Raw genomic sequence first — 62,290 nt, forward strand, 5'->3', positions numbered from 1 at the left:
GCGCGTAACGCAAAAATCCCAGGAGGAGATAGATTTTTACTGTTTTTTATATAATTCAAAATTCTGGGGGATCTAAAGGTCAGAGGTCAAAAGTTAGAGGGTAAAAGTTGTTCGGCATGAGGAGACGCATATGTGTATACAGGTTTCATGACTGTACGTATAACAGAGCATGAGCTCTATCTGTTCAAAGTTCGCACTTTCGAAGGCTTCCTACAGCGCCACCATTTGGCCGATTGCTGTAAAAAATAATAGCACACTTCGCCACTGTAAGCTGAACACATTGATGTTTTTATTTTCATTTTCTGTCTAAGTATGTAGGAGTAGAAAGGAACTGAAGTTTTGAGGAGAACTTGATATGACGGTTAGATATTGTCACTAGAAAAATATTGTTCCTTCGAAACAATTGTGGGCTCGCTTCAAGCCAGAAAACAATGGCTATAAAAGCACAAAATGTCAAGATCGCAGGCAGTGCTCTCTTTGACGTTACTGACGTCAAAGATTGGTCCATTTTGTTCCAAAAATGTGTTGTGCAAAAGTTGACCCGCTGGTGGCGCTATAACAGGCCAATGTGAGAAGGTTGGTATCTGTTCCTTGACCTATTGGGAATGTGCTTGCAAGATTTCACGCACATCCCAGGCTGTGTTCATGATTTGAGGTGTTTTTGGCTTTGGACACTTTATCGCTGCTTGCAGCTATATTTATTATTATTATTTTATATTTTTTTTGTGTGCACTTCATAGGCATGTTAGATAAAGGTCCTTAGATTGCGTGTAGAATGTTTCATGCAAATTGCAAAAAAAATCCTAGAATAAAAACGGGTTTAAGCGTTTTACAAACTGCTCAAAATTATATAGCGCCCCCCTTTGGCCATTTGGGGTAAGATTGGTTTCAGTGATATTTGAACTAACCCTCTACACTATTTTGTCATGAAAATGTGACTTTGCTTGTATGTTTTAGAGGCAGAAGAATAATTTGCATAAAAATGCAATATTGTTTGAATTATTTAAAAAAGCATGTTTCAATGTTAAAGAAATCCGATCTGACAGATCTTTAGATATCGGTCCAAAGTTCACGTAAAAAAAGTTTTGTGCACTTGACGCGAAAATTCCAGAATAAAAGCGGGTTTACGCGTTTTACAAACTGCTCAAAATGGCTGAAAATCAAAGGGCGGAGCTTACTTAACAACGACACAGATGTCTTCCGCTTGAGTCAAAGCACGCGTGTAACAAGTTGCATGTCTTCAAACAAAACGAGTCATGACTTATGCCCGTTTGAAGTTTGAATTTTCAGACGCTTCGTATAGCGCCCCCCTTTGGCTGATTGGAATAAAATTGGTTTCAGTGATACTTTGACTAACCCTCCACATCTTTGCCAAATGCCATGAACGTGTAACTTTGCATGTATGATTTAGAGGCCGAAGAATAATTTGCATAAAACCGCAATATATATTGAATTATTAAAAAAATCATTATTTAACGTACAAACTTCTCACCACATAGCCTGTGTAGATATAGGTTCAAAGTTCATGTGAAAAAAGTTTTGTGCACTTGACGCGAAAATCCCAGGAGGAGATAGATTTTTACTGTTTTTCATATAATTCCGAATTGTGGGAGACCTAAAGGTCAGCGGTCAAAATTTAGAGGGTAAAAGTTGTTCGGCATGAGGAGACGCATAAGTGTATACAGGTTTCATGGCTGTACGTATAACAGAGCATGAGCTCTATCTGTTCAAAGTTCGCACTTTCGAAGGCTTCCTACAGCGCCACCATTTGGCCGATTGCTGTAAAAAATAATAGCACACTTCGCCACTGTAAGCTGAACACATTGATGTTTTTATTTTCATTTTCTGTCTAAGTATGTAGGAGTAGAAAGGAACCGAAGGTTTGAGGAGAACTTGATATGACGGTTAGATATTGTCACTAGAAAATATTGTTCCTTCGAAACAATTGTGGGCTCGCTTCAAGCCAGAAAACAATGGCTATAAAAGAAAAAAAAATCAAGATTGCATGATTTGAGGCATTTTGTTCCAAAAATGTGTTGTGCAAAAGTTGACCTGCTGGTGGCACTATAACAGGACAATGTAAGAAGGGTGGTATCTGTTCCTTGACCTATTGGGAATGTGCTTGCAAGATTTCACGCACATTGCAGGCTGTGTTTATATGATTTGAGGTGTTTTTGGCTTTGGCCACTTTATCGCTGCTTGCAGCTATATTTATTATTATTATTATTATTATTTGTGTGTGTGCACTTCATAGGCTTATTAGATAAAGGTCCTTAGATTGTGTGTAGGATGTTTCATGCAAATTGCAAAAAAAATCCTAACGGGTTTAAGCGTTTCACAAACTGCTCAAAATGATATAGCGCCCCCCTTTGGCCAATTGGAGTAAGATTGGTTTTAGTGATATTTGGACTAACACTCTACATCTTTGCCAAATGCCATGAACATGTTACTTTGCATGTATGATTTAGAGGCAGAAGAATAATTTGCATAAAACTGCAATATTCATTGAATTATTAAAAAAGCATGTTTCAATTTTTCTTTTCAATCCGATCTAACAGATCTTTAGATATTGGTCCAAAGTTCATGTAAAAAAAGGTTTTGTGGACGTGACGCGAAAATTCCAGATTAAAAGCGGGTTTAAGCGTTTTACAAACTGCTCAATATGGCGGAAAATCTAAGGGCGGAGCTTACTTAAAAAAGACACAGATGTCTTCTGCTTGAGTCAAAGCACGCGTGTAAGCAAGTTGCATGTCTTCAAACGAAACGAGGCATGACTTATGCCCGTTTAAAGTTTGAATTTTCAAACGCTTTGTATAGCGCCCCCCTTTGGCCGATTGGAATAAAATTGGTTTCAGTGATACTTTGACTAACCCTCTACATCTTTGCCAAATGCCATGAATGTGTAACTTTGCATGTATGATTTAGAGGCCGAAGAATAATTTGCATAAAACCGCAATATGGATTGAATTATTAAAAAAATATATTTCACTTTAAAAGAAATCCGCCGAGACTAGTTTGACCGTATTGGTCCAAAGTTCATGTGAAAAAAGTTTTGTGAGCGTAACGCAAAAATCCCAGGAGGAGATAGATTTTTACTGTTTTTCATATAATTCCAAATTGTGGGAGATCTAAAGGTCAAAGGTCAAAAGTCAGAGCGTAAAAGTTGTTCGGCATGAGGAGACGCATACGTGTATACAGGTTTCATGGCTGTACGTATATCAGAGCATGAGCTATACCTGTTCAAAGTTGGCACTTTCGAAGGCTTCCTACAGCGCCACCATTTGGCCGATTGCTGTAAAGAATAATAGCACACTTCGCCACTGTAAGCTGAACACATTGATGTTTTTATTTTCATTTTCTGTCTAAGTATGTAGGAGTAGAAAGGAACCGAAGTTTTGAGGAGAACTTGATATGACGGTTAGATATTGTCACTAGAAAAATATTGTTCCTTCGAAACAATTGTGGGCTCGCTTCAAGCCAGAAAACAATGGCTATTAAAGTACAAAATGTCAAGATCGCAGGCAGTGCTCTCTTTGACGTTACTGACGTCAAAGATTGGTCCATTTTGTTCCAAAAATGTGTTGTGCAAAAGTTGACCCGCTGGTGGCGCTATAACAGGCCAATGTAAGAAGGGTGGTATCTGTTCCTTGACCTATTGGGAATGTGCTTGCAAGATTTCACGCACATTGCAGGCTGTGTTCATGATTTGAGGTGTTTTTGGCTTTGGCCACTTTATCGCTGCTTGCAGCTATATTCATTATTATTATTTTTTTTGTGTGTGTGCACTTCATAGGCATATTAGATAAAGGCCCTTAGATTGTGTGTAGAATGTTTCATGCAAATTGCAAAAAAAAAATCCAAACGGGTTTAAGCGTTTCACAAACTGCTCAAAATGATATAGCGCCCCCCTTTGGCCAATTGGGGTAAGATTGGTTTTAGTGATATTTGGACTAACACTCTACATCTTTGCCAAATGCCATGAACATGTTACTTTGCATGTATGATTTAGAGGCAGAAGAATAATTTGCATAAAACTGCAATATTCATGAAATTTATTTAAAAAAGCATGTTTCAATTTTAAAGAAATCCGATCTGACAGATCTTTAGATATCGGTCCAAAGTTCACGTAAAAAAAGTTTTGTGCACGTGGAGCGAAAATTCCAGAATAAAAGCGGGTTTACGCGTTTTACAAAGTGCTCAAAATGGCGGAAAATCGAAGGGCGGAGCTTACTTAACAACGACACAGATGTCTTCCGCTCGAGTCAAAGCACGCGTGTAACAAGTTGCATGTCTTCAAACGAAACGAGTCATGACTTATGCCCGTTTGAAGTTTGAATTTTCAAACGCTTCGTATAGCGCCACCCTTTGGCCAATTGAAATAAGATTGGTTTCAGTGATATTTTGACTAACCCTCTACATCTTTGCCAAATGCCATGAACGCGTAACTTTGCATGTATGATTTAGAGGCAAAAGAATAATTTGCATAAAACCGCAATATTGATTGAATTATTAAAAAATTATATTTCACTTTAAAAGAAATCCGACCAGACAGTTTGACCGTATTGGTCCAAAGTTCATGTGAAAAAAGTTTTGTGCACTTGACGCGAAAATCCCAGGAGGAGATAGATTTTTACTGTTTTTCATATAATTCCGAATTGTGGGAGACCTAAAGGTCAGAGGTCAAAAGTTAGAGGGTAAAAGTTGTTCGGCATGAGGAGACGCATAAGTGTATACAGGTTTCATGGCTGTATTTATAACACAGCATGAGCTATACCTGTTCAAAGATCGCACTTTCGAAGGCTTCCTACAGCGCCACCATTTGGCCGATTGCTGTAAAAAGTAATAGCATACTTCGCCACAGTAAGCTGAACACATTGATGTTTTTATTTTCATTTTCTCACTAAGTATGTAGGAGTAGAAAGGAACCGAAGTTTTTTGATACTTGATATGCCTGCCTAGTATAGAAATAATGACAATATCTAAAGTGTGCTCGCCTTATAGGCGAGCCCACAACTAGAAAAATATTGTTCCTTCGAAACAATTGTGGGCTCGCTTCAAGCCAGAAAACAATGGCTATAAAAGTACAAAATGTCAAGATCGCAGGCAGTGCTCTCTTTGACGTTACTGACGTCAAAGATTGGTCCATTTTGTTCCAAAAATGTGTTGTGCAAAAGTTGACCCGCTGGTGGCGCTATAACAGGCCAATGTAAGAAGGGTGGTATCTGTTCCTTGACCTATTGGGAATGTGCTTGTAAGATTTCACGCACATTGCAGGCTGTGTTCATGATTTGAGGTGTTTTTGGCTTTGGCCACTTTATCGCTGCTTGCAGCTATATTCATTATTATTATTTTTTTGTGTGTGTGTGCACTTCATAGGCATATTATATAAAGGTCCTTAGATTGTGTGTAGAATGTTTCATGCAAATTGCAAAAAGAAATCCTAACGGGTTTAAGCGTTTCACAAACTGCTCAAAATGATATAGCGCCCCCCTTTGGCCAATTGGGGTAAGATTGGTTTTAGTGATATTTGGACTAACACTCTACATCTTTGCCAAATACCATGAACATGTTACTTTGCATGTATGATTTAGAGGCAGAAGAATAATTTGCATAAAACTGCAATATTCATTGAATTTATTTAAAAAAAGCATGTTTCAATTTTAAAGAAATCCGATCTGACAGATCTTTAGATATCGGTCCAAAGTTCACGTAAAAAAAGTTTTGTGCACGTGGAGCGAAAATTCCAGAATAAAAGCGGGTTTACGCGTTTTACAAACTGCTCAAAAAGGCGGAAAATCGAAGGGCGGAGCTTACTTAACAACGACACAGATGTCTTCCGCTTGAGTCAAAGCACGCGTGTAACAAGTTGCATGTCTTCAAACGAAACGAGTCATGACTTATGCCCGTTTGAAGTTTGAATTTTCAAACGCTTCGTATAGCGCCCCCCTTTGGCCGATTGGAATAAAATTGGTTTCAGTGATACTTTGACTAACCCTCCACATCTTTGCCAAATGCCATGAACGTGTAACTTTGCATGTATGATTTAGAGGCTGAAGAATAATTAGCATAAAACCGCAATATTGATTGAAGTATTAAAAAAATATATTTCACTTTAAAAGAAATCCGCCGAGACTAGTTTGACCGTATTGGTCCAAAGTTCATGTGAAAAAAGTTTTGTGCGCGTAACGCAAAAATCCCAGGAGGAGATAGATTTTTACTGTTTTTTATATAATTCAAAATTCTGGGGGATCTAAAGGTCAGAGGTCAAAAGTCAGAGTGCAAAAGTTGTTCGGCATGAGGAGACGCATACGTGTATACAAGTTTCATGACTGTACGTATAACAGAGCATGAGCTCTATCTGTTCAAAGTTCGCACTTTCGAAGGCTTCCTACAGCGCCACCATTTGGCCGATTGCTGTAAAAAATAATAGCACACTTCGCCACTGTAAGCTGAACACATTGATGTTTTTATTTTCATTTTCTGTCTAAGTATGTAGGAGTAGAAAGGAACCGAAGTTTTGAGGAGAACTTGATATGACGGTTAGATATTGTCACTAGAAAATATTGTTCCTTCGAAACAATTGTGGACTCGCTTCTAGCCAGAAAACAATGGCTATAAAAGTACAAAATGTCAAGATCGCAGGCAGTGCTCTCTTTGACGTTACTGACGTCAAAGATTGGTCAATTTTTTCCAAAAATGTTATGCAAAAGTTGACCCGCTGGTGGCGCTATAACAGGCCAATGATAGAAGGGTGGTATCTGTTCCTTGACCTATTGGGAATGTGCTTGCAAGATTTCACGCACATCCCAGGCTGTGTTCATGATTTGAGGTGTTTTTGGCTTTGGCCACTTTATCGCTGCTTGCAGCTATATTTATTATTATTATTTTATTATTTTATTGTATGCACTTCATAGGCATGTTAGATAAAGGTCCTTAGATTGCGTGTAGAATGTTTCATGCAAATTGCTAAAAAGAAATCCTAGAATAAAAACGGTTTTAAGCGTTTCACAAACTGCTCAAAATGAAATAGCGCCCCCCTTTGGCCAATTGGGGTATGATTGGTTTTAGTGATATTTGGAATAACACTCTACATCTTTGCCAAATGCCATGAACATGCTACGTTGTATGTATGATTTAGAGGCAGAAGAATAATTTGCATAAAAATGGAATATTCATTGAATTATTTAAAAAAGCATGTTTCAATTTGAAAGAAATCCGATCTGACAGATCTTTAGATATCGGTCCAAAGTTCACGTAAAAAAAGTTTTGTGCACGTGACACGAAAATGTCAGAATAAAAGCGGGTTTACGCGTTTTAAAAACTGCTCAAATTGGCGGAAAATCTAAGGGCGGAGCTTACTTAACAACGACACAGATGTCTTCCGCTTGAGTCAAAGCACGCGTGTAACAAGTTGCATGTCTTCAAACGAAACGAGTCAAGACTTATGCCCGTTTGAAGTTTGAATTTTCAAACGCTTCGTATAGCGCCCCCCTTTGGCCAATTGGAATAAGATTGGTTTCAGTGATATTTGGACTAACCCTCTACATGTTTGCCAAATGCCATGAAAGTAACACTTTGCATGTTTGATTTAGAGGCAGAATAATAATTTGCATAAAACCGCAATATGAATTGAATTATTAAAAATTAATGGTTTAACGTACAAACTTCTCACCACATAGACTGTATAGGTATTGGTCCAAAGTTCATGTGAAAAAAGTTTTGTGCACTTGACGCGAAAATCCCAGGAGGAGATAGATTTTTACTGTTTTTCATATAATTCCGAATTGTGGGAGACCTAAAGGTCAGAGGTCAAAAGTTAGAGGGTAAAAGTTGTTCGGCATTAGGAGACGCATAAGTGTATACAGGTTTCATGGCTGTACGTATAACACAGCATGAGCTATACCTGTTCAAAGATCGCACTTTCGAAGGCTTCCTACAGCGCCACCATTTGGCCGATTGCTATAATAAATAATAGCACACTTCACCACTGTAAGCTGAACACATTGATGTTTTTATTTTCATTTTCTCACTAAGTATGTAGGAGTAGAAAGGAACCGAAAATCCCGTCTACTTACTAGATAAATAAATAAATAAATAATGACAATATCTAAAGTGTGCTCGCCAGGTACTGGCGAGCCCACAACTAGAAAAATATTGTTCCTTCGAAACAATTGTGGGCTCGCTTCAAGCCAGAAAACAATGGCTATAAAAGCACAAAATGTCAAGATCGCAGGCAGTGCTCTCTTTGACGTTACTGACGTCAAAGATTGGTCCATTTTGTTCCAAAAATGTGTTGTGCAAAAGTTGACCCGCTGGTGGCGCTATAACAGGCCAATGTGAGAAGGTTGGTATCTGTTCCTTGACCTATTGGGAATGTGCTTGCAAGATTTCACGCACATCCCAGGCTGTGTTCATGATTTGAGGTGTTTTTGGCTTTGGACACTTTATCGCTGCTTGCAGCTATATTTATTATTATTATTTTATAATTTTTTTGTGTGCACTTCATAGGCATGTTAGATAAAGGTCCTTAGATTGCGTGTAGAATGTTTCATGCAAATTGCAAAAAAAATCCTAGAATAAAAACGGGTTTAAGCGTTTTACAAACTGCTCAAAATTATATAGCGCCCCCCTTTGGCCATTTGGGGTAAGATTGGTTTCAGTGATATTTGAACTAACCCTCTACACTATTTTGTCATGAAAATGTGACTTTGCATGTATGTTTTAGAGGCAGAAGAATAATTTGCATAAAAATGCAATATTGTTTGAATTATTTAAAAAAGCATGTTTCAATGTTAGAGAAATCCGATCTGACAGATCTTTAGATATCGGTCCAAAGTTCACGTAAAAAATGTTTTGTGCACGTGACGCGAAAATTCCAGAATAAAAGCGGGTTTACGCGTTTTACAAACTGCTCAAAGTGGCGGAAAATCGAAGGGCGGAGCTTACTTAACAACGACACAGATGTCTTCCGCTTGAGTCAAAGCACGCGTGTAACAAGTTGCATGTCTTCAAACGAAACGAGTCATGACTTATGCCCGTTTGAAGTTTGAATTTTCAGACGCTTCGTATAGCGCCCCCCTTTGGCCGATTGGAATAAAATTGGTTTCAGTGATACTTTGACTAACCCTCCACATCTTTGCCAAATGCCATGAACGTGTAACTTTGCATGTATGATTTAGAGGCCGAAGAATAATTTGCATAAAACCGCAATATTGATTGAATTATTAAAAAATGATATTTCACTTTAAAAGAAATCCACCGAGATAAATCTGACCGTATTGGTCCAAAGTTCATGTGAAAAAAGTTTTGTGCGTGTAACAAAAAAAACCCAGGAGGAGATAGATTTTTACTGTTTTTCATATAATTCCGAATTGTGGGAGACCTAAAGGTCAGAGGTCAAAAGTTAGAGGGTAAAAGTTGTTCAGCATGAGGAGACGCATAAGTGTATACAGGTTTCATGGCTGTATGTATAACACAGCATGAGCTATACCTGTTCAAAGTTCGCACTTTCGAAGGCTTCCTACAGCGCCACCATTTGGCCGATTGCTGTAAAAAGTAATAGCACACTTCGCCACTGTAAACTGAACACATTGATGTTTTTATTTTCATTTTCTCACTAAGTATGTAGGAGTAGAAAGGAACCGAAGTTTTTTGATACTTGATATGCCTGCCTGATAGATAAATAAATAAATAAACTAGAAAAATATTGTTCCTTCGAAACAATTGTGGGCTCGCTTCAAGCCAGAAAACAATGGCTATAAAAGTACAAAATGTCAAGATCGCAGGCAGTGCTCTCTTTGACGTTACTGACGTCAAAGATTGGTCCATTTTGTTCCAAAAATGTGTTGTGCAAAAGTTGACCCGCTGGTGGCGCTATAACAGGCCAATGTAAGAAGGGTGGTATCTGCTCCTTGACCTATTGGGAATGTGCTTGCAAGATTTCACGCACATTGCAGGCTGTGTTCATGATTTGAGGTGTTTTTGGCTTTGGCCACTTTATCGCTGCTTGCAGCTATATTCATTATTATTTTTTTTTTTGTGTGTGTGCACTTCATAGGCATATTAGATAAAGGTCCTTAGATTGTGTGTAGAATGTTTCATGCAAATTGCAAAAATAAATCCTAACGGGTTTAAGCGTTTCACAAACTGCTCAAAATGATATAGCGCCCCCCTTTGGCCAATTGGGGTAAGATTGGTTTTAGTGATATTTGGACTAACACTCTACATCTTTGCCAAATGCCATGAACATGTTACTTTGCATGTATGATTTAGAGGCAGAAGAATAATTTGCATAAAACTGCAATATTCATTGAATTTATTTTAAAAAGCATGTTTCAATTTTAAAGAAATCCGATCTGACAGATCTTTAGATATCGGTCCAAAGTTCACGTAAAAAAAGTTTTGTGCACGTGGAGTGAAAATTCCAGAATAAAAGCGGGTTTACGCGTTTTACAAACTGCTCAATATGGCGGAAAATCGGGGGGCGGAGCTTACTTAACAACGACACAGATGTCTTCCGCTCGAGTCAAAGCACGCGTGTAACAAGTTGCATGTCTTCAAACGAAACGAGTCATGACTTATGCCCGTTTGAAGTTTGAATTTTCAAACGCTTCGTATAGCGCCCCCCTTTGGCCGATTGGAATAACATTGGTTTCAGTGATACTTTGACTAACCCTCCACATCTTTGCCAAATGCCATGAACGTGTAACTTTGCATGTATGATTTAGAGGCCGAAGAATAATTTGCATAAAACCGCAACATTGATTGAATTATTAATAAAATATATTTCACTTTAAAAGAAATCCGCCGAGACTAGTTTGACCGTATTGGTCCAAAGTTCATGTGAAAACAGTTTCATGCGCGTATCGCAAAGATCCCAGGAGGAGATAGATTTTTACTGTTTTTCATATAATTCCAAATTCTGAGGGATCTAAAGATCAGAGGTCAAAAGTCAGAGCGTCAAAATTGTTCGGCATGAGGAGACGCATACGTGTATACAGGTTTCATGGCTGTACGTATAACAGAGCATGAGCTATACCTGTTCAAAGTTCGCACTTTCGAAGGCTTCCTACAGCGCCACCATTTGGCCGATTGCTGTAAAAAGTAATAGCACACGTCGCCACAGTAAGCTGAACACATTGATGTTTTTATTTTCATTTTCTCACTAAGTATGTAGGAGTAGAAAGGAACCGAAGTTTTGAGGAGAACTTGATATGACGGTTAGATATTGTCACTAGAAAAATATTGTTCCTTCGAAACAATTGTGGGCTCGCTTCAAGCCAGAAAACAATGGCTATTAAAGTACAAAATGTCAAGATCGCAGGCAGTGCTCTCTTTGACGTTACTGACGTCAAAGATTGGTCCATTTTGTTCCAAAAATGTGTTGTGCAAAAGTTGACCCGCTGGTGGCGCTATAACAGGCCAATGTAAGAAGGGTGGTATCTGTTCCTTGACCTATTGGGAATGTGCTTGCAAGATTTCACGCACATTGCAGGCTGTGTTCATGATTTGAGGTGTTTTTGGCTTTGGCCACTTTATCGCTGCTTGCAGCTATATTCATTATTGCGACCGTAGGTCGCACTTACTACAGAAAGCTCCACCAGGTGTCCGTGCGTCAGTCCGTCACACGTCAGACGTCACACTTTTGCCCTGCTCATATCTCCGCAACCGTTGCCCCGATCCATGCCAGATTTTGCACACACACTCCTTACCTGCCAAACTACAACCTCCAAGGACCCAAGGAGTTCCAGGGACCCCCAGGTCCCTGGGGGACCCCCAGGTGTAAAAAAAATACCAAATGTGCAAAAATGACCAAATGACCACCCCCACGGGGCTGCTCACGGGGAATTCCCGGGGACCACCCACTCCTGCTACTCCAGAACGGATGCAAAAGTGGTGGCGCCCCCAGTGGAGGACCCCCTCCACTGCAGCTCACATAAAATGCCCTAACTCGGCCTAGGAGCGTCCGGGAGAGCCGGGGCCGGTACCTATTCGTCCGCCAAGGCAACGCGGAGACCCCACCCCTCATTTCTCACATGGCCCTCTTCTAGCGAGACCTACGGTCGCTTATCTCCCGATTAGGGAGTCTTACTGGTTATTATTTTTTTTGTGTGTGTGCACTTCATAGGCATATTAGATAAAGGTCCTTAGATTGTGTGTAGAATGTTTCATGCAAATTGCAAAAAAAAAATCCAAACGGGTTTAAGCGTTTCACAAACTGCTCAAAATGATATAGCGCCCCCCTTTGGCCAATTGGGGTAAGATTGGTTTTAGTGATATTTGGACTAACACTCTACATCTTTGCCAAATGCCATGAACATGTTACTTTGCATGTATGATTTAGAGGCAGAAGAATAATTTGCATTAAAACTGCAATATTCATGGAATTTATTTAAAAAAGCATGTTTCAATTTTAAAGAAATCCGATCTGACAGATCTTTAGATATCGGTCCAAAGTTCACGTAAAAAAAGTTTTGTGCACGTGGAGCGAAAATTCCAGAATAAAAGCGGGTTTACGCGTTTTACAAAGTGCTCAAAATGGCGGAAAATCGAAGGGCGGAGCTTACTTAACAACGACACAGATGTCTTCCGCTCGAGTCAAAGCACGCGTGTAACAAGTTGCATGTCTTCAAACGAAACGAGTCATGACTTATGCCCGTTTGAAGTTTGAATTTTCAAACGCTTCGTATAGCGCCACCCTTTGGCCAATTGGAATAAGATTGGTTTCAGTGATATTTTGACTAACCCTCTACATCTTTGCCAAATGCCATGAACGCGTAACTTTGCATGTATGATTTAGAGGCAAAAGAATAATTTGCATAAAACCGCAATATTGATTGAATTATTAAAAAATTATATTTCACTTTAAAAGAAATCCGACCAGACAGTTTGACCGTATTGGTCCAAAGTTCATGTGAAAAAAGTTTTGTGCACTTGACGCGAAAATCCCAGGAAGAGATAGATTTTTACTGTTTTTCATATAATTCCGAATTGTGGGAGACCTAAAGGTCAGAGGTCAAAAGTTAGAGGGTAAAAGTTGTTTGGCATGAGGAGACGCATAAGAGTATACAGGTTTCATGGCTGTATTTATAACACAGCATGAGCTATACCTGTTCAAAGATCGCACTTTCGAAGGCTTCCTACAGCGCCACCATTTGGCCGATTGCTGTAAAAAGTAATAGCATACTTCGCCACAGTAAGCTGAACACATTGATGTTTTTATTTTCATTTTCTCACTAAGTATGTAAGAGTAGAAAGGAACCGAAGTTTTTTGATACTTGATATGCCTGCCTAGTATAGAAATAATGACAATATCTAAAGTGTGCTCGCCTTATAGGCGAGCCCACAATAATGACAATATCTAAAGTGTGCTCGCCTTATAGGCGAGCCCACAACTAGAAAAATATTGTTCCTTCGAAACAATTGTGGGCTCGCTTCAAGCCGGAAAACAATGGCTATAAAAGCACAAAATGTCAAGATCGCAGGCAGTGCTCTCTTTGACGTTACTGACGTCAACGATTGGTCCATTTTGTTCCAAAAATGTGTTGTGCAAAAGTTGACCCGCTGGTGGCGCTATAACAGGCCAATGTAAGAAGGGTGGTATCTGTTCCTTGACCTATTGGGAATGTGCTTGCAAGATTTCACGCACATTGCAGGCTGTGTTCATGATTTGAGGTGTTTTTGGCTTTGGACACTTTATCGCTGCTTGCAGCTATATTCATTATTTTTTTTTTTTGTGTGTGTGCACTTCATAGGCATATTAGATAAAGGTCCTTAGATTGTGTGTAGAATGTTTCATGCAAATTGCAAAAAAAAATCCTAACGGGTTTAAGCGTTTCACAAACTGCTCAAAATGATATAGCGCCCCCCTTTGGCCAATTGGGGTAAGATTGGTTTTAGTGATATTTGGACTAACACTCTACATCTTTGCCAAATGCCATGAACATGTTACTTTGCATGTATGATTTAGAGGCAGAAGAATAATTTGCATAAAACTACAATATTCATTGAATTTATTTAAAAAAGCATGTTTCAATTTTAAAGAAATCCGATCTGACAGATCTTTAGATATCGGTCCAAAGTTCACGTAAAAAAAGTTTTGTGAACGTGGAGCGAAAAATCCAGAATAAAAGCGGGTTTACGCGTTTTACAAACTGCTCAAAATGGCGGAAAATCAAAGGGCGGAGCTTACTTAACAACGACACAGATGTCTTCCGCTTGAGTCAAAGCACGCGTGTAACAAGTTGCATGTCTTCAAACAAAACGAGTCATGACTTATGCCCGTTTGAAGTTTGAATTTTCAAACGCTTCGTATAGCGCCCCCCTTTGGCCGATTGGAATAAAATTGGTTTCAGTGATACTTTGACTAACCCTCCACATCTTTGCCAAATGCCATGAACGTGTAACTTTGCATGTATGATTTAGAGGCCGAAGAATAATTTGCATAAAACCGCAATATTGATTGAATTATTAAAAAAATTATATTTCACTTTAAAAGAAATCCGCCGAGACTAGTTTGACCGTATTGGTCCAAAGTTCATGTGAAAAAAGTTTTGTGCACGTAACGCGAAGATCCCAGGAGGAGATAGATTTTTACTGTTTTTCATATAATTCCAAATTGTGGGAGATTTAAAGGTCAAAGGTCAAAAGTTAGAGCGTAAAAGTTGTTCGGCATGAGGAGACGCATACGTGTATACAGGTTTCATGGCTGTACGTATAACAGAGCATGAGCTATACCTGTTCAAAGTTCGCACTTTCGAAGGCTTCCTACAGCGCCACCATTTGGCCGATTGCTGTATAAAATAATAGCACACCTCGCCACTGTAGGCTGAACACATTGATGTTTTTATTTTCATTTTCTGTCTAAGTATGTAGGAGTAGAAAGGAACCGAAGGTTTGAGGAGAACTTGATATGACGGTTAGATATTGTCACTAGAAAAATATTGTTCCTTCGAAACAATTGTGGGCTCGCTTCAAGCCAGAAAACAATGGCTATAAAAGCACAAAATGTCAAGATCGCAGGCAGTGCTCTCTTTGACGTTACTGACGTCAAAGATTGGTCCATTTTGTTCCAAAAATGTGTTGTGCAAAAGTTGACCCGCTGGTGGCGCTATAACAGGCCAATGTGAGAAGGTTGGTATCTGTTCCTTGACCTATTGGGAATGTGCTTGCAAGATTTCACGCACATCCCAGGCTGTGTTCATGATTTGAGGTGTTTTTGGCTTTGGACACTTTATCGCTGCTTGCAGCTATATTTATTATTATTATTTTATAATTTTTTTGTGTGCACTTCATAGGCATGTTAGATAAAGGTCCTTAGATTGCGTGTAGAATGTTTCATGCAAATTGCAAAAAAAATCCTAGAATAAAAACGGGTTTAAGCGTTTTACAAACTGCTCAAAATTATATAGCGCCCCCCTTTGGCCATTTGGGGTAAGATTGGTTTCAGTGATATTTGAACTAACCCTCTACACTATTTTGTCTTGAAAATGTGACTTTGCTTGTATGTTTTAGAGGCAGAAGAATAATTTGCATAAAACTGCAATATTGTTTGAATTATTTAAAAAAGCATGTTTCAATGTTAAAGAAATCCGATCTGACAGATCTTTAGATATCGGTCCAAAGTTCACGTAAAAAAAGTTTTGTGCACGTGACGCGAAAATTCCAGAATAAAAGCGGGTTTACGCGTTTTACAAACTGCTCAAAGTGGCGGAAAATCGAAGGGCGGAGCTTACTTAACAACGACACAGATGTCTTCCGCTCGAGTCAAAGCACGCGTGTAACAAGTTGCGTGTCTTCAAACGAAACGAGTCATGACTTATGCCCGTTTGAAGTTTGAATTTTCAAACGCTTCGTATAGCGCCCCCCTTTGGCCGATTGGAATAAAATCGGTTTCAGTGATACTTTGACTAACCCTCCACATCTTTGCCAAATGCCATGAACGTGTAACTTTGCATGTATGATTTAGAGGGCGAAGAATAATTTGCATAAAACCGCAATATTGATTGAATTATTAAAAAATGATATTTCACTTTAAAAGAAATCCACCGAGATAAATCTGACCGTATTGGTCCAAAGTTCATGTGAAAAAAGTTTTGTGCGCGTAACAAAAAAAACCCAGGAGGAGATAGATTTTTACTGTTTTTCATATAATTCCGAATTGTGGGAGACCTAAAGGTCAGAGGTCAAAAGTTAGAGGGTAAAAGTTGTTCGGCATGAGGAGACGCATAAGTGTATACAGGTTTCATGGCTGTATGTATAACACAGCATGAGCTATACCTGTTCAAAGTTCGCACTTTCGAAGGCTTCCTACAGCGCCACCATTTGGCCGATTGCTGTAAAAAGTAATAGCACACTTCGCCACTGTAAACTGAACACATTGATGTTTTTATTTTCATTTTCTCACTAAGTATGTAGGAGTAGAAAGGAACCGAAGTTTTTTGATACTTGATATGCCTGCCTGATAGATAAATAAATAAATAAATAATGACAATATCTAAAGTGTGCTCGCCTTATAGGCGAGCCCACAACTAGAAAAATATTGTTCCTTCGAAACAATTGTGGGCTCGCTTCAAGCCAGAAAACAATGGCTATAAAAGCACAAAATGTCAAGATCGCAGGCAGTGCTCTCTTTGACGTTACTGACGTCAAAGATTGGTCCATTTTGTTCCAAAAATGTGTTGTGCAAAAGTTGACCCGCTGGTGGCGCTATAACAGGCCAATGTGAGAAGGTTGGTATCTGTTCCTTGACCTATTGGGAATGTGCTTGCAAGATTTCACGCACATCCCAGGCTGTGTTCATGATTTGAGGTGTTTTTGGCTTTGGACACTTTATCGCTGCTTGCAGCTATATTTATTATTATTATTTTATAATTTTTTTGTGTGCACTTCATAGGCATGTTAGATAAAGGTCCTTAGATTGCGTGTAGAATGTTTCATGCAAATTGCAAAAAAAATCCTAGAATAAAAACGGGTTTAAGCGTTTTACAAACTGCTCAAAATTATATAGCGCCCCCCTTTGGCCATTTGGGGTAAGATTGGTTTCAGTGATATTTGAACTAACCCTCTACACTATTTTGTCATGAAAATGTGACTTTGCTTGTATGTTTTAGAGGCAGAAGAATAATTTGCATAAAAATGCAATATTGTTTGAATTATTTAAAAAAGCATGTTTCAATGTTAAAGAAATCCGATCTGACAGATCTTTAGATATCGGTCCAAAGTTCACGTAAAAAAAGTTTTGTGCACGTGACGCGAAAATTCCAGAATAAAAGCGGGTTTACGCGTTTTACAAACTGCTCAAAGTGGCGGAAAATCGAAGGGCGGAGCTTACTTAACAACGACACAGATGTCTTCCGCTTGAGTCAAAGCACGCGTGTAACAAGTTGCATGTCTTCAAACGAAACGAGTCATGACTTATGCCCGTTTGAAGTTTGAATTTTCAGACGCTTCGTATAGCGCCCCCCTTTGGCCGATTGGAATAAAATTGGTTTCAGTGATACCTTGACTAACCCTCTACATCTTTGCCAAATGCCATGAACGTGTAACTTTGCATGTATGATTTAGAGGCCGAAGAATAATTTGCATAAAACTGCAATATTTATTGAATTATTAAAAAATTATATTTCACTTTAAAAGAAATCCGCCGAGATTAGTTTGACCGTATTGGTCCAAAGTTCATGTGAAAAAAGTTTTGTGCGCGTATCGAAAAAAACCCAGGAGGAGATAGATTTTTACTGTTTTTCATATAATTCCGAATTGTGGGAGATCTAAAGGTCAGAGGTCAAAAGTCAGAGGCTAAAAGTTGTTCGGCATGAGGAGACGCATACGTGTATACAGGTTTCATGCATGTACCTCAAACACAGCATGAGCTATACCTGTTCAAAGTTCGCACTTTCGAAGGCTTCCTACAGCGCCACCATTTGGCCGATTGCTGTAAAAAGTAATAGCACACTTCGCCACTGTAAACTGAACACATTGATGTTTTTATTTTCATTTTCTCACTAAGTATGTAGGAGTAGAAAGGAACCGAAGTTTTTTGATACTTGATATGCCTGCCTGATAGATAAATAAATAAATAAATAATGACAATATCTAAAGTGTGCTCGCCTTATAGGCGAGCCCACAACTAGAAAATATTGTTCCTTCGAAACAATTGTGGGCTCGCTTCAAGCCAGAAAACAATGGCTATAAAAGTACACAATGTCAAGATCGCAGGCAGTGCTCTCTTTGACGTTACTGACGTCAAAGATTGGTCCATTTTGTTCCAAAAATGTGTTGTGCAAAAGTTGACCTGCTGGTGGCGCTATAACAGGCCAATGTGAGAAGGGTGGTATCTGTTCCTTGACCTATTGGGAATGTGCTTGCAAGATGATTTAGAGGCAGAAGAATAATTTGCATAAAACTGCAATATTCATTGAATTATTAAAAAAGCATGTTTACATTTTAAAGAAATCCGATCTGACAGATCTTTAGATATCGGTCCAAAGTTCACGTAAAAAAAGTTTTGTGCACGTGGAGCGAAAATTCCAGAATAAAAGCGGGTTTACGCGTTTTACAAACTGCTCAAAATGGCGGAAAATCGAAGGGCGGCGTTTACTTAACAATGACACAGATGTCTTCCGCTCGAGTCAAAGCACGCGTGTAAGCAAGTTGCATGACTTCAAACGAAACGAGTCATGACTTATGCCCGTTTGAAGTTTGAAATTTCAAACGCTTTGTATAGCGCCCCCCTTTGGCCGATTGGAATAAAATTGGTTTCAATGATACTTTGACTAACCCTCTACATCTTTGCCAAATGCCATGAACGTGTAACTTTGCATGTATGATTTAGAGGCCGAAGAATAATTTGCATAAAACCGCAATATACATTGAATTATTAAAAAATTATATTTCACTTTAAAAGAAATCCGCCAAGATAAATCTGACCGTATTGGTCCAAAGTTCATGTAAAAAAAAGTTTCGTGCGCGTAACGAAAAAAACCCAGGAGGAGATAGATTTTTACTGTTTTTCATATAATTCCGAATTGTGGGAGACCTAAAGGTCAGAGGTCAAAAGTTAGAGGGTAAAAGTTGTTCGGCATGAGGAGACGCATAAGTGTATACAGGTTTCATGGCTGTATGTATAACACAGCATGAGCTATACCTGTTCAAAGATCGCACTTTCGAAGGCTTCCTACAGCGCCACCATTTGGCCGATTGCTATAGAAAATAATAGCACACTTCGCCACTGTAAACTGAACACATTGATGTTTTTATTTTCATTTTCTCACTAAGTATGTAGGAGTAGAACGGAACCGAAGTTCCCGTCTACAGTATGCATGATAGATAAATAATGACAAGAACTAAAGTGTGCTCGCCTATAGGCGAGCCCACAATTACACATACACACACACACACACACACACACACACACACACACACACACACACACACACACACACACACACACACACACATATTGAGAGAAAATGTACTTATGTTACTTTCCACCATTGAAAGTGGGTTTATATACTGTATATATATAATATATATATATATATATATATATATATATATATATATATATATATATATATATATATATATATAGATATTCTATGTTGTGGACAAAGTAGGCTATTCTTTTTTAAATATGAATGTTTTGTGGCTACACAGTTGACATGCAGTACTGTAACACAGCGGTGGGCAACCTTAGGCACGGGTGCCAACATTAGCACAGGGGTACGTTTGAGAGAGAGGTTTTGTCTTTTTAAAATATTCAAAAAATGTTTAAGATATTTTCTAAAAGAAATAAGGTTGTTATGTATAGCCTATGGACAATCAGTTATAACATATAATATAAATAATATTAATATAAATATAACATTTTCATAATTTCATAATTTCATAATTAAACGTAATGTTGATATGGCACACTGACTATCAAGGAAATTAAAACATACAGTAGCACTTTGTGTCAAAACGGTTGCCGACCCCTGCTGTAACAGTTAGTTCTGTGTAAGGTGTAAAGTATTTACCGGTAGACAGAGCGACAGCCACATACGTCAGACCAGTGACAAGGATGGCCAGCAGTGTTCCTTTAGGGATAGCCAACTGTGGGTCCTGCATGGTGAAGATCACAGTACAATAATAATCATCCTCATCCTCATCCTCATAGCGTGTGTGTGTGTGTGTGTGTGTGTGTGTGGTGTGTGTGTGTGTGTGTGTGTGTGTGTGTGTGTGTGTGTGTGTGTGTGTGCGTGTGCGTGTGCGTGTGCGTGTGCGTGTGCGACTTTTTTCTATTGATTACTCATGCCATGGAGACTTGAGTTCAATAATATCTTTTTGTACTTGTCGCACTCCTAAGACAAAAAAATGATTATTGTAAATTTACCCTCATTTATTCCAGATGGGGACACAAATGCATTTGGGTCCCCATCCGAGTAATCAATAGAAAAAAAGTCATTTTGGGGGTGAACTACTCCTTTAAGTGTACCTCTGTGCTGTTTACATCTCTTTGACTAATAAAGTAATCAATCAATCAATGCTTTCGTCCACTCTAGTATCAGGATCAGTTCCCCTTAAAAATAGGGCTTAATACCCTCTGTGATCCCTCAATAAATGCTCTTGTTTTGTTTTGAACTCACAGTGAGGTCTCCGGAGATGTTGGCTCCAGCCAAGATCCCAGTGGCTGCAGGAAAGAAAATGGCAAACACAGAGAAAAAGCTCTCGTCGTCTCTGAAGTCCGGACCCACGTTCTCTAGAAAGATGGCCACTAGAGAGGAGATGTGAGGAAGACAAATATACAGGAGTTTTTCAAAAGTAATTAAAATCTACAATGTTCTAATCAGTGCTTTGTTCTACCTCATACTTGGGTATACGTTCACGGTGTATGCTGTGAAGAAATGTTTTTGAAAGAGCGTATGCCCTTGTGAAGATGTGAACCTTTAAAGTAGCGTATCTGATTATGCACTGGCGTATGCCCTGGCCACAAGAATAGCCACGGAGCGTATGCCCTCAAAACAATTCTAGAACACACCACTGGTTCTAGTCCCTCTGTTGCTCATTGGGTAAAGCAATCAGGGCTAAAGATCAGTGCTTTTCTGCAAGCGTCACAGTTTGAAATTAAGTATCCACAACTTTCCAACATCCCATCGTGCATTGCGCAGAAGGTGTGCGGCAGCATCCGGCGCCGCAGCCGAGTGTGATCTACAAGCTCACATTGGTTGCATCTGCGACGCGACGTGAGCTTGTATGTCTGCTGTTCTCCGGAAGTGTCCCACAGATAATGCTACAGTAAATTCTTGTGGAAACAGGTGGATAAACTTGAAGCTGTGCTCTTCCAAGCACAGATCTCCACCAGGTCAGGTAAGTTATTGTGGCCTCCTGGTGGCACTATAATAGGCCAATGTGAAAAGGATGATGTCTTTGTTGGCCTTTCATGGCAATCAGATACTGCATTCATGATTTTGTTCCAAAAATGTGTTTCTCAAAAGTCGACCGGCTGGTGGCTCTATAACAGGCCAATGTGAAAAGGGTGGTTGTTCCTCGACCAGTCCTGAAAACTTTGGAAGCCAATGTTAGCCGATTAGGATGGAATATGAAATATCAGACAGATCTGTCTTGATCACATGACTATATACCGTAGTTACTTTACTGTGTACCAATTTGCATGATTTTTGGATCAAATCAGAAGGAGTAATATCCAAAAGATTGTTTTACATAAGTCGGCCTCCTAGTGGAGCTATAAAAGGCAGATGTGAAAAATGCAGAACAAAGATTTTTCCTTGGCCTCTAGGGAGTGTGCATACAATGTTTTACACCGATCGATATAGTTAAAAGCATGAATCGGCCTGTTATAGCGCCACTATGAGGCTGATTTGAAATATGTTAAGTGGCGATTCTTCCTCTGCCTAGTGGGAATATGTGTGTCCAATTTCAGAACAGAACCACGTTGACCACATGACTGTAGAGATATTGTTTACCGATCTGCGTGCAAAATCTGTAGGAGTACTGTCCAAAAATGTGTTTAACAAAAATCAGCCTCATGGTGGCGCTAGAACAGGGCCATGTGAAGAATGTGGGGCAGAGGTTCTGAATTGGCATCCAGGGAGTGTGTGTGGACAGTTTGGCAACAACCAGGCAAACGGTGGCAGAGATTAGCTTGTAACAGACGGACAGACACGGACGGACACACTCGGACACACGGACAGGGACAGACGTACGGACTGACAGGGTGCAAAACATAGTCTCTGCCATGCCTTTCGGCCTGGCGGAGACAATTAGGCTTAGTGCACTGTCATAGTTAAGGCTTCTTTTCCTGATGTAGCACAGTGGGAGAGAGAATGGCTCTCATATTGCAGAGGTTAGGGATTCCATCCCCTGGTAGCTCAATGGGCCGACCATGGATCTGATGTGGTCATGGTTATATGGCCCTGATTTTCCTGTCACAGACAAATGTTATGATCTGGGACAAAACAAGCCAGGTTGGAGCCAAATCGCTGCTCATGCTTGTCACTGATGCTAAGTCAGAGACATCATAGCCCCTACATTTTCAAGCATGTTTGAAATTATTCTGCACCAAATCTGAAATGGACAATAGCTAATGAGAGCACCAGGAGATGTGATGTAGTAGGTGTTAGCTCTATACTGATAGCAATCATTGCTAGTGTTTGTTCAGTTACAGGGGTCTCTATGTGTCTCTCCAGTGTATAAACGCTCTGGGTTAAACACACTAGAGTTCTCAACAGCTAATTAGCATACATTCTAGGCCCTACCCTACCCTAAATGTCGGGTCAGGTATAGGGTCGGGTTCGAGGAATTTGAGAACTCTAAAATACACTAAAGGGGCTTAATATGAAAATGCCAGACTGACTGTTGTAGCCAAAAAATCCCTTCCGTTCTTTGTCTTCCATGGGCATGAACGTTCCTATGAAGTAGTTGGCGATGGCTGCCAGCAGAATCACCAACAGCACAATCTGAGCCTGAGGATGGATATGAGAGAGAGAGAGAGAGAGAGAGAGAGAGAGAGAGAGAGAGAGAGAGAGAGTCACCAGTGATGGAAAAAGTACAATTCTTTTTAAAAAGTAACAAGTAAATAAAGTTTTCAAATAATTGTAGTACAGTAAAAAAGTGTAATATTTGCCTCTGAGGTGTAGTGGAGTAAAAGTATATATTCCAGCCATTTGAAAATAGAAATGTCCGGAATATATATGAAAGGATTTGTATACATTTTGAACTGGGACATGCTGCACAAGTATGCCTACTTTTGGTATTTTGATGCCAATACTTTTTTACTTTTACTCAAGTACATTTTGAATACTGGAATGTTTCTTTTTACCCATTTAGACCGGGTGCACATTATTAAGCATTATTTTATGCATTAACTCTTAAAAAATAGCAGATATACAAGCTCGGTGCCGTGCTGTGAGCTTGTAGCTTGTAGATCTGCTATTTTTGAAAGATCGAGAAAATTTGGTCTGAGCTTGTATATCAGCTATTTTTCAGTAGCTAAAGTATAAAATAATCCCAGGCCTAAATGGTTTAACATAGTATTTCTACATCACAGTATTGGTAACTTTGAATAACATGTGAGTCTTCCATCAGTCACTGGGTACAATCAAACAATCACATAGTGGTACCTTGGCCTCCCACTCCATTCCAGCCACAGAGATCCCCAGCAGTAGTATGACAGTCAGCACACCAACGATACGGATGTCATTCGTCTCATCAAACATCAACGCATCCACATCCTGAGAGAGACAAGTCACCTCGTCAACACAATCAACAATATCCGTACTGCTCAGAAAAACTGATCAGTATTTCCTCTCAGTAGACAGATAAACTGACAGCTAGACTATGTGACAACACAAAATAATGAGAATGTTTATTTCTCATTATTTGATTTATTATATTAAATATATACATTTATTTAACATTGGTGGTTTGAGAACCACTGTATTAAATTACATGATAATTGTACTGAAGGTTAGTGAAACCACACACAAAGTAATGCTTACATTTAGCAGCTCCACTACGGTCTCAGCGAAGCCGACCACATACATGGCAACAGCCACAGCGTTGGCGAAGGCAAAGATGAGTCCGATAGAGCCTCCAAACTCTGGACCCAGACTCCTGGAGATCAGGTAGTAAGCTCCACCTGGGGGAACGCAAAGCAGGTTCTTTTTAGCGGTGTTAACCGCTCCTACGTTTTACTTTGTGTGTACTGTATGTCCCTATGTACCTACTGTATGTATGCAGTACCAACAGCTCACACAAGACACGTCACACGAGACTAGCATCATAGAAAGAGTGAAAAGGAGATATGCACATGTGTCGTGTTTGATACCATGCGAAGTGAGCACCACTCACTTCGCACTGGTGTGATTTTTCATTTCCTTGTCAGTTGTGCCGTGCCTTTCGCTGCTACAATTAGCCAGTAGCTATGCCCCTCCCAAAAAGCTTTTGTCGAATGCTAGCTTAGAATAACTTCCTGCTTGCCGAGGTTTGCCTTGGCAATAGCCTTGGCAAGCTGCCGGTTGCTAAGCTAGCATTGGACAAAAGCTTTTAGGGGAGGGGCATAGCTACTGGCTAATTCAGAGATCCAAATAGAGAAAGGAACCCAAACGGCCAGACTGGAGCCTTACGCCACAGAAACACTTTTCGGGTATGTAAAATTGCACCCGTGAAGACCTCTACTTACATGTCAAACACAGAAGAGGAGCAGTCAATGCGTGGGGGTCTCTGTGAACTTATTAATATCTGCCGTTGGCCGATGTGGATTTAGTGCTACTGAATTCATTCCACAGTTCTAGACCCCCCTTCCCCTCCTCCAAATAAAATAAACTTTGCCCTTGTGTCTGATTTAGAATTCAAGCATTTCTTTCCTAACAGAGAAGTGACATTAACTAGCTTTTGAAAAGGGTTTTCTGACAAAATCACTAAACATTACAACATTAAAATAAACCATGGTACTCCATGGTACTCTTCTCCAAATGTGTGACATGTTTATAATGAACTCATCATTTACAGCTACTACTGATGTTTCTCACCTCCACGTACAAAGCCATTGGTTGCTATGGCCGAGGTAGATAGGCCAGTTATGGTGGTGACCACAGTAGCCATCAAAATGATACCAATCGTCAACACTGTTGAACAGAAAATTAATCATCAGTGTACATACACTCAATAAACAGATGTATCAACAACATAAAATACAGCAGAGTGTGATTTTTAATGTTTGGTTGGAAGTTTCCCGATTCAATCCTCAGCTTCCCCCCTGTCTTAACCACTAACGGCTCCTGGTGAGCAGGTTGATGGCTTCATTGCCTTGGATGTTTGCCTCTGGGTGAATGTAATGCACACAGTAACACCCTTTGGATGAAGTTGCTATACTGTATACTGTAAATGCACCATTTATATCTGACAATAACTTTGTGACATTTGAGATTTGTTGGGAAATATGAGTGAACTTTCAAAGAGCAGTGGGCATGGATAGTGTCGACACTGTGGCAAGAGCATAACACATTCATTCTCAATGGTAATCATGATGTCAAACACTTTTAAACACATTAATAATTTGACCTTGGTGAACTTGGAGATAATTTTATTTTGGTGAAACCTATTCAGGGAAAACTGTGTAAACCAATTCAGGCCAGGAACATATTCCTGTGTATTACAGTACATGTACAGTATAGGAACATATTCGATTTTTGAATAATATTTAATGTTTTTTCAGAAAACTTCAGGTTAGGTCAGGCCTAAATGGGTTAATAGTGAGTAGCCTTGGAAGTTCCCGAGCCATGTGGCCTATACTGTATGTCAGGAGTGTGTTGTTTCTAATACTACTTCACTAAAATACATGCAATGGTGTTACTTTGTAAATGTTACAATACATTTGGCACTGATTGACATTAAAAGCAGTGTATACAGGCTCTGGCTGGAGTATATTTGATCTGATCTGATCTGGTATTATTGTTCATGAAGACCTGGTCTGATGGGATCACTGTGGAGTTTATAATGTAATGCCTACCCATGCCAGCCTGTCCTACGATCCATGACATTCTGATGAAGAGCATCACACCCCAGATGTTCAGCATGCAGCGAATCTTTAAAACACACACACGCACACGCACGCACGCACACACACACACACACACACACACACACACACACACACACACACACACACACACACACACACACACACACACACACACACACACACAAATAGTTGGGGTCAACCTACTACACGGTAATCCTCTCTCAATCCACAACCATTTAAAAAAAAAACGCATTAATATTTAATGTATTCAATTCTTATTTTAAACTTGGACTCCAGAAGGGGATCTCTGATAACAAATCAAAGAAAAGGGAACTTGTGAAAAGGATGCTCTTTTATTAAATCGACGTTTCGGTCGGTAGATCTTAATCATAACTTTGTTCAGTAAAAAGAAAAATCTCGGGTGCAGTATAGTAACTGGGCATAATCTGTTTTTTCCTCCCCAAAACGAGATGTGTTTCCTATTTGGAGCAAATTCAGCATAACCAGAAGCCAGGAGGTGGTCGGTATTTTATGCCTTTATTGATAGGAATGGACAGTAGGCTGACAGGAAATGGGGAGAGCGGTGGGGAATGCAACAAAGGCCGTAGGGATCGGGACTCAAACCTGCACACTGTTGGTCTACACTAAGAAGTAGGAGTAGGAGACTCAATGGAGACTCCTATCTCCTATTAATACTAGAGACTCTGCCGGTCATCAAATGATGTGCTTAGGAATGCGACAAAAACAAAACAATCTCCATGAATTCAAGGCTTCATGGGGTGTGTAATTGATCAAAAATAAGTCATTTTTTTGCATTAACTACTCCTTTAATGGGTTAAATCCCACTCACCAAGACACCTTTGATCCAACCAAACTTCACATTTCCTCCTTTAGCCTCCTTGGCTGCTGCCGCGGCCGCTGCCTCCTCTGTTGCAGTCAGCTCCTCCCCATTGGCCAAACTCTCTTCAAATGGGTCCTAATTAACCAATCAAGTGGAGGAAGTGATGGAGAGAGAGAAGACAATAAATATAGTATACATACACAATGTGTTGTCGTCACACTAATGAGAGCGTGTCGATATTGCAACGTAACATTTGTTCTATGTCGCATTAGTTTGACGCTGGTGAATGCTAACCTGGTGAAATGCTAACCTGCCGACACTGGTGAATGCTAACCTGGTGAAACCTAACCCAAATCCTAACCCTAACCTCAGTAAAACTATGCCTAAACCTAACCTAACCCTTAGTCGAGCTAATAAAACATAGAAATATCGAGAATTTGAGATTTTACCCACACTAATCAGGGCTCCTTTGACTGCTATTTACACAATTTTAGACCATTTTTTAAAGTACTCTACCGGTTCTCGAGTTGAGACATACTCACATACTCTCATACTCACAGAGATTTTATCTCACATTTATTGTAAGATAAGATACGTTCTGAGTTCTGAGTTGACAGAACCTCAGGGCCCAAATTAGGTTCTGGGAAGTGAAAACCTTATCTGAAATCAACCAAATACGTTCCAGAACATGTGAAACTATGTTTCACAGCACTGTTCACTTGGTTCCTGTGTAGTGGAAAAGAGCCTTTATTCATGCATGTAAATATGCACCTGTGAGACAAAAGATCTAGCCAAATACTTTCAACACTATTGACTTGGTGACTACTAGACCATGTTGGAAAAAGGAAAAAAAATCATTAAAAGTTGGCACTCTGAACTGAATGATCACGCCAAAACTTGTGTTGCAGTCAATATAATTATTTTCTATTTGACTGTATGGTCTATTTCGTTGACTTGTGTCGAATGAGAGGGTAAAAATTCTAAAGATGCCTCAAGTAGTATTGTGTGCGTGTGTGTGTGTGTGTGTGTGTGTGTGTGTGTGTGTGTGTATGTGTGCATGCATGCACGTGCGTGTGTGCGTGCATGCACTCGTGCATCACATGCATGTTCATTATGCACAACTTATGCTCCCTATGATGTCATGCAGTCCATTGATAGCAGTATACTGGCTTCTAGGTGGGCACGAAGGAATGTGGTCTAACAGTGCAGGAATTGTCAAATGACTCTATAGTGACTTAAGTTATCTTATATCTCATCTCTTCTCTTCTTCTTAAACACATCCAACTCTCTGGAAATGGGAATAGAGCATAACAATCTTATGTCAGGAACTCAGAGTCAGGGAGAGAGAAGTTGTTGTGAATTTACTTTTTATTGGTATTATTATCTCTCTCTCTCTCTCTCCCTCCCTCTCTCTCTCAGCCCTTTCTCCCTCTCTACACACGCACGCAAGCACGCACGCACGCAGTGCGCGCGCGCACACACACACACACACACACACACTCACACACACACACACACACACACACACACACACACACACACTCTTACAGGTCTGTTTTGGTGAGACCTTCCACAACCCAGTGGCCACATTTTTGGACTGTGTTGTGTGTGCTACCTTGTCCAGTTCGTCGTGTAGCTCAGACAGCGAGGGTCGTGCCATCTTGTCCCCGGCAGCCGTCTGCCGGTAGAAGTCTATGTTGGGGATGGCGTCTATGGTGTTGTGGCCGAAGGTCCTCATGTAGTAGGTGTTGGTGTGGGTGTCAGAGGCCTGGGTGTGGCCCGTACCTGTTGAGTGCAGGCTCACCGTGTCGACCTTTAGGCCTACATCGGCGCTCTCAGAGACGTCTGGCGGGAGGCCCAGTATGTCCAAGCCGCTCCCTAAGTCGCCACCATCGAAAAATCTTCCCTTTAAGTCCCACTCTGCTGCTGCTGGAGCTGCTGGTGGTGGTCCGGTAGTTCCATATGCAGGTGTGGTGGTCCTCTCTGCCTCCGTGACCAGGTCCACCTGGAAGCGGCTGCTGCCAGGCCTCAGTGCCGGCTTCTGCCCCGGAGATCCCGACATGATGCCTGCCGGTCAAGCGCCGTTTAACTTCCCGCAAGAAGTTATCTCTTATGGGTGGTGGTGGTTATTGTATTGTAACAAAACAACGCTCCAAATAATGCCACGGAGATGTCGGCGCGCAACACCGCTGCAAAACAAGCATTTAGATTTAAGAAATGTAGGCTATTTAAAGTCACACTCGGGCGTATGAATTACGACATTTAGACAGCTAAAAAGCGAAACATAAAGTTACTCAAAGATACACAGACCGTACCGCAGCAGCTGTCCTTGGGTAAACCAACGGGAGATGCAAGCGCGCGTGGCAAAGTTCTGTGCGTAATGGACACCAGCAACCCGGCCTCTACTCTTCCTCCCCTCCTCCTCCCCTGGCTGAGAGACTGTAATATATGACAATAAACCGTTTGAGAGAGCCTAGCACCAAAACGTCACTCTCGCCAACTCGTGGCTGGATGGAGAGAGAGGTGAAGAGAGAGAGTGTGAAAGCGGCGTCGCAGCACCAACGGACCAACGTCTCCAATGCGTCACCGTACAGTTCGATGCAGAGTTTGCAGACCCACTGCTGCTGCTTCTATAGTCAATGCCCCATTCACAAAATAGGCTACGTGGGAAGTGGGAACATATTGATGACTCACAACTTTAACGATTGGGTAGTAGGCCCATTAGGCCTATACATTCCGTCGACGTCTACATGTCTATATGGGAAATGAAAGGTGAAAACTGCATTGAGGGCATGACTGAGTTCCAAATATGTTCCAGCTCCAAACCTGTTGTCATTGAGCATGAGAAGAAACAATAGTCTATTTTCATTATTATTATTAATTGCCAACTCATGTTGGGTTAAATATGAGATGAAATATCTCAAATCAAACGACACCTTTAGCAGGCCAGTACTGATCTGAAATAATACTAATGAGGATGTGGTTAGGTTACTGAATAATGACAAAACACAGTAATGCATACTTCCAGCCCCATATTTTAGCCAATGTCATACACACACTAAGAAAGAGGGGGTTTGATCTATAACAAAGACATTTGTCATGAGCCTGTCCAACAGACTGGGGCATTCATACTCAAGCTTGTTCATTGTAGGGAGGGGTAGAGGGATTGTTGTCAGGCCTGCAGCAACATTAGCATAGAGAACAATACCAGCTTTCTCTGTTGAAGCCTTGATCTAAGGGCCACATACTAGACATCTCCCATAATATTTAACTTTGCATAATAACTCGGTTAATAAGGAGAATAGGCCCTACTGTGATTGTGGCTTACTGTAGGCTATTTAGGCTACAATATGCATTTGGCCTACAAAGAAATGCCTTATACCAAACACACTGGACACCCCACTGACAGAAATGCAGAATGATGACAAATATAACCAACTAATTGTGGTGAATACATATTTCTCTCTCTCTCACTGCCAAACATTTGATGTCAAACGCAGCAATCATCTTAACAACGTGGTGTTGTAATTCCTTTACAGATGGTATGAAAAACATCAAAACTATATCTCATTGAGCAGTGTGTTTTACAGAATATACATTTAGGTAAGTGATATTTTGTTAACATAAGTGTTAATATCTCCATATATATTCTGTTTGCAATCATTGCCAGTGCTTGTTGTGGTGTCCACATCTCTCCTGCTCTTTAGTGGACAGAAAATAGGCTACATTTTCAGTTCGGGATACCAATTTGAACTCATACAGGATACAGGTTAAACAAGTGAAATTGGAAGTGATAAAAAAAAGGAGAGATGGGGGGGAGACCCCTGAACAAAGACTATTAGAATATAGAGCTTTAATGTTTTAACACAATTATTATCATAGATTTACAATTTCATTTAAAGACTCCTAAAAATATTAATATTAATAGCTAATATTATCCACAGAATAGGCATACTGGGGCCTGGGGTTCAAGTGGTTAAGAAGTGCTCCATCCCAGGCCAGCGCACGTCGCCGTCTCCGATTGATGAATGCCTCTGTCCATGGTCCTGAAGCTACTTAGAGGTAGGTGAAGAATCCTGTTTGGATTTTGTGCGCACACAGTTCAACTGGTGATCTCTGCCACCGCGTGGTGAATACAGGGACTGCAAGACTTACCAAAAACGTTCCATCTAAAAACTCAGTATATGTTACATCTGATGCTGTTCTATTTTGTTCTATTTGATACAATGTGTGCATTTCTGTAAATCGTTTAGAGACAACATCTGTTTGATTCTTGGGACATAATACCTACTGGTATAATTTATTGCATGCATTAGCAGCAATTCAAGCCATTCTGCAGTTATATTCATTGTGTCACTCTGTGTTTCTCTGCCTAAATGTTTTAGCAAAATGTTTGAGTCCTAAATTGCTGGGTGTAGGGCAGGCTATCATTAAACAAACATATGAATGCACAGATGTGATGGAAACAGACTAAACAGTGCATGCATATCTTTGGAAAGTGTTGAAAACAGATATATTCTATGAATAAATCTTTTTGGTGTCGTAGAGTTGTCTGGTAGTCACAACTGAGCTGTTGTACCTGCAGGGAAACAGAAGAGAGGATAATGCTGCATCTTACCTCCATAGGCAATGGTTCTCAACATTTTAATTTCAAGGATCCCCAGTGTACGCATTAGGCCATGGACACCCATAACTCTGAGAGTACACATGGGTCCATTTGGTTCTATTTGTATACACTCTCTGTAAGTACGCCTTGCATTGTCATGAGGCCCATAAAGGGCAGCAGCCTATCTCCTGTTTCTGCAGTGAGTGTACTGTATATTAAAGACATTCTTTCATCTCCTAGCAGTAGTATATTGTTGTACTTTAGCAGCCTAATTGAGAAGTTGACAGTCTTTCCCAGAAATAGATAAAAAATGTCTATAAACACCCTGACAGACAGATGGAACCAAATACGGGTCCATTTGGTTCCATTTGTACGCTGTCAGAGTTAAAGGACAACTGTTTTTTTACAACAAGGGTTCATATTTTAGATTGTAACTAGAGAAAAGAAAAGATATGTGTTACAATGTTTTCATTTACTTCGTTCTATCGTTTTAGCTATTTTTAGCGATTTTGATTTCAGTGGGTGGGGCATGCGTGCAAGTGACTAAGTCTTTTTAGACAATATAAACCGGAGATTTCTTTATTACTATTTACAGTAACACTACTAGCCCCCATAAGTCACATCTGCCCATGAAAGATATTGTGGCCCCCACCCACTGAAATCACAGTAATTAAAATCAATAAAACGATAGAAAGCAGTAAATTAAAACATTTTAACACACATCTTTTCTTTTCTCCAATTACAATTTAAAACAGGGGTCTTCAACGTTTTCAGGTCAAGGACCCCTTAGTTGAGGGAGAGATGAAGCAGGGACCCCCACAATCTTATCGGTTCCATATAGTTTGACAGCACGATCGTCGGTGTATTTTGGATTCATGTCAATTTGTGTTTTCAGATATTTAACCACTTGAACATCTATGACCCTTGTTGTAAAACACCAAAGTTGTCCTTTAAGGGGAGACCTTGAAATGTAAAAGTCTGAGAAACACTGACCTGGAGTACTGAGAAGAGTTGTGCACAGCGAGCCCAGTCTGGATGTGAGGGTAGGAGACCATACAGGAGGAGGAGGAAGAGGAGGAGGAGGTCTGTGAGAGTTGTGCTCTGTCCTGCCCATGGCACAGCCGTTCCTGACCACACAGACACAGGGATTCCTCGTGGGGCAACACAGGGATGCCTGCCAGTTCAGCATTCTGACCAGTGGTGGAAAAGGTACTCAAATTATTTAAAAAAAAAAGTATCAATACTGCAATGTTTGCGACGTGTTGTGAGCTTGTAGATCAGCTATTTTCATAAAAGCCTAGGTATAAAATAGGGCTAAAGTGGATTAATGTATATTCCATAATATTATAATTGATATCTGCAAAGACTTAAGTTTTCAAATAATTGTAGTGGAGAACAAGTACAATATTTGGATCCGAGATGTGGTGGAGTAGAAGTAAAAGTATTGGAAATTGGAAATACTCAAGTAAAGTACAAATTCCTCAAAATTGTACTTAAGTAAATCTACTTAGTTACTTACTTTACACCACTGACACGCACGCACGCACGCACGCACGCACGCACACACACACACACACACACACACACAGATTCGATATTCATAATTATTGAATTCATTTTATTCTATACATTACTTCTATCCTTTATGCCTCACTATAATATGAGGCTGGTGAGTGACACGACACCATCATGCAATGAAGCATATGAGTCTTTAATATCACAGTCTAGTATTAGTAGTAACAATGGTATTCTAATTTCAATTGAGTGAATGATGTTGCATGATTATCTGCACTATTTATTAATTTGGCTTTACAGTATGTATGAACTGTTATGAGAACACACAAGCATTCACATGAACATCTACTGTAATTACTTTCTTCAGAAAGCAGTAGTAGCTAAACAAAATGCTCTTACCAGTACTACACAGCTATACACAAACTATTTGAATGTTTAGGTCTATCTGAGAACAGTTTGTTGTTGTTTTACTGTCCTGTATCTACCTTCAGCAGGAGTCTCTGGTTCTTCATATCATGTTTCCATGGCATCACATAGAGCTTGGGGATCAGAGGATGTCTGGATGAGAATTGAGGGATGTGGGTGTGGGTCACCCTGAAAAGAAAATATATTTATTTATTTTCAAACACTGTACATTTCCTTATTTCTTTTCCTCTGCATTAGATATATTATCGCAAGAGAGAGAGAGAGAGAGAGAGAGAGAGAGAGAGAGAGAGAGAGAGAGAGAGAGAGAGAGAGAGAGAGAGAGAGAGAGAGTGTGTGTGAGGGCATGAGAGAGAGAAAGCATATTAAGCAGATTTGAACCTACAGGTATATGAGTCATGACATTCAAGTGCATGGTACTGCATACAGCTTAGTCCTCAAGGCCACAGAATGTCACAGAAATGCAATAAAATAATGTACGCATACTTAGTTGTTTCAATACTAACTGTCCACTTGTTCTTGACATGATTCTTTATTTCATTCAAAATGAACCACAAAAAAGAGGAAAATGTGCACAGACTTAATTCAGGGGGAGTGTATTCACAATAAGCACAGGAAATAGAGAGGAGAGCAGCATTGTTTTATGATGACATGTATTGTATTAGTTGGCAGATCCTAAAATGATGTGCACCACATGGTCACCACACAACTATACTGTAAATATAAATCAGGCTTATAACAAAATGAACACCATAGTCACGTTCCTTTGCAAAAATCAAAATGCTTAATCACATGTAGAAAACTTTACAAACCACAACCATATTAATTATATTATTTAAATATAGTTGAGAATACAGAGTTACTCACCCATGTTGGTCTGTGCTGCTTTTTGCCTCAGCCATATTTGTTGACAACCAGTTACCATAGCAACATCAAACCACATCCTAGGTAGAAGGTAGAGTTACAGGAAGAAGGCTGGAATTGAATCTCTCTGGTTACAGATGGCAATGGCTGAATGATGTCTAATTAAACCGCTGACTATAAGATTAGGTATCAAATGTGTTTTTCCTGAATTGCCTTTGTGTATGAAATGAGCCATTCAAAAAATGTCACTGCGTATTATTATTTGAACCAGCGTTAGAGTGTCAAAATGCTACAAAATAGAATGATTGATTTTTCTACCAATACAAATTCTGAAGTTATTTTAAGGTAAAACATAATAATAAAAAAATGGCCCAGAGGTATTTCTAATGAGGGCATTGAACTGAGTATACTGTGATTCAATATAATATTAAATGGTTTGTTGTATTATGATTAGTTAGCTATTTTATACACAAGCTGTAGTGAGGACCTGACCAGTCATAGGAATGTTTCTAAATTGAAAATAAAACAGACAATAAAATATATATTCATTTAGAATCTGTAAATGCGCCCATCATTTGTTAAAGAAATCCATATTGGGGTCTGCAGATTTTATATTAGCACAAAGGGCTATGTAAGCATAATTTGCATTTATTCATGAAAAATAAATAAGGTATACGAAGGCCCATCAATAGTTCATGTAACAGTGTGGTTGACCAAGCATATCAGGCACATGAGAAATTGAGAAGTGATCTCGCAACAATTCTGCAGTCCTTTATTTCCTTTCAGTCATAAATCATGCAATGTATTTCAACTGCAATTGTCAGAATTACCAACAGAGAAAAAGAAAAACTATGAAACCTTAAAAATAAGAATAAAACAAACAACAGAAAACAAACCTTAAATCTTTAACTGCATTAAGGCTACGGTGTACCTCTAATTACAGTCCTCTGCATAGATAGCAACTGACCTGTCTCTGTCGAAAAGAGGTAATTCACCAGAATCACTAAACTACATTCAACTAACACTACTCAAAATATCACAATATATATTTCAAACAATATTCCAACCAATAAGGTACTTAAAAAGCTTTTACCCCAAACTGCAAAAGAACACCCCTCCAACTCTACCACACTTGGCACATTTCCTCTAGAACCCCTCCAGAAAAGGAGTTGGAATGGTCAATGAATACTTGTCCATTTCCGAAACTCTAACATTCAGCAGAGGAGAGAATTCATTTAATTTTCAATAAATACATGTCATAGTAAAATATAGCACTCTGTCATGTTTTAAATGTTTGTTTGTTAAACATAGTTGTGCAAAAACACTTCAAAGGGCACAGGGTATACCTGTGATACAAACTTCTTCATTCATTCATCCGTTTCATGCCTGATTTAGTTACATAGTTAACTGACTGTCAATAGTGTAGCGTCATTGTGGGGTGTTTTCATTGGACAAGAGGACTTCCCAGCATGACTCCACACACCCACACTCCTTTAGTGTTCTATTGTGTTATTATTTGCTATGGGTAACATATTATCTATGTTATTCGTTATTAATGCCATTGGTTTATGTTTGTTTGTTGCATTTGACATAGTGAACTTGTTAAGAGACAAATTCTCTCTGCGAGCCACAAATAACAGTTTCTTATTAAAAGATAAGACCTTTATTGATCCCACTGGGGAAATTCGGTCGCCAAAGACAGTATAGTTATATTGAACCAAGGCACACATGGCACACCAGCAGCTCTCATTTTTGGAAGAGAAAAGCGGACTCCCGTGGACCTTGTGCTTTGGACAGCGCCTGAGCCTAATCTAAGGGGAAGGCTAGGTTATTTTGCACAACTACTGGATAGACTGCAAGAGATGCATTAATTGACCCGGGAAGCACTTTTTGTGATTAATGTTCTTTTGCTGTTGTGGACCTAAAGTATGTGTTAAGTAGAGATGAAAAAGGAATTGAATTATGTCTTGTCAATAGCATATGTCAGTTTAGCCATTTTATTTGCCAAGTGTGGGGAATGAAACCATGAGTGACAGGGGTAGTGACTGGACGGGGATGGGAAAAGAAATCAATCAATGTAGCAAAACAGTAAAAGAACTGGGACGAGAGGCCCTCAAACAGGGCAAATGTGACACAAACTGAAAGAGTGACACTGAATGGAAATGAAATAATTAGGACCATATGGAGCTTAATAAATAAAATAAAAAACGTAAAACTTCATATTAAATCTATAAGCACAATTCTCTTGACTAGGGGTCTTCAACAGGGGGTCCGCGGAGGTACTGCAGGGGGTCCGCGAAATTATTGGTTAAAAAGAAAAAAAAAGATTTCAAAAAATGTTTTTTTTTCTTTTCTTTTTTTTTCATTTTTCACATTTATGTTAAAAAATAAATCATGATTCTATCCATTTTGAATACATGATTACTATGCAATTGACAGATTGTTGATATTATTGACATTGGTTCTCAGTTAATAAGTAGTATGTTTAGAAATGTTAGTGGTACGGCCCACCCTGCTCGCTGTAACTTGTACATGTTTAAAATAAAAAATATGTCGTAGCCCCGACCCCCCCACCCTACGAGGTGGTAGGGGGTCCCTGCTCCATCTCCCCATCAGTTTGGGGGTTCCCGGCCTGAAAACATTGAAGACCCCTTGACTGTAGCATGAAATAAGACCATTAAAAAGGTAACACTTATTTTTCTCTCTGTGCATAGTAGGGCAATAACCAAAAACTCGTCTCAGTCGACTTCATTACGCAAGTCGACCCCCACCAGAGAAAGTCGAATGTGTGCATGTGTAGACTGTGTACAGCATTCAAACAGTAGAATTGCTTATTGTCAGAATGATTCTCTCCTTTTCCAACAGTTTTTTCAATGGAAAGAAGCACCGGGAGTTATCGCGGCTATAGCCCTTTGATTTCCAGAGGTAAGTAATTTTCGGGCTCTGTCCCCCCTTCACAATACTGAATTGTCAGGTACAGTACATGCGGAAAAAACAAGAAGCGCTTCATGGGAAGAACAGGGTTTGCATCAGTCATTATGAAAAAAAGGTGTTTAAGGCTCTATGGAAATAAACTTTCTTATCCATGTTTATGTTTTAAAAACGTTTCTGTACACTTTTTATGAATGGTCAATACAAACAATTGTTCAATTCAATTCAACAGTGATAAGTAGTGTGCTGGTGGTTGAAAAACAGGGTAAACATTATGCTGATAGGCTTACCACTAGTCTGAAAAAACAGGAACACAGGCAAATAGCAGCCAACCACCACGGAGACTGAGGTGAGGTTTGATTCATCTGCGGTGCCTCCGGCACTCTAACAAACAGTCGGCAGGGGAGGGTGTTCTCTGTTGCCGCACTAGTGACTCCTAAAGGTTGGGAGGGTGTGCCTGTTCACAGGGAGTTGGGAGTGATAGCATGTTCCTGGGGAAAATAAGCGGCTGGCAACTGTATCAGAGGAGAGACATGGTTGTCTGCACCCTCCCCAGACCAAATAGTAAGGGGTGGCAGTGACATGGACTATGCAGGTATACATGAGAAGAATTGGCAATTACTACATTGGGGAGAAAAAGAAAAAGAGACAGTTGATAAATTAAATAATTAAAAAAAGCTTCTTATTAACAGATAACAGTTGTAATGGAAATGTCTAAAGTTGTTTAAAAGTGTCCTTAAAGCTGCACTATGTAACTTTCATCTTCTACCCCGGATTTGATCCCAGATTCCTGAGAAAGTGCTGACATGTTTTACCCGTGAGCTAACAGATCCTGCCTGCTTGCTCAGGGGATAAATTGAATCTTGACCTTCAGGTCACACTCACAATTCATGTCAGGACTGGTGTCTAGGTGAGACATGACCTTTGAGAGTCTCAAGAGCAGGGAGACAAAATACAAGCCCAATATATTGTATTAACATACTCTCCCATACAGATTGGACAGAATTAAAACGTATTCATTAAAGAAAAGTTACATAGTCCACTTGAATTTAGATACTGTGACCCCTACTTTGCTGGCCGGGTTACTTTAGGTTGCTTTAAATGAGTGTGTAAGTGAAATACAGAAACTTTGATCCACTGCATTTCCATTATTATGCACAATGAGAACTACAAACATAAAGTACCGTAATACAGATCATGTCTACTGTAACAACACTATTTTTTATACGTTCTTAATCTTGGGTATTCTCAATAACCAGCCTTCACCTGATGGACTGCATACTGTGGTGCCTGCATACAGCGACTGTCAAGATAGCTGCTGTATAATCAGCACATGAAACCAACATTTTTGTCAACTTGCGAGCATTCTGATTCCACCTACCAGTTTATGTAGCTCACCAAATCATATTTTAGGGCAGAAAAACTGGTTGAGGCATGACTGGGCTACTTTTCATTGGCTAATCGCCAGACACAGGTCGATCAGCATTTGGTCCAATATGTAACAGTATCATGAGAGTTTATAAGAACAGTATAACTAACTACACCGACGTCTTCAGTTTGCTTCATCCAGCAGTCTCTGGAGATTCCTCTGCACCTGATTGAGAAAGACAAATTATCTATCAGCCAATCAATTGTTCCTCCTCCCCCAGACAGAGAGTCAACAGGCTAATAGAAAGTAACTGACAGTTCAAAACAACAGAGATGGTCTTAGACAGCAATGCCTGATTTACACTTAGTGGTGCGCCAGTGTCTCGCACCAGAAATAGCAGATCTACAAGCTCACTATGCGTTGTGGTTCAATGAGTTGTGAGCTTGTGGATCTATAAGTCAGGCTAGTGTGTGCATCAGACAACCAGTAAGACGCCTAAGGGCAAAGTCTGTCTTGGCCATATATGGATTATGTTAGTGTGGTTCTCCTAACAGGGCATCATCTGGGATACAATCCCTTTTATGCCCATATATGGAGATCCCTAACAGAATCCCTTTTATGCACATATATGGAGATCCCTGCTCTGGGTATTTGACATCACTGTGATGTCACCTGTGATGTCACAGTGATGTGTCAGGGGAACCACAGTGTCAGGCGTTACCCGTCCGGACGACGGGACAGACACGGACAAGCTGTGACGGTTCCGATAGTAAACTGCGACCTACGGTCGCAATCACAGTTTAAATGAAATCTGACAGTCATGACAGCACTGAGGAGACGGACAAGTGACCCTAAAGATAAGATGACTACATGCAGCGCTCTCTCTCTCTCTAAGCAGATCACTGACTATAAATGTTTGATTAACAGGAACAGTCGTTGCCTCAGGTTTCTCATGGCTATAAGAGGACTTGTCCAAAGGTGTAACGCTAATATTAGCTCATAGTGTGTGCTTTCACATGCTGATGTCTGCACCACAACAATCCAATGTCTACTTTTAGTATCACAAGGAAATATGTCATTTTGGCCAAGCAACACTTGTTAAAAGGGTTGTGCATCTAAGTATAAATGCTTAAAGCTGCAATCCGTAAGTTGTATGTCTTCTCCTGAACTGAGTTCTAGAGTGTTTTATTTATTTATGGTTGCATTGCCTGATTTGTGTTGTGTTTTACTTTTACCCTGTCTCAGACCAAGACGAAATTAAGTCACGTAACTTTCCCTGATAAACCAAGTTTGAAGTGAGCGGTGGTGCGTGTGTGTGTGTGTGTGCGTGGCCATGTGTGGCAGGTCATTTCATGGTTGTGTGCGCGTGTGTGCGCTCGTGTGTGTGCGTGTGACTCAACAGCGCCACTTGGTCACCAGCGGTATTTCAGCTCAGGCTACAAAGTAACATAGATAGATAGTAACACACGGACAAAGTCACTCTAAGGAGATGGTGTCACCACCGCTCAAAAACGCAGCAGTGTGCAACCACCTTTACAGAGCAAGAGACAAAGGGACAGCAGAGTTAAATGATCATGTACTAACCTTCTCCAGCTTTATCAGGTTGAGGCTGAGTTCCGAGTAGATCTCTGCATTTAGCTCGGGTCGTAGAAATTCACTTCTGAAATGCAAAGTTACAAATTAAAAGCTAAAAATTAAAACATAAAACATAAATAAATAACTTCTAAGTAAAAAGCACATGATCACACAAACTTTCTCTTGGTTCCAAATTGTTGCTGGACATTTAATACAGTACTTACAGTATACAGCAAGGGTCTTCAACAGGGGGTCTGGGACCCCTAGGGAATTACTAAAGGGGGTCCTCCAAAATCTTTGTGCGATAGAAACTTTTTAACTTTTTAAACTTTTTAACCATTTGAACCCTAGCGTCCATATTCTGAGAACTTTAGCCAAAGAGGTTTGGTGCAGAGGGGAACAAGAGCAGACTAAGTACAGAGTGAAATGTCAAGTTTATTAGGTATTGACAGTTCAAGTGGTTAAATATCTAAAAACACAAATTGACATGAATCCACAATACACTGATGATCGTGCTGTCAAACGATGAAACTATAGTTGTGAGGGTCCCTGCTTCATCTCTCTCTCAACTAAGGGGTCCTTGGCCTGAAAACGTTGAAGACCCCTGGTATACAGTATACAGCTCAGTTGTACATGATCTATACACAAAGCTATAGTGAGCTGAGAGCTTTTGTTGTGGTGTAAGCAATGTGATCTTAACAAATCCTGTGATTCGACTCCTGGTCTAAGGAGTATAAGTTGAGCTCATGGTGTGTGAATTTTAGTGAGCTAAGACACCAGAATCCTTCATTGGGCCCGAAGGGTGAGAAAGTGAGAACTGACTGTAAAGGGCACTTTTAACCAAACCGATTCGGCAGGGAATCGGCGGCGGATAGCGTCGGTTGCCGAACGGGAGCTCATCGTCAGGTTTTCGGCAGCGGGTCGGGAACGTTATCGACCGAAAACTGGAAAACTGGACTTGCTCAGTTTTGTTCAGTCGCCCCTGGCCGTCGGTAAGATTGAGGGAGTTGTAGAATAGTTTGCTACTGTTGCAAAACCAAGCCAAAATAAGCCAGAGACATTTTCCCGTCGCATATTTTTACTAAATACCATATTCTCAATCTCAACTCTCAGTTCCTATTCCAATCTGATCCAAAGCAAAGCTAGTAAATAGTGCAGCAGCTCCCCGTGTTGTTGTTGTTCTTTTTTTTTTCCTTCTCCTCTGCACGGAGAACACACAGTGCCTCCGGGTATGGTTGCCAGATTCAGTGAGTGAAATAAGCGACCAGGTCTATGAAAATAAGCCCAAAAGCAGCGACCAGTTTCACCTCTGAGCTCATTAGTTATTTTATAAAATAATGTTGAAAGCAAGGCCAAATAAGCAACTACACTTCAGAAACAAGCCCAAACAAAAGCAACCCACAACTAGCAACATTATAGGAAAACAGGATCAACGTTGCTTATAACGAGCAGACCTGGCACCACTGCCATACAGTAACGGGGCTGTTAAGTATGACATCATTTTGTAGGCAGAGGAGAATTTCTGCCCCCAGTTTCCGTGAATCTTTTTACTATTTTTACTATTTACACATTTTTCTTCTCTTTGTTGTTGAAAGGAAAGTGTTAGAATTATACTTTAGTCGTTATTTTTGTCTCGGATCTGTTGAAATGGCGAGGGACAGAAAATGCTCTGGGGGCAGAGTTCTCCTCTGCCTACAAAATGATGTCACGGCTTAAAAGCCCCGACAAGTGCTTAGTTTTTTGCAGTTCTTTGCAGTTCTTTGCAGTCTGTGTACAGTCAGAAGTAGTCTCCTGTAGGCTGTTTGGTGTGGAGACACCTTAAGGACCTATAGGTTCTTATGATCTTACTCGTCCTGTGTGAGGTCCGTGATGGAGCCCAGTGAGGTCAGTCTCTGCTCTAGTGAGATGATCTTAAGCGCCATGTAACAGGAGGACAGCACCAGAATGAACACTCTGAAGAAACACACAAATACACATAAACACACACACACGCACGCACACACACACACACACACGCACACACACACATAATGGCAAACGCATGAATAGATATAAACATGATACCCGAATTACAGACAAAGAATGGAAAGAATAATGAAACTTTTAAACTCACAAAAACAGGTAGACAAGCAGCAGTGTGTTGAGAGACACTGGTTTCAGAGTTCTACTGTCAATCACAACGTCTGCCACCTTTGTAGCTGTGAAATGTAAAACACGGATTATACCAATGGTAGACTGGTCAAAGTTACTGTGTTTTATGGGGCTATTGGCTAACTCTTGTGGTAACCTGTGAGCTAGTTAGGAATATGTGCTGCTGTTATCTCTTGTTTTGAATTGATAAAGCTTGTCTCTGCAAGTGCATAAATAAAGTTACTACCGATAGTTACTTTGCAGATTTAAATATTTTATAATAGCAGAAAAATAGTACATCTGCAACTCACGTGGTGTAGATCTGCATTTATGTATTTATTTTACATTTTGAGATTTTACAGATTTGAGAAAACTGTGTGATATGGGCCATTCATAATGAGTAATTTTACTTTGGCACTGTACGTTAGATGCCAATAAATAATTGTATGCATTTACTCCCCAAAAAATAAACGTTTTCATAAACGTTTTCACTTGTAACAGAGTAATTCTATATTATAGTATTGCTACTTTTCCTCAAGTAAAAAACAAAAAGTACTTCTTGGACCACTGACCAGTGTAGTGTGCTTCCTGCTGCTTGGTGTCAGCATTCGGTGGGTTGTGTGCTTGGTTCTTCACTTTGTGTTCAGTGTGATCTGCAGGGTTCTCTCCCTGCTTCAGCACCTCCAAGAACGGAGGAACAGGAAACTCTATGCACACCCAATAACAATAAATATATAGATATATATAAACAGAAATATGAAATATATAATGGGGTTTGTCAGAGTTACTACAGGGCATCCTCCAAATCTTCCAATCCTTTTTATATTAACAACTTGAACCCTAGCGCCCATATTCTGAAACTGTAGCCAAAAATAGCAGATCTACAATCTCACAATGCCTCGGCTATTTTCAGCAAAGAGGTTTGAGGGGGAAAAGAGCAGTACAGAGTGAAAGGTCAAGTTTATTAGGTAATGACGGCTCAAGGGTTTAAATATCTGAAAACACAAATTGATTTGAATCCAAAATACACTGATGATTGTGCTGTCAAACAATGAAATTATATGGAATCTGAAAAGGTTGTGGGGGTCCCTGGTGTAGTGTATTCTACTGATCGATTATGTATTCTGCTGTGCATACCGGTATGTGTTATGAGAGCAGGAGGTTTACTGTACCTGGTAGTTTTTCATAGTCCGGTGTCTGGCTATCAGAGCTACTGCTCTCCTCTGTGTCCTGCCGTCTGTGTCTCACCGTTCCGTCTAGGTCAATAAAATCACCAGCGAAATTCTACAGAAACATACCATGAGTTATAGTTAGTTCACTGAGAACTACATTATCCTGTTGTCTCTGTCTCACTTTCCTATCCGGGACAATGGAATCACCTGGCAAATCCTCAGAGACACTCAGGGCCCGATTTTTGGCCATGCTTTATTTTTTGTACAGTTGTACAGTTGCTTTCATGCTGTACATAAATAAAGTCATAGTAAGCTTTTTGAGTGACAGTTTAGTGATTTATTTATTGGTGGTGTATGTAAAGTCAAGTTATATGAAATTCAACCTCTGTATTTGAACCATCCTTATCACATTATCACACAACAGTGCCTGGAAACCAGCGTATAAGGCTGTGTTCTACTGACCATAGGGAAGTGAGGTGACCGTGGTGACCGAGGTGACCTCTGACTTCTGAAGCTGCTCTCTGCTGAGGGGATAGGGCTGCTGCATGGGCTCTTCTCCTGGACAAACATAATATCGTTGATGTCGGGTGGAAGCCTCGTATGTCCAAAACCGTTACTTTTTTAATTTCAAAAGCATTTTTAAGTGGTGTAATTAGCCTTGTGATACGACATTGTGAGCTTGTGTATCTGCTATTTTCACTTACAGTATATGATGAATTAGGGCATTCATTTATGAAAAAAAAAGAAAACATAAAAAGTTCAAATGGAAATTTCAGCACAACAGCAATGATATGATGTGATATACAACAACAACAACATAATACTTATATAGTAGTAAACAGCAGTTCACAGTGAGTCCCCAAAATTCCAAACACACAGGCAGGGAAAAACATGCTACTTTGCTTCAGGAGATTCCGCCAATCCACCTGCCCCTAAATAGGCCCACAGAATTGCAACCATAACTCCTCCCTGTGTAAATTTGTATTTGTACAATATTTGTGGGCTCGCCTATAAGGCGAGCACACTTTAGATATTATCATTATTTATTTGTTTATATATCAGACAGTTCTCCTCAATACTTTGGCACCTTTCAACTCCTACATACTTAGTGAGAAAATGAAAATAAAAACATCAATGTGTTCAGCTTACTGTGGCGACGTGTGCTATTACTTTTTACAGCAATCGGCCAAATGGTGGCGCTGTAGGAAGCCTTCGAAAGTGCGAACTTTGAACAGGTATAGCTCATGCTGTGTTTGAGGTCCAGCCATGAAACCTGTATACACTTATGCGTCTCCTCATGCCGAACAACTTTTACCCTCTAACTTTTGACTTCTGACCTTTAGGTCTCCCACAATTCGGAATTATATGAAAAACAGTAAAAATCTATCTCCTCCTGGGATTTTTGCGATACGCGAACGAAACTTTTTTCACATGAACTTTGAACCTATATCTTCACAGTCTATGTGGTGATAAGTTTGTACGTTAAATAATGATTTTTTAATAATTTAATGTATATTGCGGTTTTATGCAAATTATTCTTCGGCCTCTAAATCATACATGCAAAGTTACACATTCATGGCATTTGGCAAAGATGTAGAGGGTTAGTCAAAGTATCACTGAAACCAATTTTATTCCAATCTAAAACTCTTCTTCAGGACCACCTTCTTCTTCTTCTGCCTCTAAAACATACATGCAAAGTCACATTTTCATGACAAAATAGTGTAGAGGGTTAGTTCAAATATCACTGAAACCAATCTTACCCCAAATGGCCAAAGGGGGGCGCTATATAATTTTGAGCGTTTTGTAAAACGCTTAAACCCGTTTTTATTCTAGGATTTCTTTTTTCCATTTGCATGAAACATTCTACACGCAATCTAAGGACCTTTATCTAACATGCCTATGAAGTGCACACAAAAAAATAATAATAATAATGATAAATATAGCTGCAAGCAGCAATAAAGTGGCCAAAGCCAAAAACACCTCAAATCATGAACACAGCCTGGGATGTGCGTGAAATCTTGCAAGCACATTCCCAATATGTCAAGGAACAGATACCAACCTTCTCACATTGGCCTGTCATAGCGCCACCAGCGGGTCAACTTTTGCATAACACATTTTTGGAACAAAATGGACCAATCTTTGATGTCAGTAACGTCAAAGAGAGCACTGCCTGCGATCTTGACATTTTGTGCTTTTATAGCCATTGTTTTCTGGCTTGAAGCGAGCCCACAATTGTTTCGAAGGAACAATATTTTTCTAGTTATATACGTTGTTGTGGTATCATGCTTTCCACATACAATATGTGGACGGCTCCTACCTCCAGATGTAGACAGGAAGACATCAGGAACTTGTAGGTGTTGTCTCTTGACAGGAAGGACACAAACACATGCTGCAGGGGAGGACAAAAGCATGTTTAGTGTTGATCTGAAGTAAAGTGGTTGCAGAATGTAGCTGCAGTAAGTTTCAACATCAAGGAGAGGACAAACAAATATCATGCTCCATGACTGATTAATGGACAGCTACTACTAATAATGTTTACACATCAGATAGAGATAGACAGCGTATTCCTACCTTGTCATTTGTTGTCGCAATCACTAGGGCATTTGGCAGCAGAATGGCAGTTTTAGTCTTTTTAATATTAGTGACAGCTTCCACTGGGATGGCAATCTGGAAGAGAGAATTGGGTAGCAGCTTTAAACTGTGGATGAATCATACTGCTTGACAGGTACATTTACTGTCACAGTTCCCTGAGAATGAACAGATGTTGCAAATGCACTCATGCAGCATGCCGGTAGTTTTACCCACATACTGTACCTAGTAGTACTATATTAAAATCATGAATAAATAATATGACATTGTATCTTTTTATTTATACTATACAAATAGTGCTTGAAATCTAAATCTATATTTATATTATAGACAGATTATAGTCATGATGAGCAAGACACTATGACAAGACACATGACTGGGCTGTGAGGGGTCAAGTGTCTTGCTCAGCGACACTTCAACACATACTGTATACTGTATTGTATACTGGGTGATACTGAAGGCAAATCAGCAACCTTCTGATTCCCAGATGGTCTCTCTACCTACTTAGCCTTCTCCTAATTATATTATACCTAACATGTTAGTGTGGACATTTCTATTCTATTTTAAAGGGATCCCTGACGACACATATGCCTTAAAACATTATGATTGTCCTCTATAACTACAATCTAAAATTAAAAACACCTTAATTATTGTATTTCTTCTAGAAATAGCTAATCTTTCACTCAATAGGGGAAATGCCTGTCGCAAGTTGATGATGTCATAAATGTCAAGTGTAATCTATCCCTATGGAATTCATGGCATGCATGTGCAAATAAAAACAAACTCAATACTTCCTATGGTTAATATGAGCATCAAATCAATATTCAAAAGAGTTTTTTGTACATGCATGCCATAAATTCCATAGGGATAGATCACACATGACATTTATGACATCATCAACTTGCGACAGGCATTTCCCCTATTGAGTGAAAGATTAGCTATTTCTAGAAGAAATACAATATTTAAGGTGTTTTTAATTTTACATTGTAGTTATAGAGGACAATTATAATGTTTTAATGCATATTTGTCATATTAGCCAGGGATCCTTTTAAGTTTAACATGTATTGCAGTAATGAAACCCTATCTAATACATACGTTTCCAGAACTTTGACGTTGACTTTGGAGTCTATGAAATCCATCTATATGGCATGGTGTTCTTGATGTCTGTCTACTCCACAGTTATCAGACACAAGCTCATGCTTGACTTTTTCAAGATATGTTGGTCTTTATTGACAGATTGCACAGTAGACCGACAGGAAACAGGAAGAGACGGGGCGACACGCAGCAAAGACCACCGAGATCGGGGTCCAAACCCTCCACACGCTGCAAGGTCGGATTACGGTAACAGCCTAGGGGCCCAGATGGCTACACCAGCCGTCCGGGCCTTGTCTATCTAGATTTTGAGCTGACTTATGCTACATACCTTTGTGTCTTTGCCAAACACCTTAGAATGGAAGCAGATCCAGTTGTCTGAGACAAACAGTCTTCCTTGGTAGAGGATGTCTTTCTGGAGGGCGCAGGTATAACCTGATACACAAAGAAAAGTACACATGAATTTCAATTTGAACATTGTAGACTCTAAGGGCTGTATTTTGATTAGTACCAGCTATACTGTCTCCGACCACCAAACTTCGTCGCAGAGTTCCGACTTTCTAACGTGCAGCTTTCCGAAATTGGGTAATGCATTTCAGAAGATGCGAGTGACGTCATTTTGTAGTTGAACCGGACCTTTCAGACGAAACATTTGGTGGTCGGAGACAGTATGGACACGCCTTTAAGTTAAGGCATAAGAACTTGTACTTAAGACAATCAAAATAGAGCCCTAATGCCTCATTCACACTACAGATATAGTTGAACGTTTTGCTTGGTAATTCAATGTAATCTCAATGGAAACCAGCTTTAAAGCCTGGGCGTGTCGGCTGTCCTTGGAATCCAGCCTTTAAAGCTGGTTTCCATTGAGATTACATTGAATTACCAAGCAAAACGTTCAACTATATATCTGTAGTGTGAATGAGGCATAAGAGAGTCAATTAACTACTCACTATAAAAAGTAGAACTATCATTGACTACGGTAAAGTATTTAAGTGTTGTTGTTGCAATTGAAAAACTCATTATTATTGAAGAGTCTCCTCTCTGTCTCTCCTCTATGGCCACATCTGTCTCTTATCTCCAACCACAACTGTTTCTCTTCTCCAGCCACACTTCCTTCAACTCCTCTAACTTGCTATTCTCCACTAAGCCACCAGATGCCCTCAGACCTTCCCTCCGAGTCCTTTCCCTGTCACCTGACTGCTTCTCCCTTCTACACAACCGTTTCCACTTTGTCTCGGCAGCACTGCAGTCACCTGAGATACCCTCCTGCACCTATTCCCTAATCAAGCACTAATCACTAATTATAGCAGCTCACTTCCACTGTTTCCTGCCAGATTGTTAACTGCTGTTACCTCTTCATGTCTTAGCTCTCAAGACTCTGTCCTTGTCCTCTGTGTTTCAGGTTATCTGAGCCCTGCCAAGTGTCATTACCGCTCCATGTCTTAGCTCTCTGGTCTCTGTCCTTGTACTCCATTTTCCGGTTACCTGAGTCCAGCTTCAGCCCCTGTATTTATGTTCTGTGTTTCGGATTACATGGGTCTTGTCTCTGGAACCTGTTTTGCCTGTCTCACCTGCATGTTTTGACCTTTTGCGTGTCTAGGGATATGGGATTGTTGCGTAATCCATATTTCGATTTCTGGCCTGTGTTGGAGTGATTTTGACCACTTTCTTGAACTATCAATTCTGTCTGGTAGATAAGTCAGGCACTGGGAGCCTAACTGCAGCCAGAAGTTTGCAATGAAATGATTGAAATCAATGAGAGCCGGTTGGACAAGTATATGAATAAACACTTTGAATGATTGTTACCTTTGTTATATAATCATTTCAGGAAAATGAAAGAAGACATATCACACACTATTTTCTCATCTTATGTTAATGATGACAGCCCATACTGCCCAGTTAGGAACTTGACTGTGCTCTAATAAAGGGGACTGCCCATAAGTCTGAAGGTTCATTAGTCCGAATTTATACCACAAAGGTCGCAATCATTAAATAATGTTTTTTATTCATAACTTGTCCAACAGCCGGCTCTTATTGACTTCAATGCATTTCATTGACATTTTGGCTTAGGATGTGTGTCCTATACTTCTTTACACAGCCTTGGTTTTGACCATTCCCTGCCTCACCATTCTGTAAGCCTTACTAAATCCTGAGAATTGCACTTTTAGTTAGCCTCATTTTGGGTCCCTCCCCTGTGTTTCTGCTAACGAACTAGCACCCAGTGATGCATGATTCTGGAAGGCACGTAAGATTTTGGATAACCTCGCCCCCAGAGAGCCGCTGTAATCCAAACCGCGCCGCAGATCTGTTTGATTTTGGCAAGATTGGCTAAGACTGACATCTAACCACTGGAGCTTCCCCACCTGCATCTCATTCCCTAAACAATTGTACCCCTCACTACTACCGGTACTTATACTACTACAGTATAAGAGAAACTAATAGTTATTACATGTATATTATATTTCAGCAGCACTCCTTTCCCTCTTTATTTATGAGACATGTGGCCTAAAGAATATACTGTAGTCTAAAGCCAAACTGTGCCACAAGTGGGCTTGAGTGCTCATCAACGGAAAAACTCGAAATATGAAAACTCTTCTTGAAATTGTACCCAATACAGCATACAATATAACATTTCTCATTCGTTTTTTAACACAAAACAGTTTAATACACAATCGTTGAATCTCTTGTGCAGCATTTAAGGTAGAACTGATTTTCTCATCAAAGGCTTACTCTGTCTGAGCTGCTCCTCTTTGCAGATCTCCTTAAATATTTTATGGTACTGGGAGTTGGTCTTAGACAGCTGAAACACAAGACACAACATTAAAGTGCAAAGCGATAGTCTCAGAAATGTCAACATACTAATGAACACCCCCCCCCCCCCCCCCCATGCACACAAACATGCACGTCTCACACACACACGCATGCAAGCACGCACGCACGCACGCACGCACGCACACACACACACACACACACACACACACACACACACACACACACACACACACACACACACACACACACACACACACACACACACACACACACACACACACACACACACACACACACACACACACACCTGAATGCTTTATTTGAATCTGGCATTTTCATGATTCAGCATAAGATTCAAATATTACAGATTACTTAACCTAAAGATAGGCTAAAATACAAGATACAGATTGAGCAGACATTTTTCTTTGAAGGGCCAGCTATATTTAAGCCACTAATATGTTATTGGACATATCTGAGACTGAGACTGGCAAACATCAACACTATCAGACTATACAAACATAACCAAGGACTTTAATATACAGGGCTCCAAGGACTTTAATATACAGAGCTGATACTTAGTCAGCTTCTCTGAGAAGGCTTGTTGCAAAATACAAGTCAAATACCTGGCTTAAACCAACTGTATCTGAAGGATCAGGGGTGTGCTCCAAGCAGTATGAAGCAGAGTGAACTGCATCTGTTCAGTCAAAATTTAGGGAAATCCAGGATTTTCCATTCCAAAAAAATGAATGACTCAACTCTATGTCTGTTACTATGGCAACTTATGCCCTGAAACAAACCTGCTGCTGGGCAGGTTAACTTGAGCTAAATAATCTGTCCTCAATGGTGTTTGGTCGGGCTAGTCCCGTTTGGGCGGTGTAGCGATAAGGCGAAGTAGCGATAAGGCTTCATCCCATTCATGCGTTTATCGTGCGCTTGGCCAGGCCATGCATTCACCACGACTTCGTAACTCGCGCGGGCACTCGCGCCTGCGGCGCTCGGGCGCGAAGAGCAGGACCAAGGTCCGCTGGCCTTCGCGCCGCTTGCAATGTCGTGGACAATAACTGTGACATATCGCCTTATCGCAACACCGCCCAAACGGGATTTTCCCGTTTGGTCATTGGAGGCAATACACTTTTGTGTGAACTTTGTGTGACCCTCGGCCTCGCATGTCCTTTTCTGGAGAACCCAGTGAATATTTGGCACTCAAATTATTTGCCAGACTTTAAAGCGCAAAAGGATCACTATGATAGATCTTCATGAGCACTATAAGATTTTTCAAGGCAACCTATCATTTATGTCAATAATAATATCAAAATGTCACTCATTATGGGTTTTCTGCTCACACCACTACAACTACACTATCACCTCCCTCACTCAGCTGCAAACACTAATTCACATTCACCCACACAGCCATAATTGGTCTCATAAAATTATGTCAAAGAGGTTAGAGGACATAACAAAAAAGCATTACATCAGTTTATATTTCCAGAGAGGAAGGGGATGCTCCTCTTTGCAGAGACTGGACTGGACACACATGTATGAAGTAGAGAAACATCTACTGTATGTGGAGATTGTTTTGAGTCAAATCCACACATGTCAAACCATGTATACATGCACATTTGAATTTATCGGTGAGCTTATAACTGAGTGAACTGAGGTGAGTCATGGTGGTAGAGAGACACCATACCTGGCTGTAGTGAGACTTCTTTCTTTCTATCTTAGCATCAGGGTCAGGCTGGACCTGAGACAGCAGTGAGTGGTCAAAGGTCTTCGACCTGCAGGCAAACAGATGTTTTAAGACCCACAACAATATGTAGAAGAGCAGTGATTCTCAACCTTTTCAGGCTGCAACGCCCAAAATAATCATATTATAACTCGGGACCCCCCACCCTGATGAGCACTAAGTTGAGCAATTACATTTTGTATAACACACAGTTCTATTGTGAATGTGAGCATGTAGATCGGCTATTTTCACAATTTCTGCCTCTAATATTTGACAATTTGGCCAATGTTTAATTTGTCATTTTAGAGATAGCCTATTAAAAAGTCAGTACATTGTCACTTTAGAAATGTGCATAGGCCTATATCCTCTATACACTTAAACTTTATGGTGGTTTGTTTACTGTTGAGAGAGGGAAAACATTTTGGACATTGAGTTAATCATCTGGGGACCCCCTGGGGGTCCCGGCCCACAGGTTGAGAACCGCTGAGCTAGAGTACATTATTTTTAATAAACAAACAGTTAAGAATATGTATTTATTTACAGTAGTCCTTTTTACTATTTTTACTATTTACACATTTTTCTTCTCTTTGTTGTTGAAAGGAAAGTGTTAGAATTATACTTTAGTCGTTATTTTTTAGTCGTTGTTTTTTTAAATAGCGAGGGACAGAAAATGCTCTGGGGGCAGATTCTCCTCTGCCTACAAAATTATGTCACGGCTTAAAAGCCCCTATGCATGATGCATGGTGTCCTGTTGGCGTGTGTGTGTGTGTGTGTGTGTGTGTGTGTGTGTGTGTGTGTGTGTGTGTGTGTGTGTGTGTGTGTGTGTGTGTGTGTGTGTGTGTGTGTGTGTGTGTGTGTGTGTGTGTGTGTGTGTGTGTGTGTGTGTGTGTGTGTGTGTGTGTGTGTGTGTGTGTGTGTGTGTGTGTGTGTGTGTGTGTGCGTGCGTGCGTGCGTGCGTGCGTGCGTGCGCGCGCGCGCGCGCGCGCGCGCGTGCGCGTGCCTACCTGACCAGGGCAGGCTTCCTCCTGGTGTGTTCAGCTTGCTCCGGATCCGTCTGGAGGTGCTCTGCCTCTGACGGCGCTCTCCTGTTCCCGTTCTCTGCATCCGAACTATGGTGGAGATTGACAACAAATTAGTGGCTGCGTACTTGCAAGTTATAAATCGAAGTTAACGTTGAACAACTGAGCCGAAGAGAAGTAGCCTACAGGGTAGCACACATCGAGCAGGCAGAGTTCAAATTCAGACCAAAAAAAAAGCCCTATTCAACAGGTAGGCGCTCCATTGGCCGCTGAACAAGTGCTATTTTTCCTTACTGTACGCGCAAAGAAACTATAACATTAGGCTACAACTATATAGTCAAACCTTTTTGTTTTGTTTAAGGGTTCCTGTATTTTCGTTTGAAGTTAACCCATTGAAACCCTGCCTATGTAGTATTATATATCAACTGGCCTTAAATAAACGACACCAGACACTCACTGGCAGTCCCTGCTGGTGTCGTTCTTCGCGGTTCCTTTGCTACATGCTGTCTTGGCCTCCTCCTCCTGTCCCGTCTGCTGCTGGCTAACGGACGGTTCAGTCATCACTGTCCCGCTGCACTGCAGCTTGTTAGGAAGGTTACCGTGAGAACCGAGCGGAGAGGCGCAGAGCGAAAGACTAGAAGAGTGTGTATTGTGTGTGAGTCTAATGTGAGAGCAGGTCCCGCTCCGATCCCTCCCTCCCCTTCACCTGCCCCATGGTCTCAAAGGCTCCACTGCTGCTCTCAGGTATCACAACCAATCACACGACACAGTGGAACAGAGGGTGCGTGCACGTGTGTTATTGCGTGCAGGCAGCATGAGGGAGTGAAGCCTACTGCGTTGGTTCTCAAAGTGGGATCAGGGGACCACCAGCCCCCCAGGGGTCCTTGAGGGGGGCCAGGGGGGGCAGCTAAATGATTAATAGTGAGGACAAGAATAAGATATACTAGTAGGCCAGCCAATGTTATGATCCTTAGGGTCATCCAAAAAACATGTTAAAAGTTTCCCATTATATTCTTAGTGGATCAAGGTGAATTAAGGGGGTTAAAGTTTGGGTCCCTTCACAAGTACCATGTGAGCTAGGGGTCTAATTAGGGGTTTTTCATCATTCTGAATCCATTGTAAGAATTTGTTTTGCACAAAAAACATTCCTCGGGCTAAAAACGGAGCCCTCCGAGCCCACAAAACTGAGCTGACCCCAGAAAAGTGATGACTCATCACTAAACCATAGTTTTATGGGCCTAATAGTCTAAATGGAACCAAATGGACCAATGAAAGCCTATATAATGCATAACAAACTGGGAATCTTTAAAATTAAAATGTTTGAGAACCACTAGCATACTGTATGCACATGTGCACAAAGTTGAATCTGGGCCATTGAAAGTTGTCAGAGTTAAATTTGTCTGAGAGACGTCAACACGGTGTGTGTGTGTGTGTGTGTGTGTGTGTGTGTGTGTGTGTGTGTGTGTGTGTGTGTGCGCGTGCGCGCGCGCGCATTCACGCATGTCTGCCTTTATTTGAATTTGAATGCAGGGTGCGGTAAAAAGAGGTAATATGAGCCACCTGTCAGACTCAGCAGGACCTTACACTTACAGGGTTACTGGGCCACATTGAGGAACATAAACATCATGTTATGGAGATTCATATGCTATGTGTACTTACTGTGTAGACACCATACCTTCCCAGTACCTCTATTATGTGTTCATGCTCTCCCTCCCTCCCTTCTCTCTCTTACTCAATAAATACACACATGCACTCACTCTCTCTCTCTCTCTCTCTCTCGCACACACACACACACACACACACACACACACACACACACACACACACACACACACACACACATGCTGGCTACCGGTATATACACATATTTCGCATCTGCTTATCTTCTTGCCCCCTTATATGTTTGTTTACTGACTGTACTCACTGTTCTCCTGACTGACAAAGTCCTCTCCTCTGTCTGTTGCCTGTGATGTGTTTATTGTCTCCGCCAGGCCGAAAGGCATGGCAGAGACTATCATTTCGCCCCTGTCCGTCCGTCCGTCCGTCCGTCCGTCCGTCCGTCCGTCCGCGTGTCAGTCCGTCCGTCCGTCCGTCTTTCAGTCTGGGGACAGCTAATCTCCGGCACCGTTGGCATGACGGCAGCGAAACCGTACATGCACTCTCCCTGGGTGCATTTTCCATAAAAGCCTAGCCAGTTACCAATAGCAGCCTGATCTCTTTTAAACGCCCGGGGTCCACATCCATTTTGCATAATAAACGCCCAGGGCTACTAATTGGTAATACGGTACTGTCTCTCTTAAAACCATGACTATATCACATGTATAAAGTATTTTTGTCCTCCTATTTATCTTTATTATTAATATAAACATTTATTTTAATGTGTATGTGCGGTTGTTTTTCAGCATTTATAGGCTAGTATTACAGTATAGTCCATGTTTAATCGTTGATGCCATTTATTTTACAAGATGTCAGTTCATCAGATTTTTCTTGAGAAACAGATGGAATACTGTATGTGTTGCTATAAATGCATGCTTATATACAAGTAATAAACATATGCACAGTAATACATCCCAAAAACCCCCAAAAAGATTTTTCAGTAATGAAATGAAAGTAAACATTGTGGCATCCTGTGGGCGCAGAGGGTTAATGTGGTTTATCTGTCCTATACCATACATTGCAATGGCATGAAAGCATATAGGATGAAAACTATCTTTGTTCTAAATCTAAACAGTAAAACACCCCCACATCTCAACCTCCTCTCCACTCCCAAAACTTGGCCAATGCTCCTATTCACATGGTACATTGATAAGACATTTATTGATCCTGTGGGAAAATTCAGTTGTCATTGCAGCACCGCACAAAGGCTGAAATAAAGGTGCAGGTATGGGTAGAGAACAGTACAAAATAAGTAGTAACATTAGTAAAAATATGATAACTCTATAAAGACAGTATGCTATAAAGATCACTTAACATCCAACCTGGCCCTCTACACTTTGACTGACTGGACAGAAATAAATAAATAGATACCAGGTGTAATGGTACATATTGTTGCTGTTGGTGGATAGGCCTAACTGCCCAAAACGGTTCCTTTTTATTATTATTTTTAAAACATTATTATTATTATTACTTCGCTTACTTACCGTTGTTGATGTAGTTGCTGTCTAGCTCTAGTGAGGGCTGGTGTGAGAGGGCAGGATGGTTTAGTTCCTGCAGTGTGCCGTCTCTGTCTATAAGACTCCTCACAGCAACAGCTCTCCATTGGCACAGTAGAATGACCCTCAGTATCTGCTGGTTACTGTAGTTGACGGTGCTGTAGTATGAACATACAACTGGGGTATACTGTATACAGTTCACCTGATGTCTCTGTCTGTGCAATGGACTATTATCCTGAGCGATGGTTAAATATATCCTGTTGAATGGAGGGGACACAATGTACCAACCTACTCCGTCACTAGTGCTATAATGCTCTGTCAGTGAGTATAGTTAGTGGTCCATGGTGTGAGAAGTATGCTCACTCAGTACACCTCAACTTTTCTCCTGCGAATGCATGTGCAGTGTGACTTCCTGCTCAGTCAAATAAAGATATCCACAGCTGTGTGGTGGTCAAAACATGCTTCCTCCTTAGCTTGCACAGCTCCTTTACTTCAACTGTAGCCAATCAGAGCTGCAGTGCTGTATAGGTCTGCACGTGCATTTATGTGTTCGTGTTCGACTTTACAAAACAATCATGTAGACATATCTGTGACCCCAGAACCCCCGACCTCCTGTACCAAATCTCTTATCAGTGAGTCTAGTCAGTTATTGACCAGTTCCCCTGACCTGGTTTGTTTTAGTTTGTTTATTTATTTGCTCAATAAAATGTAAAAAACTCATAGAAAGTAGAGATAAAAAATATATATTTAGTGCAGGTGAGTCAAAATAGTAGACCTAGCGTGGTCACAGAAACACACAAAACAAGGTCAGGGCAACAAAAAATACATAATAGGTTCAGTAAAATAAAAAGGCCAAATTAATAAAGAGGGCCAAAACTAGAAAAGTGTGCTCCTCAGAGCCAGACCGGGTTGCCTATCTGTGCCCGCAAACTTTGCTCATATAGCCACTAGGAATGGGATCTACACAATGGGATCCACAGGGCTACATAAAATGTCCTTATTATAAAAGTCCATATATATATATTTAGTGGGAGTATGTACACATTTGAATGTAGAACAGAGACAGAGACCTGATACTGTATTATCATACAGCATAATACCCCTAATACACCTAAGAAAAGACCATTATCTTATGAAACGTAAAGCCAGGTTTATTTATTTATTTTATCAGGCATTTAAAATTCTATTAATTCTCCTAATTTATTCCCTCTTTTGCTTCATTCTGTTTTTATTTTTATTTTTTAAATTTACTTTCACTTATACCGTAAAACTACAAAATACATATACATAATACCTTTGATTCAATCAAATAAAGTTTGATTGAATCAAAGGTTGATATACCGGTACAGGGTTTGACACTAAGGCTTGCCCACCTGCCCCTGGCAGGTAAATAAAACTCTCGGGCAGGTGAAGTTTGCTTACAGGTTGCCCGACTGGGCAACTGCTCATTTGGGAGGGTACGCAACACCAGATATCTGTCTAAACACCTGAACGTGGACAGAGCTGTCTTCTGGTCTGTGGAATGTAAAATAAGAACACTGTTTACCTATAATGTGCTGTTTTCACTGTTGCTACTCGTAACAATATGAAATAACATATTAAGTGTGAAACCATACCCATTTTTTATCACACAGACACAGAAAGTTAAAAAAAAAGATGTGTGTTAAAATGTAACAGTAATTAAAATGTTGCCTATTTTATAGTAATTTTATAGTGGATGAGTTCGGGCAAGTGGGCATGATCTTTGGGCAAGTAGAACATGACCTGTACTTGCCCGACAGGCAAGTGCCAATGAGACCTTAGTGTCAACCCCTGCCGGTACATGTAAGGTTCACCACCGGTTCACTAAGTAGAGCATACATCTCTGCCAGGCCCAGGAGGCATGCTCTCTACATCCTTCTCTCTGGGAGTACACATGAACAACAAACTGGACTAGATCAACAGCTCTGAAGGTCTCAACAGGAAGGGACGGAGCAAGCTGTTCTTCCTGAGGAGGCTCAGATCCTTCAACGTGTGCAGGCACCTGCCAACCCTGGGAAATTTTTTTGAGTACTCATGCGCGGGCACGAAGTGCCCGCGCGGCGCCGAATTTTTGTTGTTTTCCCGCACAAAACAGCGTATATTTTGGGGGGTTCCATGCACCTTTTTGGGTGGGACCTTTACAGTTATGTTAACAAAATTTCACACCAGAAATGTAGCACATTGCATGTCTTGACTTACACTAATAGGAGGAGGCAAGATGTTAGAACAACCTTTTAAATAAAAATGCCATTTGGTCTGGAGAAAAAGTAGGCTAGTATTACCAGGCAATACAGTAATGTTGCTTTGGCAATATTGTTGACAAATCTTTAATAAAATATACTAACTGGCTACTGCACTTGCTCAGAGTTAGTTAACAATTAGCCCAATAGACTAGCAAAACAGTCTCACCAGTGACTTAATGAATGAACATACATCAACATAATCATGTTATTCAAATAGCAAAATAGCTTTACATTGTCAGGTAGGCTATTTACCTTTAAATATTTACCTGTGTCTTTGTTAAACATTGTTAATTGAGCAGCCTAAATAAAACCACCTTTCTGTGCATGATTTGCATGAAGTTGAAAGTATTCAACTCATGTAGGTTTCTAGTGCATTCATTAATTGATATATAGGCCTACATTGTGTATAGATCAAATACCGTCTAGTCTGTATATTCATTCATAGAGGATACAGGCTACTCATTGTTAACAAACCATTAATGTCTTCATATATTCACAGGTGATAAATAACTTGTTCACCTTTAATGTTTTTGACAATACACATAGTCCCCCTATTAAATTCCTCCATTCATACTCATTTAGAGATAGTGGAACAGGGAGCCCAGTATTTTATTTTCATTCGTTTGGATCTTTACTCTAAAGCCTAATCATGGTCAATGTATGCTACAGTTCATTGTACCTGGTCACAAGTTTTGACATTTCCCGACTTCGCTCACGTGCAACACCGTCGTATGACTTAGTATAACACAGGCTTCATACACAACAAGCTGTCGCGGGGGCGACCGCAGTTTAATAGTATAATATTATTGATTCACTTGATTAAAACCCTAACCGCGTCGCGGAGAGGAGCGACAACACCATAACAACCATTTCATTCTCACCATCGTGGCTGCTGACATGTGAATTCACCTTAGCTGAGTGTTATCTTAATATATTACCTGTTAGTCAGACTACTCGTTGCACGGCAGCATTGTAGGGGCGACACCGATGAATCGCACAACACGGCCATTCTCCGTTTATCTTCTTTATAAATTAATCGTATTAATATCGCCGTTGTACAAACCGGGCGGCGATAGCTATGAGATGAGATGAGTAGCTTCTTATTATAACTCTATGATGAGTACTGTAGCGTAAGTGTACATGCTGCACCGCGCTGAAAACCAAAACAAACGCATGGCATCCGGTTCAATTCTTCTTCTGCCGAAAAAAACGAGCATATCTTCTGTTCTAGTGCTCCCCAGCGCCATGCGCCCCATTCACACACCTTCCAAGTGGTGCCTGGGAGGAACTACACGGCAGGTTGCAAAAATCTTTGCCTCGTTTGCTGCTGCAGAATGTGTTGTTATACCACGCCGCGGGCCGCGCCCATTCCCCGAAATTGCGTAGCAATGAGGGGAAATATCGTACCTGCGTACAGAGCCTTAAAATGCGTGCTTAGTACGCAAAATGCGTACGGGTTGGCAGGTCTGCGTGAGAAATCATGAACACATCTTCCAAATTTGAATCACATAAATAGGGGCCTCTACACAATGCAGAGCAAAACATGGTTTCACTTGGACCCACAAGGGCAGTGGTGCAATAGTGATTCAATGTTTGGGGGGTCGCTTATCTAGAGACGCCCCGCGAACGTCGCTCAACACCTACTATACAGGTCTATTGATATGCATATAGGCTTGTTTCTTTGTTAAAACATCCTGTTGCGAGACCCCGGCTCAGAAAATATATGGGTCGTCGGGGGCGCGCGACCCCAGACTACGGCAACTCTGCACAAGGGTTGCCACATAGAGATGTAGATTATGTTTTCACCACTGCCTGTGTGTCCAAGTCTGTGTGTGTCCGTGTGTGTCTCTGTGTGTGTGTTCCTTGGATCATGACACATTATCCATGGCACAATATCCCAATAATCCCCATATACGGTAGGCGCGTGTATCAAAACAGCAACTTGGGTAAGGCAAGACCCGCCCGCGGAAGCTTGTGATTGACTGAACCGGAGGGAGGGAGTGATCACTTGGACCGTGTGGAGGTGCCGAAAGTCGGGGGTACGAAGATTTATTATTCTGGCCCCCTGGTTTACAACTTCTAACGGTGATGAGTCGGCTCATGTGACCTTCGCAACCTCGACACAGCGACTCGCTTGCTTTAGCTCGCTCGGGAGCGTGTCGATATTTCGACTTAACATTTGGTCTACGTCCCAGTATTTCGACGCTGGTGAATGTTAACCTGGTGAATTGCTAACCTGCCAACGCTGGTGAATGTTAACCTCTATGCCTAAACCTAACCCAAACCCTAACCCTAACCTCAGTACCCCGGGCGCTGGTGAGATCTGCACTAAACTTGGCACCAACACTGGTCAGGGGTCTGACTGCCACCAGAATAGTATATTAAAACAACCTCTTGTGTGGACGGTGGATGTTACAAACGTAACATCCGGACTTCCAAGATGCTCAGTTGCTCATGCACAGTTGCTCTGATCCGTATCAAACTTAGTTAGAGTTTGACATGAGAATAGCCACACCAGCGGAAACATCAGGGGCCCCCGGAACGCCACAGGTGCACTGTTGTTCCACAATAGATCCCCAGTCTACAAGAGATGTGAAAATGTGGGCGTTTTGTCAAAATGTTTCACCACGCTTTTTGATCATTTTTTTCTGAAGCACAGCCAATGAAATGACAGAACGTTATGTCCCATGGCTGGGAGTGGGAGGGCAAGCATCACACATCCTACAATCCAGTAGGTGGCGCTATAAAGCCTGCTACAAAGTATTGCTACAAGAGGCTACATATGTCTCACTCTCAACAACCCTGTTAAGTGTTGCAAAGTATTCATGCATTTCCGGGTAATACAGGTCTCCCGATATATACATAATTAATTATGTCAATCTTGTTGTAATACAACTTCATACTTCATACACCTATATACTATACCTACAGTGCATAATAGGTCAGCCTTGTGTTATGTGACAGTTTTTGTTAAAGGTCTGATGACATGCTGTTTTTACAAAACGTAAAAGTCTTTATCATGGTCCTTCAAACAAGTAGCCTATTAAAAGGTTTCTAGGGCCTTAGAAAGATATATACTTTTTTCCTGCGGGTGTCACTGTTGAGGGATTATGCCCGTCAACCATTGCCTCTGCTCCACCCCCACTGGGGGAAGAAAGACATAGAAAGGTCAAGGCCTCCATCAGCTCTATATGAAGCGGGCGACCAAGGGAATCTGCATTGCTTCCGCGTGCAACGCTTCCATGCATCACAGAAACAGAAGGGCTTTTTCGTATGTAGCCTCTAGGAACAGCTGAGCTGCAGAACTGGATGGAAACTTACCAATAAAGCTCTGTCGAATTGAATTGATAAGTCCCGGAACATACGCGCCGTGATTGGCCAGTAGTCACTTTGACTGCCAGCGTTCCCTCAGTTTTTGTAGACGTCCGGCCTCCGGTTGTTACACGTCGCAAATGCGGTATAGCGTTTTCTTTTTTTTTTTTCTTTTATAGATTTGTTTTGGGGCTTTTATGCCTTTATTGATATGACAGTAGACTGACAGGAAATGGGGGGAGAGATAGGGAGTGACACGCGGCAAAGGTCGTCCGGATCGGGAATCAAACCGGCGACGCCGCCAGGTATCCATGCCTATGTGGCATTGCCTATAAGTGGTGGTATGCGCCTGCATGGACCAGTAGGTCAGCGGGCACCCCGGTATTTAGCGTTTTATATGGAGAAAGAGAGGGAAGGGGCTGGGAGGAGGATTGCTGTGACATCAAAGACAGGGGGCCAATCATTTCACTTTTCTGACACTAATTATTCAGAAAAGCCCAGACCACAGAAAATCCACTAAATGTTAAAAGTTCACGAGATGTCACGAGACCTTTAAAGCTAAAAGTGTAGTTAATGTGTAGGCCTGATTGTATAAATTTAAAAAAATAGTAGGCTATTTAAATATAGTATTGATTGTATAGGTTAATATTGTTATTGACACTCCTCTGGCTCTGCACAGTGCACACAGTACACCTGCTGCATACTCAACTGTAGGCCTATTTTAGAATAGCTCCCCCTAGCTGTTGTACAAATGCTTAACACTAATCTTTCACTCTCAAATTGACAGTAGGTTACAGTCAGTGAAGTCACACACACACACACACACACGCACACGCACACGCACGCACGCACGCACACACACACACACACACACACACACACACACACACACACACACACACACTGTGTGACAGACAC

The 62,290-nt window shown here is 40.7% G+C and overlaps 3 protein-coding genes across 3 annotated transcripts in view; all 3 read right to left on the reverse strand.

The window, feature by feature from the left end:
- LOC308295853 (solute carrier family 12 member 2) overlaps positions 1–28,617 on the reverse strand; it is a gene marked incomplete at its 3' end in the record, with an annotated part of 40,551 nt that extends 11,934 nt beyond the window's left edge. Inside the window, exons 1-9 of the mRNA XM_080738920.1 lie at positions 28,480–28,617; positions 26,874–26,999; positions 26,012–26,087; positions 25,032–25,127; positions 24,000–24,139; positions 23,622–23,732; positions 22,856–22,964; positions 20,628–20,755; positions 20,019–20,103 (exon numbers count right to left, since the gene is read on the reverse strand). Coding sequence (XP_080595046.1) covers positions 20,019–20,103; positions 20,628–20,755; positions 22,856–22,964; positions 23,622–23,732; positions 24,000–24,139; positions 25,032–25,127; positions 26,012–26,087; positions 26,874–26,999; positions 28,480–28,602 — 994 coding nt within the window. The 5' untranslated portion in view covers positions 28,603–28,617. The remainder of the gene's footprint in view (positions 1–20,018; positions 20,104–20,627; positions 20,756–22,855; positions 22,965–23,621; positions 23,733–23,999; positions 24,140–25,031; positions 25,128–26,011; positions 26,088–26,873; positions 27,000–28,479) is intronic.
- A 2,696-nt stretch (positions 28,618–31,313) lies between these two features.
- Positions 31,314–34,894, reverse strand: LOC308295124 (uncharacterized protein). Its single transcript, XM_080738103.1, has 4 exons — positions 34,276–34,894; positions 33,471–33,579; positions 32,464–32,660; positions 31,314–31,443 (listed from the first exon to the last, which is right to left on the reverse strand). Exons 1-4 carry the CDS (start codon positions 34,308–34,310, stop codon positions 31,383–31,385), a joined length of 402 nt encoding a protein of 133 aa, XP_080594229.1. The 5' UTR covers positions 34,311–34,894; the 3' UTR covers positions 31,314–31,382.
- Positions 34,895–35,028: 134 nt separating this feature from the next.
- Positions 35,029–56,317, reverse strand: gramd2b (GRAM domain containing 2B). Its single transcript, XM_080738102.1, has 14 exons — positions 55,785–56,317; positions 52,630–52,734; positions 51,590–51,677; positions 49,861–49,930; positions 47,462–47,565; positions 46,021–46,116; positions 45,767–45,838; positions 43,912–44,007; positions 43,450–43,561; positions 42,850–42,984; positions 42,261–42,345; positions 41,996–42,100; positions 40,157–40,232; positions 35,029–38,797 (listed from the first exon to the last, which is right to left on the reverse strand). The coding sequence occupies exons 1-14, from the start codon at positions 55,901–55,903 to the stop codon at positions 38,756–38,758; spliced, it is 1,305 nt and encodes a 434-aa protein (XP_080594228.1). The 5' UTR covers positions 55,904–56,317; the 3' UTR covers positions 35,029–38,755.
- Positions 56,318–62,290: the final 5,973 nt, after the last annotated feature.

This window comes from Nannobrachium achirus (genome assembly GCF_963921795.1).
Source record: "Nannobrachium achirus genome assembly, chromosome: 12".
Classification (NCBI taxonomy): Eukaryota; Metazoa; Chordata; class Actinopteri; order Myctophiformes; family Myctophidae; genus Nannobrachium; species Nannobrachium achirus.

Excerpts from the sequence above, each read along its gene's own strand:
- LOC308295124 (XM_080738103.1), bottom strand. The coding sequence starts at position 34,310 with ATGGCTGAGGCAAAAAGCAGCACAGACCAACATGG. Across the intron at positions 32,661-33,470 it reads ACCAGAGACTCCTGCTGAAG|AATGCTGAACTGGCAGGCAT; the intron begins GTAGATACAGGA and ends ACCACTGGTCAG. Across the intron at positions 31,444-32,463 it reads AACTCTTCTCAGTACTCCAG|GTACAACAGCTCAGTTGTGA; the intron begins GTCAGTGTTTCT and ends GTTTCCCTGCAG.
- gramd2b (XM_080738102.1), bottom strand. The coding sequence starts at position 55,903 with ATGGAGAGCTGTTGCTGTGAGGAGTCTTATAGACAGAGACGGCACACT. Across the intron at positions 49,931-51,589 it reads AGAAGTCTCACTACAGCCAG|CTGTCTAAGACCAACTCCCA; the intron begins GTATGGTGTCTC and ends CTTGTGTTTCAG. Across the intron at positions 47,566-49,860 it reads AGAGGAGCAGCTCAGACAGA|GTTATACCTGCGCCCTCCAG; the intron begins GTAAGCCTTTGA and ends TTTGTGTATCAG.